Source organism: Phlebotomus papatasi, chromosome 2 (genome assembly GCF_024763615.1).
Source record: "Phlebotomus papatasi isolate M1 chromosome 2, Ppap_2.1, whole genome shotgun sequence".
Classification (NCBI taxonomy): domain Eukaryota; kingdom Metazoa; phylum Arthropoda; class Insecta; order Diptera; family Psychodidae; genus Phlebotomus; species Phlebotomus papatasi.
Window position 1 is genome coordinate 51,988,652 of NC_077223.1, and position 63,533 is coordinate 52,052,184.

A 63,533-nucleotide genomic window follows, 5' to 3' on the forward strand; every position below is an offset into this window, starting at 1 on the left:
ATCGTATTCTGTTTGCTCCAACAATTCCGACAATTTTAAATTGAGAAATCTCTTAATTCCTTTTAATTAAAGTGTAACAAGTTTCTTTGAAAATGTCAAACATTTTCCAAAAATGCTTTTTTCTGAAATCCTTTTATCAAAAATCACCACATGGGGTAAAATGAAAAAAAGGTGTGGGGCAAAAAGTAACAAAAACCTAAGCAATTTCTAATGTCTCACGGCGAAAAGAAATGTCATTGCCATGTATCGGCGCTTGTTGTAGACAGTGATGGTGATAAAAAGATCCGAAAAAATAAATAATACGCACAGTCCAATTCAGAAGAATAAAAATTTTGCCGAGTTTTACTTAAATTTAAGATATTTAGTTTAAAAAGAAGACAAAACACTTCTTATCATTATTTTTTTGTTTTGTTATTATTCTGCACTTAAGTGACATTTACTCGGTAACTCTTCAGCAGATTTCGTCAAATTCGTCTCGCCCAATTCGCTATTTCCGTCTTTTCAGAATGGTTGAATGCAGTTGTTTTTTGTCAAAGATTGCTTTTGGAAAATAATTTTAAAGCGCTTTTTCAGATAGAGAAAACGCTGTTATACAAAGGTGTTGTAGAGGAATAAATTTCCTATGAAAATATGTCATCTATGCTTTTTCTTTTTAAATTTACATTTAATTTTAAATTAAATTAAATTAAATTTTAAATTTATAATTAGAAATTTAAATTTAAATTTAACTAAAAATTTAAATTTAAATTTAATTAAAAATTTAAATTTAAATTTAAATTAAAAGCCGGTAAAGAGCGAATCAGTAAATGTGATAGTTTTACCCCGTGCCTGATACTATTTGCCCCAGTATTTCTGAGAGTGGTCCAAAATTACCTTTTAGTAAACAGTTCGATAAATGTATTTCCTTACAAAATAGAGGAAAATTATTTTATTAAATTTGTAAAGCGGTAAATTTTCTATAAAATTGCGCAAATTAGAAATTTCTGGGATGTTCGGGTAGCTTATAAAAAATAAAATATTCTTTTTGTGACTTTTTGCCCCAGTCTCCCCTACAGAAAATTTTGCAACAATATTAACCATATGAAGCGTCATTAGCATTGAACTCAGAGTTGGATATCTTCAATTTAGATAGTAATGGCTCCGGCATACCTTTTAGATCAGGAAAATTTTATGAAGTCGAAATTCAATGCCCTTTCTGTCTCACACGTATCTGCATATCTCATTCTTTCGAACTCTTCTTCTTCTTTTAAGCATCACAACAAATTCAATTTAACTCGATCGAATTTGGAGTGCGAAGGAGTGAGGTGTAAACATATGCAAAACTTGTGAGAAAGGAAGAGATATGAATTTTGATTTCATGAAATTGGTACCGATCTCAAAAGTGTGCCGGAGGCATTGGACTTTTGTTTTCTCAAAATTAATTTGAAATTTGGAAAATGCATTATTATAACTAACTAAACACTTTAACTAAAATGCTACTATCAATAGAGCTAATAAAAATAATTTTTATTTTGGTAAATATAAACCAGCCTCACCTCTTATTAGAATGAGGAAAAAAGACTCACTAGAGGACCTATAATTATTATTGATTAAAAACAAGCTGAAATTTTTTTAGAAAAATAATGAAATAATGCTCGAATTATATACATAATTCGAGCATTCGATTCGAGCAATTTTCAATCTAAGTGTACAACATATATTAACCCATTCAGTCAATGTACCAGAAATACTTGAAATAGATTGTTCATATTTTGGAATTAGTTTCATATAGATTAATAGATGATTTTTTTGAAAAGAATTTTTTTTTCTATTATGGGGGCGCGATGAGCCTCTCTCAAACAGACCTCTTAACGGTCCCTGAATTTGAATTCTGTGCATTAATTCATTACAAACTCTTTTGATTTAGATAGACTAATTATCTAAGAACACGAATTAGCAATCAGAATTGAAATCTGGAAAAAGGATGGACGCCAATTATAATAAATTTGACGGAATGTCGCATTTTCCGTTCGCCATTTTGAACAAAAATTTTGCATTACTTTCCGCAAAGCGAGAAAAGAGCAACAAAATGTATTTCAATCGCTGTCGGACTATTTTTTTGAAGTAATTGAAGGACTAAAGTTACTAAAAATCCATTCCCGACAGCAATTTGGATAAAAATTGCCCAGAAATAAATTTTCTAAAATCACTCAATTTGCGTATGATGTATAATACCATGGTAAAGAATGGGTTAAATAATTATATCAAATCATTTATTTTTCTTTTATAGTACACAAACTAATAGATTTTTCAATTCTAGAATTTTGTATGCACAAAATTAAAGAAAATAAATTTTATGTTATTAAAAAACACTAATTTATCGCAGGTGGTATTAAATGGGGCAAATGGCATAACATGTGCTACCACCCTGATCGATTATTAAGTTTTTGAGTTTGTGCTTTCAAATTGCAAACTTTTGGTTGAAAACATACAAGGAAAAAGTTGAATTGTATTTCAAAAACAGAACAAGTTGCTTTAGTTTTTTTTTTGTTAGAGCTTCCTTTCTGTTATTTAGTTCATTGAAATCCCCAAAAGACTCTACAAAATCTTTTGAGACTACTTGTGAAATCGCTTTGTCCTAACTCTGATCTGTGCGCAATTCTTCTGGGAAAGAAGATGTGTGCCAAAAGGAGGAAAGGCGTGCTGGATGATTGATGATGAGGACACGAAGCAAAAAGATGGTACGATAAAAAGTTCTCCGGTTTCGTGTTTCGGAACATAAACATTTGACACACGATTTTCACGCAGACACACTTTTACCCTTCAAACGTGCCGCCAAACGGTTTTCCCACACTCTTTTTCGGCGATTTATGTTGTGGTTTGTTGTGTCAGGAAAATATTTATTGGACCTTCCAACGAGATGCGCTGGGAAAAAGTAGGTTTTTAGGCGATGTGTATAATTTTCGAGCTAAATTAGCGGAATGAGAATAGTCTTTAATGGAGGTTTAATTGCATGAAAAATGAGGCTTCTATCATCACAGTAAGGGTGGTTTCTTTCCTGTGGAATGGGCGATGATTAGTGATTGAAAATCAATGTTTGTGGTTGGTTTTTCTGATGGTACAATCAATCAAAAAGATATAAGCTCTGATGTTTTTAGTATTTTTCTAGAACTACGTCATGTATAAAAGCTCATTTAATTCCTGCGTGGAAAAGCTCAAATTTCTTCAAGATCATCAATTCATTTAAGACGCAAATAATTCCATCATTCGACTTCTTCCATGTGGAAAATGTGTGGATTTTGCACTTACCCAGGGTATGCTGGTTAGAGAGAGGAAACTACATCATTTCCCTGAGAAGATCCCAACCAATAAAACCCACAGTGATACTAAAACATTTTATTGAACAATTTTAGTGTGGTTGGATTTTCCTCCTCTCGATTTTCCTCCAGGAAATATCTTTGACATTGTTTCACATCGGGAATGTCTTTAGCTTCCTCCGTCGTCTCATTTTCCATCACAATAGGATTTTCATGGTGATTGACAGTGACTTTTTGTCTCATTTTGTTCCATGATATTGCTCATCGGATGGAGTACTGACACATTTCGAGTTGAGTGGCTTTTCACGGAGAGCTGTAAAAAATTTTATTAACCCTTTTTTAGGTACACACCTTGGTGATTATTCCATTGAAAATGTCTTTTTGTGATTCTCTCCAAAATGCAAATCCACCACACAGACCATCCTATTTCGAGTTACTCCACCATCAGATGCTTTATCAAATGCTTTGTTTGAAGCTTTCAAAATCACAGAAATGATGCCGTGAAACTCTTAAACATATTTTTTAAATTATGTATTAATTGACAGTAAGAGGTTATTGAATTATAATAAAAGCCAGTGATAAGTATGGATAAGTTTTGAAAATTTTTCGACAACGAAGAATTGTTGTATATTTCATATTTTAATTGAATACATCTTGGAATCTATCATTTTAGTTTTATACAACTGTAAATTATTTGGAAAATGTAGATAATAGTTGAATTCTTTATTCAATAAATTTTCACTGCCTTCACAGTATCATAATTTTTCACAGACTACTAATTGTTTCAACGCCTACTGCGTTTTTCTCAAAATTCAAATTTCTTTTTAACGGATTACAAAATTATAATTCAATCAAATATTTCACACTCCCCCTCGGTGCGGTCCGCACCCACATCAAGAGGCACTATCTTTGTCACTGGGCAGCAGTACTTCCCTTTGGTCGTCTGTACTACCACAGTTCGAATTTTCCCATCTTTCCCAGGTCGTACTTCGATAACTATTGCAAGTGGCCATTGGTTCCTAGGCCCATTCTCATCAGTAACCAATACTACGTCCCCAACTTGAAGCTGTCGTCCTTGGTCGTGCCACTTCGAGCGTTTCGCCAATTGAGGGAGATATTCCCTCGACCATCGCTTCCAAAACATGTCTGCAAGCCTCTGGGATTTGCGCCAAGCCTTACGCAAAATCATGTCACGGTCCGTGAACTCTCCAGGTTGTGTACATTCAATACTTGCTCACGCCCACAATGCAGATGACGCTCATGAGATTCCATAATCAACAGCCTGGTAACCTTGTGCTTCGGTGGCAAGATAATTGGAAACTTGCCTGGAAACTCACTGTTTGTGAGCCTCGAATTCATTCGTAGAACACCTTCGTCATCATAAAATGGCGAAAGGCCGTACACTCTGCTTTTCTTGTCGGTTAGACTTAACCCATGGTACTCACTTTGAGCCTCTTTGTACCACTCACTTTCCGCTTCACGAATATGCTCAACGGTCAGTGATGGCAAGACTCTTTTAACACTGTTGTGATTCAAACGATCACGCACTTTTTGTAGCCAAAAATTGGCAATGTTTCTCACTTGAGCTGTTGCTCTCAACAATCTCCACCACTTGGAAAATCTTTTCACATCAGGAAGTGGATATTTCACATCCTTTTTTGGCTTGATTATTGTCTTCACTATTTCCACTTCATCACTTTCCAATCCAGAATCACTACACTTTTCTTCAGGCCACTGGCTTGAGTCTTTTTTCAGGAACGACGGGCCACGAAACCAGACAGATTCAGGTGAAAGATCACTTGTACTCGCACGAGTAGCCAAATCTGCTACATTCATCTTCGTTGGCACCCATCTCCAGGATTTCACTTCACTGTTTTCTTCGATTTCACCAAGGCGATGCGCGACAAAATCTTTGAAGCGCCTGTTGTCGTTTCTTATCCACTTTAGGACAGTCATTGAGTCTGACCAAAACACTACATTGTCTATTCTCACTTCTAAGAACTCTCGGATGGTTTTGGCCAGTCTCACACACAACACTGCTGCTTGAAGCTCCATTCGAGGAATACTCATTTGTTTCAAAGGAGCGACACGAGACCGTGCACACACCAATGAAACATCTGAGCCCTCATCAAACACTATGCGTAAATACGCCACTGCTGCAAAAGCTTTTTCACTCGCATCTCCAAACACATGAAGTTCAATCAGGTGAGCCTTTGGAAGGTTCACAGAAAAACATCGGGGCACTTTCACTTCTTCAATTTCTTTTAATTCTTTGAGGAATTTCCTCCACTGAATCACTAAATCACCACTAATTTCTGTGTCCCAGCCAAGCTTTTGCTTCCACATTTCTTGTAGGAAAATCTTTCCTTTCACTGCAAACACTGCGATGAATCCCAAAGGGTCGAAAATCGACATGATCAGTCGAAGCACTTCTCGCATTGTTGGGAGTCTCTCTCCTGAGAGAATATCAGCTGACACTTGTCGGAAATTCACTTGAAACGTAAACACGTCTTCACTTGGGAGCCAAAGCATTCCCAGAACTCTCTCGGAAACATTGCTCTCAAAATTCACCACTTTTGCACTCAGCTGATCTTGTGCTAAATTTTTTAGCACTTGCATGTCATTAGCACACCAATTCACAATATCAAACCCTCCGGATTTGAACACTTTCACTACATCACTGATTAGTTTCTGTGCTTCCATCGTTGTCTCTGATGTGCCAAGGTAATCATCACAGTACGTGTGATTAAGAATCTCCTGCACAGCTTCTGGATACTCTTCCTGGAAGTCTCTTGCATTGACTTCTTTTGCATATGATGCGAGGGCAGGAGAACAACACACTTTTTCCATGGGAATCTGTCGATCAACATCCTCCAATTTCTTCAGGTAACCTTTTTGAAGATGATCATCAATCTTTTGGCAATAAGCCTCAGCCAAATCCTTGTCACGATCCAGCTTTTTCTCAGTGTGTTGAAGCCTCTTAAAAGCGGCTTGTCGTGACTCGGGCATTTTTGGAGACTCAACCTCTTTCCACAAAAGGCCAGCTTCAAATCGTCCATCTGAAGCCCTCTTCGTATTCTCCTCCATGTATTTGAGAGCCTTTCTGTCCTCACGAGAATACATCGTATCCATATTGGACTTCACTTCAAAAGCCTCAGTGGAAAAAGATTCCTTGACCATTTCGTACAAATCATCTGCACGTTCAATGTCCAAAACTGTATAATTGCTCTCCACATTCTCAGTGGAATTGGCGACTTTCCCCATAATGACCCATCCCAGTAAAGTGCGAGCCAAATATGGGGCATCCCATGGACCGTGTATCACTTCTCGGGATGTGATTAATGCCACATTATCGAGTCCAATGAGGATTTCTGGTTCAGCTTCCACCATGTCTTCGACAGGTCTCTCACTCAAAAATCTCCAATCTTGGGCTAATTTCTGAACATTCACTGTCTGTTGTGGCAAGCTCATTCCTTTCATAGTTCTCACATTGTAGAGGGTGTATTCTCGTGCATGAGAAAATGTGCCTCTAATTTTCATCTCAACACTTTTCGAGGTGTTGTCAATTTGTGGCAATCCAGATGCTCCCTGGAATCTCAGCGGTTTGTTAGGTCCAGTCAAACCCATTCTATCTGCCAAAGTGTCCTTCACCATTGTAATAGTAGATCCCTCATCTAGGAAAGCATAAACTTTGATAGTTCCTCTGGGACCTGTAACGTACACTGGCAAGATTTTCATCAACATTCTCGGTACTGTCGCTTGCGCATTGACATGCACCACTTTTCCGGAAACATCAGCTGATGCTTTCGGACCTCCCGAATTACTGGCATGATTTCCACTAACAGTAGCTGAGCTACTTCCCTGGCCATCTACAGTCACTGAAGTAGAGGGATTTGCTTCAGTCTGCTGAACACTCTGTTCAACTTCTTTGTGGAGCATCTCATGATGTTTTTTGCCGCAATCATTGATTTTACATTTTTGCTTTTTGCGACATTCAGGGGCACTGTGATTTTTGCCCAAGCACAGGAAGCAAAGCTTCTTGCTTGTCAAAATCTTCCATCTTTGGTCCACAGATGCTTTAACAAAACTCCCACAATCTTTGGCCATGTGCTCAGTGGAATTACAAAGATTACATGGCTTCAAAACAGCCTCAGCTGTAACAAGGACTTTGGACTTTTTCTCTGGACCATTTTTGTCTTTTCCCTTGGGACATTCCCCACAGAGAATCATACGATTCACAGCAGCCTCTGCTTTTTTGTTCAACCACCCAGCAAGAGTTTTCATGGTTACATAAGAACCAATCTCAGCCTCCTCTGATTCTGACCACTGAATTTTCATGGAAAGTGGAAGCTTGTTCACAACTTCCCGCATTAATTGAGGATTATCAAGATAATTTCTCTTACCCATTACCTCCAGGGACGACACCAGATTGCTCACAGCTGAGGCAAACTTCATCACGGATTCAGGCTTCTCCTCCTTCACCGGAGGCAGCTCATTCACCTTCTCCATCATCGTCATGATGAGGAATTCCGGACGTCCAAACCTTTTCTCCAATTTGTCGAGAATCAGCTGCAGATTCCTCGAATCGTGCAGCAGGAACTGAACCGTCTCCCGGGCATCTCCCTTCAGGCATTTTTCGAGCTGTGTCAAAGCCTCTTCCTGCGTGAATTCACACGCTGTCGCTGTGCTGTTCCACCAGCTGGAGAAAATTGGCCACTCCTGGTAGCTTCCGTCGAAGGTTTTCATATCTTTCATCATAGTTTGCCTTGACATGAACATTTTCATGTCTGAGGCATACTCCTTCCTCAGGGAAGCTGCAGAGTGAGTCTCCAGATCATCATCTGTGTCATCAGAATCCAATGGCTCAATTCGCGGAGCATACTTGGGTGAAAATTTCGGTGTTGAAGTTGATCGACTTCCCATGGCCTCAAGTGCCTTCTTCTTTTCCAGCTGGATCAGTTCCAGCTTCATCCTGGTTTCAGAGATCTCTAGATCCAATAGAGACTTCTCTGTCTCGCGGAAATTCTCCGCTTCAGCCTCCCCCTCGTGTGGAGACTCTTCGAATCCATATCTCTTGGGTGGAACGCCTTTGTTCACCCGATCGCTTTTCCTCGGTGTCCTGAACATCCTGTCCAGTCCAATCCGTCTCCGATGGACCACCAAATGTAAATTATTTGGAAAATGTAGATAATAGTTGAATTCTTTATTCAATAAATTTTCACTGCCTTCACAGTATCATAATTTTTCACAGACTACTAATTGTTTCAACGCCTACTGCGTTTTTCTCAAAATTCAAATTTCTTTTTAACGGATTACAAAATTATAATTCAATCAAATATTTCACAACAACATATCAAAAACTGTTTTTCATCATTTGCTTTGCCATATAAGTTTGTTGTCCTTTATGGCTTCTCATACTAGAGAAATTTATGTCCATATTGAAGGAAAATTTTGTCAAATATGGACGGACATTACTTTAATGTGTAGATGCCATTGAGGACTATTATTATTATTATTATTATTATTATTATTATTATTATCCATTTATTTTGATCTACAGGGCTTTTATTGTTATTTTGTACATGGTTCAGTTTACAATTTTATTTTATTCGGTTTAGGGCAGAATCACATTGACAGTAAATTGCTCACCGTATTTCGTTAATTTACGCATTTTCATTGCAATTCATTGCATTTTCATTGCAAAAAAAACTGTACGATTAATTTCTCTTACATGTTTTTTTTTGCTCACCGTTTATCGAATTTTCGTTTTATTTCTTCAATTTTCATATATAATTTTAACTTAGTGCTACCGAGTATGAGACAAGGTAATGAGGTAATCGAGAATTTGCGTAAGAATTACAATGAAAATGCGTAAATTAGCGAAATACACATCAGCTAGAAACATGCAAAAATTTCAGTTCAGACGATTTTTCGGTTTTGACGGTTATTCAAAATGGCGGACAGGAACGTCAAATCAAAATGGCAACCATGTCATTTTGTTGATCTCGATCATCTTTACGGTCTCATAAATTGGATGATTTTTATTCAAATACTTTTCCAATAAAGCTTTAGGATGATTGTTATATGCTGTTTTATAACATAAATCATGCGTTCCTAGAAAGAAAATAGCGAAAAAAGGATATTTTAATAAAATAAATTTTATCAAAATCGAAGTGGATTATTCTAGTCAAATAAATTTAAAATGAATTTAGACAATTTTACTACTTTGAAACCGCTTTTGGAATTAGACCTTCAAATAAATTGGTTACTGAGCCGTTTTTTGGCAAAGTACTTATATATGCATTTTATTGACTACACAGTAAAAAATTGTGTGAGAAATAAAGTTGTGTATGGGAAAAGTTGTGTAAATTCACAAGCACTATGGTTGTAAATTGTAAAATTACTATCATATTCGTAGTACGATACTAACATAATGATAGTAAAATTATGTATTGTGTAAGGAAATTTGTGTATTGGAAAATTTGTGTGAGAACTGTCAAAATTTCATTGTTTACTATTGCAATTTTTCTAAGATTTCAGACAATTTTTGCATTTTTAACTGCCTAATTGTCTTCTGGAATCATTCATTGGGTTCTTAAAATGTGCCTCAGTCGTGAAAAATGAGGAATAATTATGTAATAACAGAAAACAGAGGAAGCGTCATGTAAATTAGAAAAATTGACGATGCAACTCTTGGACATTTGCTGAAGAGAAGTAAGCAAGTCGGTAGCGCAGGCAGAAAATACGAGACCATCAACGCAAAGATTATGGGTTCAAGTCTCAGACTCTCTCTTATTTTTTTTCCTTTTTTTATTCTTTTTTTCTTTTTTTCTTAGTTTAATACCGAGACATATCACAGATAATACAAATAAACCGAACAAAATTGCTCTACAATCAAAATTATAGACAGGAAGCCATTTCATAAAATTGAAAATACACAACTTTGCCAATACACAACATTGCCAATACACAAAATTTACAACCATAGCGCTCGTGGAAAAATTACCAATCGTAGTGGTTGTAATTTTTTTTACTGTGTAGTTTTGAAACTACAGGTATCTACACAGTAAAAAAATTTACAACCACTACGATTGGTAATTTTTGCACGAGCGCTATGGTTGTAAATTTTGTGTATTGGAAATGTTGTGTATTGGCAAAGTTGTGTATTTTCAATTTTATAAAATGGCTTCCTGTCTATAATTTTGATTGTAGAGCAATTTTGTTCGGTTTATTTGTATTATCTGTGATATGTCTCGGTATTAAACTAAGACAAAAAAGAAAAAAAGAATAAAAAAAGGAAAAAAATAAGAGAGTGCCTGAGACTTGAACCCATAATCTTTGAGTTGATGGTCTCGTGTTTTCTGCCTGCGCTACCGACTTGCTTACTTCTCTTCAGCAAATGGCCAAGAGTTGCATCGTCAATTTTTCTAATTTACATGATGCTTCCTCTGTTTTCTGTTATTACATAATTACTCCTAATTTTTCACGACTGAGGCACATTTTAAGAATCCAATGAATGATTCCAGAAGACAATTAGGCAGTTAAAAATGCAAAATCTATCTGAAATCTTAGAAAAATTGCAATAGTAAACAATGGAATTTTGACAGTTCTCACACAAATTTTCCAATACACAAATTTCCTTACACAATACATAATTTTACTAGCATTATGTTAGTATCGTACCACCACTATGATAGTAATTTTACAATTTACAACCATATTGCTTGTGAATTTACACAACTTTTCAAATACACAACTTTATTTCTCACACAATTTTTTACTGTGTATTTAAGGATTCTTTAACATTACTTGCTACATGACATATCCTTATATACTTCGACAAAGTAGACCGGATCAGCGAAAATCAGCATGTGCTAGAATTTAAGAAAGTCTTACGGACAGCAGATTGCAAAGTCACCTCCGGAACACAGTCACCCGCAACGACGGTACTTCAAAACACTCTATTTTGAAAAAAAAATCTCTTATATGGCGTTTAAACTCTAGAGAGATTTATGTTCATATACTTACTTTTTAGCGGTAAAATCTGCACCGCTAATGGTTTTGTATCGGAGTATAGAATCTCATATTATGGAGGTCCCTCGAAGGTTCTAAGTCACTGTCTCTAATCATTTGACCTCTAGGCCCGGTAATGTCCGGACGAACGGACAGACGGAAAGACACAACAGCGTGACGTCAAAGAATTCAGAACTTCAAATTTCCAAAATTTTACGAAAATTATTACCCAGTTTTAGGAAGCAAGGAGTAGAAAAAAATATTATATTATTAATTAAATACATACTACTCAAAATCGAGGGATTACTGTTCTCTACATTTTACATTTACAATTTTATCTTTTAATTTGCTAGGGGAAAGTACCCTCCCTTCGAACGTTCAAGCCTTCGAATAATGTGATTTTTTATTTATTTTTCCTAAGAGATTTAAACATAATTATCACATATTTATCAATAACTGATAATAAGCTAACTAAATAAAAATATGTAAATTTCTTAGGAAAAATCCACATTATTCGAAGGCATGAACGTTCGAAGTGAGAGTACTTTCCCTTACATTTGAATTTTGATTTAAGCGTTTATACTAATTTGAGTTTCTGCATTTGGTTTGGCATTTTGCACAGCTGATGCCTTTCTGTAGATGTGTCACTATCCTATTCAATTATTTACATCTACATATCACAATATTTCAAGATAAATAGGAATCACTGCATCCGTAGAATCTTAATCTTAGACAGAGTTGAAGAAACTTCTGTGAGTGTTGATTTTCCAGGAAAATCCATGTTTTTTTTACCAATCTTCATCAGTTTGTCTCTTTGTTGTATCTGCCCAGAAAGAAATAAATCTTTCACTAGAGACACGACATCTCTCCCAGTTTTCCACTTAAAAGTGCGTGCGAAAAAAGTGATTTAGAGAGAAAAGAGGAGTGAATGAAAATGGGATGAAAGAGTCCATTTATTTTTGCTCACACTTCACAGTCTATTTACTGTCTTTATTTTTCACAATTCTGCACGAAGATGACTGTCTCTCCGAGACAATTCCCAGGAAGTGATTAGCCTCAGCGATTGAGTAACACTATGGGATTTTCAGCGAAAAGCGCGCCAACCACTTTGCAGCTTTCGTCATGGGATATTAAAAAGGAATCAAAAGAAATGGACAATTTTCGCGTGAAAATAGTCTTAAGAAAATCACAGGCAAATTGAATTAAATAAACATTCATTTTAAATGGGTGTTGAGTAACTTTGAGCTTTGAGAAATCGTCTGGCAAACATTATAACCACTTCTCGTGAAACAATCAGGAGGGATAGGCTGTGACGTCAATTGATTTTCATACTGTTTTTGTTTATTCAAACAGTTACACAGTATTAAATGAGAACTTCCTTCGCCCCACATATCGCCTTGTTATACCCAAATGACATCTGCGGAAAACTTCTCATTCTCCACATCCAAAGAACCCCATCCGGATCGGACCAGAATGTCTTTGTCAGGACTCCTGGACGGATGGTTGGGGGCCTGTGGCCCAATTTGTAGGACGGTGGGTGGAATTTGGTGCGTATTGTGCAGTTTCTTGCTCTCAATTGTGGCTGGCAAAATGCCACATAGTCACTCATGGTTGATGGGGTTGGCAGGTCATTTGAGACCCATCATGACTCTGTCTTCCAAGAAGAACAATTTGCATCTCGCGCCTTTCACTTTCTCATATCCACAACCAATGCAAAGCATTAACCCCTTCGCGTGCCACCGAATGAGATAATTGCCAGATGTTCCGCTGGCAAAATTGCAAATTTATTGGCAAAAAAAATTTCAGTCTCTTTGGGTTATATTTTATATATTAAATATCAAATGGATGTATATTATTGTTAATACGTATTATATTAGATTATATACTATACGTATTATTAAGCCCAACGCACAATAACTTTTGTTTATTGTTACAGCTAGGACTGACACCTTTCGAATAAAAAAAATTAAGTCCCCCGGACCACCCTGATCCGAGCTATAAGAAGTAAAAAATTTAATTTTCAAATGGCCATGTCTCCGGTTCTTATTGTCAGAATTTGAAAAAAAAATTGTAGCTTTGGAAAGCCCTCGTGGTATACTACAATTATTTTGACATCCCAACTGCATCCGATTTATTCGAAGGTCTGCTTAATCGAAAAATAGATTTTCAAAATTTCGATTTCGAATTTTTGAAAACTAGAAGTTTTTTTCGTTAAATTTGAGTATGTTGTGGTTGAGTTCTAGACCTTTCCAACGGTGGGTCGTACTCTTCCCTCGATATTCTCTGACCTGAAGACCTGAACAAGCAATTTTTATGATATTTTAGTATATTGAATCTGAAATAGAGATCTTTCTAACGCTGGGTCGCATCTGTCCCCACCCCACGCCACTGTACTCGAACCCTTACTACATCTAACTTGGCTGGACTCTATCTCTAATATTTTTAACCGATTTCAATGAACTTTTATTTCTTGTGTTGGCCTTCTGTACTCAAAAGATTTAGAATAGAAACTGACCAGAGATAAGCCCACTGGGCTTAGCCCAGACAAGCTTATGGTAACTGAGAGTCTTTACAGTCAACCTCGGACAGCTTGCAACTCGGGGTACTTGGAATTCGGAATGCGTGAAAGTTCGACTGTGAGTGGAATTTTGAGGATAAAGAATCGAGTCGAGCAAACAGGTTTTGGCGACAGATATTTGCATAAGTCTATCCTATTCTTTCGGTCTTAAAATTGGACTGTACTAAATTTAATTTTATGTGACGATCAAAAGAAGAAGAAGAGTGCTGAAGAGTGGGATAGACATATGCAAAAGTTTTAAGAAAGAAAAGGACGTGAATTTTGACTTAATGAAATTTTCCTTATCTAAAAGGTGTGCCAGACCCATTACCCCCAAAATTCAACGGATAATTTCCTATCCCAAATAGATGAATTCCAAGTATTGAAAAAGCAACTACAGGTTATGACGTTCTTACTGCACCATTAGGTGTTCCTTTAACCCAACATCATTCAAAAATTAAACCTAGCTTCACTTTTATAAAATTCATACGGCTTCCTCTGGACCCGGTAAAGATTATAATAGGTTGATATAGTCTTTGTATTCAATTTACAATGAAATATCATTTTTACTTGCACACATTTTAATACTTTCTTTTTTAATTTTAAGTGTTTTGTTAGAAATTATTTTAGTTCAGCATTGTTGACAATATATTTTAATCTTGAACATTAACAAAATAAATAATTCAAGATACAAAGAATACCTATTGTGAAATATTTTTACCCGAGTGAATGGGTTAATTGAACTGTCGATTGAAGAAAAATGTCAGGAAAAACTTTCCTCTTTTCACACTATGTGAAAAGTGAACCTCATTGACATAGTTTTTTTTGTTGGAGTGAATCAGTCAAAAGAAAAATGAGAAGAATCGCAAGAAAAATTAAGAGCAAATCAACAATATTTGCCAATTGGTGCGAAAAGTAGATGGAAATTGAGGTTGAAAAGGCGACGATTCGTGATGTGTTAGAGGATCCTGTGAAAATGGTAAAAATATACAGAATCTCTCCAGTTTCATCAACACTGAAACAGTTTTCCCTTTGCCAATGAATTGATATTGACTGTGCAGTGGACCACAGTATGAAATTCCTAAAAGCCAGAGATGAAAATTAATTAATTCTCCGCTGGTAAAAACTTGTCACCGGATCTTTGTTATTGTTTGGGCAAGAGCTTTAGACAAAACGTGCAAAGACCTATGACTAGGAAATTTGAATTTACAGAAAAGCAAATTCAGTTAAAGTTGAGTTCCTATTTTTGGGTTCATCTTCAGCAGAATTAGCTACTTGCTCTATTTTTGAGCCCGCGGATGCGTTTCTCGTTTCTAAAGATGCCACCACGGTGTGTGATTGTTTAGATATCGGCTCCTCTTCACAGAGATCTTCTGCCCAGATCACAGAGAAGAGACTGTTCTTTTTGCAACTAATGGATGCTGTGTTTGAAAACAAACTGATCCATATACAGGGCAAAAAACGTCCGAAAATATCTCAATTTCACATACGCTTATTTTCTTTCAATCAATCTACGACTTTTGGTATATTTTAGTAATATTCAAATAAATTATTCCTGATCTTATACGAATGAAATTAATAAATTACACGAATAATTTGGTTAACGGGAATGGGAAATTACGGTAAATTCATTAAGATTAGGATTAAGATCATTTGTTAAAGAATTGACACATGTCAATATTATCTGTCAATTATAAAAAATGAATATGTTGAAAATGACATACATATTTTATTTTCCGTCATAATTCTTTGTTAAATTCTGATAAATTACGTTCATCTGTAGGTTCTGTTGTTTGTATTTCTAAAAACGAAATGGTTGGAGATAGCGATTTTGGAAGTTTGAAAAGTCACTCCCATAAATCGACTCAAGGACCAATACCACTACTTTCATTTTTTCCCAACCCTTCTCTTCTCTTTAGAGGTATGACTTCGGTGATTGCCAGTGAAAATGTTAGTCACCCTAAGATGAAAACACTTTTTTGGTTTTGCCCAGAGCTTTCGATCCTGATCGGGATCTTTTTCAATGGTCAACTAAATTGTGTTTCCAGAGTCTTTCTTAGGGATCGTGTGGCTCTGACTGTGGAAACACAATTTAATTGACCACTGAAGAAGATCCCCATCAGGATTGAAAGCCCTGGGCAAAACCAAAAAAGTGTTTTCATCTTAGGGTGACTAACATTTTCACTGGCAATCACCGGAGACATCCCTCTTAAAATCACTTGCACCAGTTTATTGTTGAGAGAATTACCCTCCTCTTCTCCTTCCAAACCAATTACTTAAAAATTGATACATAAATCGGTTCAAATCGTTTGAGAACTGGTAAGCTTTAAAGCAAATTATGTAGTGGGGAAACTTTGTAAAATGGTCAAACTACCGACGTTCTTACCCATGAGTTGAATCTCTAAAGAGGTTTTAAAACATTAAGTAAATTTTGCAAAACTATAAGGTATAGAATCTAAGTCGTGAGTTCATGCATTTTACCACCATTTTCATTTTAAAAATTGAATAGTTTTCTTGCAGTTATAACTTTATTGTGATAATCCGCAGAACGTAGCTACATTAGCAAAAGAAAACGGCATTTTTTATAATATCTGTTTTTTTTGGAATGTTAATGATCATTAGCACATTTCCGCATGTCATCTCAAAAGAATCCACTCTTATATCATATTTCGTGTTCAGAAACCCAAATATTTCCCATCAAATATTTCCCGCCGTGGCTTATTCTTTCACAAGAGCTTTCCAAAAAAAAAAAATTCTTGAAGAAAATGTGAGTTGATAAAGAATGTAAACAGTGGAGTTCGGCAGTTAATTAGAAGATAAAATATTGGGATGATAAAAGTCCATTCAGTAGTAAGAGTGTCGCTATAAAAATATTTTTTATGAGTATCACACAGGATGAGTAGATTAATAATTTTGTGGCCTGGGTATTCTTTTGATATTGAATTTGGTTTTTGGTGCGTCTGCCCCGGAGAATAATTGGGAAATCATCTGATTCTGCACCATGATGTATAAACATTAAAATTGGTAGAATCGGGGAGGATGAATTGTGCAATTTGTTGGCACGGGCGTCAGATGTGATGCCCAATGGGCCACTATGCGATGCCATTAACTCTAAGTTTATGCTTTTTTGGCCGACGTGGCCAACATCTTGCACAGTGTTTTCTATTTAAATCACCATCGATATTATTTATAGCTACCGACGGATCCCAAAAGAGCAAAGGGATATGCTCACTCGCATAGAAATTGAAATCTATTGCAAGTTGTGACGCTTTTAGAAGCACATTCTGGTCAATTTTAGGACCAGAATTGCAACACCAACCGTTTATTTTTGGGGCGTGCTCGAGATGTTATTGACATCAGCCGGCACTGTCGTCGTCAATTTGATGAAGTCATCGTGAGCAATTTTGCAATAGCACATCACACCAAATGCTGTTGATCATATTTCACCGCCAAAATCACTCTTACTTTCAGCCCTCCCGAGAATTCACCTTCGGGGCTGTACGTACACGTTTCTTCCATCAGCTGGCACAATTGTTTCCCCGTCATTTGAATAATCCCTCACACGAGTGATTTTTATGTTTTCACCTGACGTCAATTATCTCCCGCACTTTTCATTCCATGAAGAACTCCAAAGCTCGTGCCAACGAAAGTTTTGCACTCAATTTATGGTGCATTGACCCAAAAAAGTCTTGAGTAACATCAAAAGTGACTGGGATATCTTGGGAAATTATAGTTTATTTTGAGACTGTAAGTTTAAACAGTTTTAGACAAATAAACTATTTTGGGTTAGAATGTCCTATCCAAACAGTGACGTCGTTGTGGGATTTTGAAGGAGTACAGATCGTACTGGGTATCATTACAAGGAAAATAGGGTGTAATGGCTTTACTTAAGGGGTTACATGGGTCTCTCAGGTCAAAAAATAGACCTTTTTTCTGATAATAATTTATTATGTAGAAAATATTTTAGAAATTCCAACTTTTGGGATATGAAAGAGTAACTTTAGAACAATTTTTAAAAGAAAAATTGAAAAATTTTGAAAATTCGACCGTTGGTAGCTGATTTTCGGAACCATTCCTCAAAAAACAGACCTTGCGGTAGGCAGGATTTCCCCCAGTAGGTTTATTTGCATTCGAAAATCCAAATATACTCTGTTAGAGGATTAGTTGGACCCGTGGATGACCGAAGAATTTTTGAAAAAGCAAAATTTGGATTTATGGCAAAAGTTTTTGTAAAAAGGATCAATTTTACCCTATTTTTCAACACATTTTGTATTGTAAAAATAGTTCTGATTAAAGGAAGTGCAAATCCTGCGTTCAAACACTAGATAATACTTCTCAAAACAAGTATGCAAAATTTCAGAAAGATCGGTTCAATGGACTCTGAGTAATCTTGACTACCGCATTGTAAAACGGTGTTTTGAGAAAAACGCGTTTAAAGTTTTACAACAATATGCGCGCGCGGGCGGAATGCATAACTAAAACTGCTCTACCTCCGAGAGTTTTACTAGGATTGACTTGAAATTTTCTGAGAATATTTTTCAAATGTTATACTATAAAATAAAAAAAATAAAAAAATATTTTTTTTGACATGAGAGACCCATGTAACTCCTTAAGTTCAATGTTTCATTTATGCCATTGTTGACGCATCAAAAATTTCTTACAGTGTTGTAGGGAAGACTTTTGAGTTCCGTTACTCACCACATTGTTGGTCCTTCGAGTCGGATAGGCTCAAGACACAATCGTGATTTTTTCATCCAAATTCGATTTATCTTTACATGTTCAAATATAAAATTTGTAAGCGCAGCCTTAATGGGTTAACAATCTCTGTCCTCACTTTCAGGAATGGATTTTGCTGAATATTACATTTTCATGATTACAATATTATATCTTTTTTCTTTAATATACAAAACTAAATTGAGTTCTTTTCTCTTGACTAATAATGTCTTAATTGAAATTTATCTATCAATCCTCATTCTGACAATAAGCATTATTAAAATAAAATCACGTAGGAAGCTAAATATTAATATAAATGTCTTGAACTTAAAGTTAATGTTATTAATACATATAATGATTTTTAAATATTAAACCTTATGAACAAGTTTAGAAGCTTAACATGTGCCACACTTACATTTCAGGCATTTGCTATTCTTGAATATTACTATAAGACATTAAGTGTGAGCATCTGTCGAAAAGTGGCACGAATCAAGATGGACATATGAGGAGGTTATCTTTAAAATGGGCTTAGAAAAATATTTCCCAGAATTTATGTATTATTATCTAATACATTTTAACCTACTTCCCCATATTGTTTTTAACGGAAATAGCCACATACAGCCGTCGAAAAAGAGATATTTACCTATTTTGTGGTCTTTGGATTATTTTTAACAAAAATGAATCGGATATGTTGACCTTTTGGAGCTTGATGGGTATTTTAAAGCGACGCATGTCGCTGCAAAATACCTCAATGAGATAAAATCTGAAATATTTTACAGGGATTTTAACTGCCCAAAAAAAAAACGTGGTGTGAACCATTCAGTGTTTTAGGTGGTCTTCATGGTGGTCCTATTAGCTGGAGAGTTCAAATGTGAATAGTATTCCAGGGTGAGATTTGGGCACAACGGGTACAATATGCTCCCACTCTGTACATTTTCTCGAGCGCATTTTCAGTTGGGAAATTGATCCCAATGCAGTGGATTTCCCCCACTCAAATAACACTGCAAAATTGTTGGTCATGTCATGATATTTTCTCGTGAAAATCCCTGAGATGAAATTCGTGGGAAACGGTCCATGTGGCATGTATTGCCTTTTCACGAATCCGTTTCGAATTCTCCGAAGGATTTCCACTCGTAACGAAATCCAACAAAATTCCCATGGTATTTTCCCACATAAAAAAAACATATATTTGCACATTGATAGGAATATTAAAGTTAAACCTTTGGCAAAGAATTGAAAATTGTAGGATTTTAATTACTTTAATAAGATTCTTCTAAAAGACACTGAGGCTACAAATAGAAAAGTTGATATGAAAATTCCTGACTTAGAACTTATTAAAGTGCCTTTGTTAGGAAGTCCTGGAACAAGAATATTTTCTCCTGGAACATCTGGACGGAGACCTGAGCCTCCAGAACTAATTCCATCCCCTGAAAAGAATTATAATTTTATATTTATGAGGAATTTTGGGGCAAATGAAAGTCTTACCATTGTTGCAGAGATCACTCGTGCAGGAGCGAAAATATGTCTTGTATGTGGAATCCTCGATGACATCGTTAAGAAACTGCAAAAGAGTCATTCGAGAATGTTAATGAGACAAGAATATTTGATCTCTTCCGCAATTAAAATCTAAATGAATGCGCAATTTGCTTTCAAAGACATTAACTTCAAACATTGCATATTCGATCTCTTTGTCCAAATGTTTAAAACATCATGGAATATTTATTGAAGGTATTATTTTTAGATTGCTTTTGGGTTTGCGGATAGTAAAAAGGTACTAAATCATGATTTTGGGAGCCAATTAATCACTTTCAGGGCTTTGAATATTCGACACGTGCACAAATGCCAAAATCTCAATGGTCAACATTAAAATAGTCAATGGCCTTTTTCATCAAATATCTTAATTTTCAAAGTAAGTTTGTCCTAATACTCTTAAGGGCTCAGGTTTGAAGTTTTATGAGTTTCAGGACTGTACTGAAATATATGCTGATATTATGAGTTATTTTCTTTATTCGCAAATTAATCTTCAAAATTGCTCTATTTTTTTGTTTGAATTTACTCAAAATTGAAATACAATGTGTATAATTTTTTTAAGTAAACCTAGGTAACACTTTATAAAAATATTGTTTTTCAATGAAAAAGTAAAGAAAAGCACTTGGAATAAAGTGAAAAAAACTGTTTTGGTTATTAAAAAGTGAAGATAAATTTATTGAAGTTGATATGAAGCACTCATCTAGAACTATCTTAATTCATATTAATCCCATAAAATATTTGTTGTGTTTGCTACAAAACTGGCAATCGAACAATGCACTTATTTAGATAAACGGAAACCATATGATAAGCCTGGATCAGTTTATGTAGGTGAGATACTTTATATAATCCAGCCTGGAATACTTGAAAATTCAATTTGTAGAGTTGAAGTTGAGGCTTCGGATGTAATAATTCCACTTAAATTTGCGAATAAATGTGTTTTTCGTGTTAAAACAAAATATCTGGGACTGGGATACACTGATAGAAAAAAGGAGAAATGCAGAACTGCTTATGCCGCTTAATCTATTTCACTCCTTGTTATACAATTTGGCCTTATCGGCCGTATCGATTGCTTAAAAATTGCGATACAGTGGGACCAATTTAAGTAAGGACAGTGACCCTGAAACAGGACGAAAATGACATTTGTTATAACAGAAATAATTTTATTCTTACTACAAAAGATGACGACATTAACACAGAATGATTTAAACTTAAAGCTTTTTCAAAATTTATATTTTTCCAAGCTATAACTATTTTTCTAGACATTTTACCATCACTCACATCGGAATAGTCGATATAGGAATTTATAGAAACTCAAAATTTGAAAGTCACTTTCCGCATAATGTCTATCAATGATGAATAGGAATCCAATCGGTGAGCAGATAAATTTTTGGAAGTATAAGCATGACAAAATGTTCTGTTAGAGGCCCTATTAAATTTTTTTTTGAGTTTTCCAGAGCTTGGAATGATCGTCGATGAGACCGCAAAATTATCAAAATTAATACATCCTAACGCAGGGTGAATTATTTGCGTACACTTAAGTTTGTGAGTATATCCTTTAGAGAGACCAATCAGACCTAAGAATTTTAAAATAATTTGTGGCACAACTTCCATACAGGAACTTAGGCCTTCCCGTAAGAAGAGTTCGGAACATTCATTATTATTTTTTCTTTTATCATTTCAGAATAAGAATCTTAGAACGGACCATTTTTAGCTCATTGCATAATATCAAAATCCTGAGTTTTTGTTGATTTTTAAACCATTATTGGTTCGATTGGTTCTAAGGACATACCCAAAAGGCTTAAGTGTATGCGAATACTGCATTGCTTTAAGTTTTATTAATTTTGAGAATTTTGCAGGCTCAGCTATGATCTTCACAATCATTCCAAACTCCCGCAAACACGAAAATTTAATACATCTTTTAACAAAAGATTTTCACATTCTTGCGTCTTCCCAAAACGTCACTTATTGCTGGATTTATCCTCAATTCATCACTGATACCATTAATCACTAATTAACCTTCAAATTTTGAGTTTTCGTTTTTCAATTCCTATTTTTTTTTTAATTAAAATTCCGAATGCTCTACTTTAGTTGTGAGTGAGTGATGGTAATATGTATTGTTAGAAAAATACTTACACATAGTAATTAAACATAGTATAAAAATAAAAACCTAAAACATTCCGTTATAAGGATAAAAATATATCTATAAATGTAATTTTCGTCGCGTATAAGAGATTCAGGGTCACTGTCTCTACTTAAATTGTTTCCACTGTAAATATGAGGTTTTGTATTTTGAAAATGACTTTTAGTCCCTAAATATGGCGAAAGTGAAATATTTCTGAGAATTTCTTTATAATGTGACAATCTTCTTTTAAATCTTGCTATTATTAAGAGTCACATTAATTTTTAACATCGTTTCTATAGGAAAAAGAAATAGACTATAATTCGAAAAAATTGTGCTCTATAATTACGCCAAATAATTTTGCCAAATAAATAAACAAATCGAGAATGAAATTATCAGTTTTTGTGACTATAGTGCCACTAACGTTGATCCTACAAACTTTTTTAGACGTTATGGAAAGTTGTACTCTTAGTTTTTTAGTTACTAGGCTTTAACCCTTTAAGGACGATTGGGTCACCCGAGATCAACAGCGAAAAAAAATTTTCCTACCTGAAGTTATTTTAGCTGAGATTCTTTACAATCTCAGCTTTTTTGGAAGGTTTGCACGTAATCGTAAAGTAGGAGGTTGTAGAAATCTATAATATTTTTTGCAAATCTCTCCAACTATTTGCTATTTATTATATTTAAGCTCAGAAATAACGAATTATCAATTGACCGCACGAATAATTTTTTTTCTATTTTTTTTATATTTCCAATTTTTTTAAGCAAAACTCTTTTGGGAATAGAAAGTATAATAACTATTCATAATATTTTTCATTAGAGTGAAAATTATCATTCATTGGTATCTTCAGAAAAATTACTTAAATTTTTAGGATATTTTTGTCTCTATCGTCCTAGAAGAAAAAATATATCAAATCAGACTCTGTTAGATTGTCTAAGGGTATTTACCCTTGGATCAATCAATATTGATTTTGTTGAACAAAATCAATATTGATTTTGTTCAACAAAGACAAAGACAATCAATATTGATTTTGTTGAACAAAATCAATATTGATTTTGTTCAACAAAGACAAAGACAATCAATATTGATTTTGTTTATCGGTTTCGTTTTCATTGCTGATTTAAATCAGCAACAAATAAAGACCGAAAATTTTCGGTCAGTAAAAGGTGTCTCGTTCTTAAAGGGTTAATTCTGAACTTATGACTGGTTAAGTTTTTAGCCAGTCGTATTCATGGCGTCATAGAACAAATTAAACAAAGTTTCAGCTTGACCGTGATAAAATTTTGTGATATAATTAAGAATATCACTTAATAGTTCAATTAACGTTCAATTTGAAAATTATATTAAAACGGATACACTGAGAAAAAAAAGAGGGTGCGATTAACTTTTTTTTTCCTCATAACTTTAACACTTTTTAGGTGTAAAAATATATCAACATTTTTTAATGTTAATTTTACACCTTTTTAAGGGTAAAATTAACATGAAAAAATGTAACTTTAACCCCCAATACACCTAAAAAGGGTAATATTTACACCGATTTAGGATCAAAACTGCAGGGTAAAATTAACATTTCCGGAATGTTATTTTAACTTTTTCGGATTTCTCTCAGTGTATGAGAAGAATCTGGATTAAAGTTCCAAAACATGAATGATAACAAACAGAATCCAATTAAAATGTTTGGAATGTCCCTTACCAGAGGAGAATCCTCGCAGCTTCTCTGAAAAGATTCAACTTTTCCTGCTGGATCCAGTAGCTCCTGTCTTAGGATGGTGCAATACTTTTTATCACAATTAACGATGTTTTGTCCCGTAATTTCTTCAGGATTATCGATACATGTAGTGTCGCTCTGCTGCGAGGCCACATATGTGCAGGCATAGCATCTCAGTGCTGAAAGATTGGCCAAAGATGAGGTAGATTTATCATTGAACATCGAGCAACATATAAAAACTTCGAGGCAATTAATGACGTCGCGATGCTATTTCGGTCACGTCAACAGATTTCTACACATTTGAACACGTAATCAGTCGGCAGAAAAAGAATAAACCCACAAAAATTGTTGCAACATTCGCGGATATTTATTTCAACGCATCTTCTCACCTTCTGTCCAATTTCTGATTCCTGGGGAGGTTAAAGCTAGGAAAAGGAGCCACCAAATATTGACACGATTCATTTGGAACACAATAGAACACTGAAGAAAGATTTATTTTGCTTTTACTTCTTTTATCAATAGCAGAGCAATAGGGAAAATTGTTGATAAGATAAAAAACACTTCAGCAAAGAACTTAATCAAAAAATAAAATTCGATTGCATTCACTGAAAACAGCCGGAAATGCTGAATAGAGTCTTATCAGACTTATTTATTCTAAAAAAAAAAAAACTTCCAAGGAATTTTGTTGAAACATTACCTTTTGATCTCAATTTTTTTTTGATGCGAGACACACTTTTGTATACACTACACAGTATCAAAATTCAATTTTTCATCCATCAAAGAGAAGAAAAACAAGCCAGATGAATTTTTAAGCGTTTGCAGGTGTTTTTAACACGTCATTTTCAATAATTTTTTTTTGCTCTCAAGCTTTAGAAAAATCCTGGATGCGGGAAATTTCTTGAAAAGCTAATTTCCTTTTGTTTTCCTTTTCAGCAAAGTGGAATTTTTGCCAGAGAAGAAAGAATCACTCCGCCCAGTCCAACACCTGCACCCCCTTCGACACCACGTAGAACAAAAGGTGAGTCAAATAGCTTTTTGAAGGATGAAATTTGAATTTTAAACAATTTGGTCACTCACTTGATGTACTATGTTCCATGAAAGAACACTGCTTCCTTGAATATGCGGATTGTGTGAATATTTATTTAAAGAGTAGTTCTCTGAAAAATAAATAAATATATCTTCTTGTGAAAATAATTAAGAAATTCTTGAGAAAATATAGTGCTTGTCAGAAAACAACTTGATTTGATCTGTTGATGATATTCTTGCGACACCACTAGAAATGTAAGCAAAAATTGCGACGCTGGAGAAAGTTATCAAAACACAAAATTAGTCATTTATTAATACCATAACATATTCTCCTTTTACCTTATTAGCTGAATTCTTTCCAATCTTAATCTTTATTTAAGTTCAGTTTTTCTAATAACCAAATATCAAATGATGAATTGGCGGAACACTGAGAAGAAAAAGAGGGTGCAATTAACTTTTTTTCCTCATAATTTTAACACTTTTTAGGTGTAAAAATATATCAACATTTTTTAATGTTAATTTTACACCTTTTTAAGGGTAAAATTAACATGAAAAAGGGTAATTTTAACCCCCAATACACCTAAAAAGGGTAATATTTACATCGATTTTGGATCAATACTGCAGGGTAAAATTAACATTCCGGAAATGTTAATTTTACCCTGCATTATTGATCCGAAATCAGTGTAAATATTACCCTTTTTAGGTGTATTAGGGGTTAAATTAACCCTTTTTCGTGTTAATTTTACCCTTAAAAAGGTGTAAAATTAACATTAAAAAATGTTGACATTTTTTCACCCGAAAAGTGTTAAAGTTATGACGAAAAAAAGTAAATCGTAACCTCTTTTTTTCTCAGTGTAAGGACGATTAGGTTACCGACGATTCAAAAATTGGGAGAAAAAGTCACAAAATGGATATTTTATTTTTTTGACAGGATAGCCGAAGGCCCTAGAAATTTCTAATAAGCGCAGTTTTATAGTAAATTAACCGCTTTAAAATTTTGTGAAAGTCATTATCCTCTATTTTGTAAGGAAATACATTTTATCGAGCCGTTTTCTGTAAGATAATTTGTGACCATTCTCAAAAATGTTGGGGCAAATAGTATCAGACATGGGGTAAAATTATCACATTTTGATTTGCTCTATTACGGGCTCCCATAAATTAAATAAAAAATATCTAGATGACACACTTTCATAGGAAATTTATTCCTTTTTTACACTTTTATAGAACAGCGTATTCTTTACACAGTAAAAAAAATTACTAGGATAATTGTTGCTTTGTTTTTTTACCACGATTATTCTTGTAAAGTTACACAAATTATATATTTCAACGATTTCAACAAAACATGTAATCTGAAAATGTGTAATATAAGTTTTATCTAATTGTAAATCGTGTAATCAACTGGGAATGATTACACAGTTTTGTATATTTTCTTAGAAATTTCGTGTAAAATTACACGGTTTACAAACAAAAAGGTGTATAAATTAACAAGTTTTCAGACAAAATGTGTACAATTTACACAAATGCGTATTAGTACACACGATTACATGTTTAATGTAAAATTTACAATAAAAATCATGGTAAAGCAACCAAAAATTTTTTTACTGTGTATCTGAACGACAAAAGCGCTTTTCAAGTTATTTTTCAAAGGCAATTTTTGACCATTCTGCGTAAATAGCGAATTGTGCGAGACAAATTTGACGAAATCTGTAGAAGAGTTACCGAGTAAATGTCATTTAAGTGCAGAACACTGAGAGAAATCCGAAAAAGTTAAAATAACATCCCGGAAATGTTAATTTTACCCTGCAGTATTGATCCGAAATCGATGTAAATATTACGCTTTTTAGGCGTATTAGGGGTTAAATTTACTCTTTTTCATGTTAATTTTACCCTTAATAAGGTGTAAAATTAACATTAAAAAATGTTGATATATTTTTACACCTATAAAGTGTTAAAGTTATGAGGACAAAAAGTTAATCGCAGCCCCGTTTTTTCTCAGTGAATAAACACCAAACTAAAAATAATGGAAAGAGTTGTTTTGTGTTCTTTTTAAACTAAATATCTTAGATTCAATAAAACTCGACTTTCTTCTCGCTATGAGACATCAGAAATTGCTTTGGTTTCTATTACTTTTTATCCCATACATTTTGTTACTTTTTACTCCAAATAGTTATTTTTAATAAAAGGATTTCAGGAGAAAAGCATTTTTGGAAAATGCTAAAACGGATAGCTGCTTTGAATACAGGGAATCCAATTTAGTAAATATTCACCAGTGCACAAATTTTGGAAAAAATATGTAAAAATTTATATCTGCTGTAAGGAAAATATTTCAAAAACAGGGATAAAAATTTCAATGTTTTTTTTTTTATTTTCTGAATTCCTTGTTCGAATTTTACGATATTGAAGAAGACATATGAAGAAAGCTATCTATGGAAAAAAATTGAAGCCGCTATCCTTTTTATTTTGGAAGATATTGAATCTTGAAATTATCGATTTGTGACTTTTTGCCCCAGTCTCCCTTATTCAACAAAAGTATTATCTTATTTATCTAAAACTCCGTTTCTTATAATATTAAAAAGTTCTCAAGGATAATTTTAATTTGATTTTCTTTCATAAAAATATGTATGATCTCTCTCACTCCTCAATACGCCCTTCATCATCGTAGAGATATTTGCAACCCCCAGGGCAATACGATGAAAAACTCCTACCATATATTTATTAATAATCGTATTCTAGTGATGACTAGAAGTTAAGTAATATCTTTCAAAGAATTCAAGCTCATATTCCTTTAGGGCGGACCTTTTCTGACATGCTTTCTCTTCTACAACAATTTTTTTGTGACTAAATTATCTGGGATTTATCTACAGAAAAAAAATCATCTAAAATGTCTCAGAGTAAATTTACCTAAAGCACCTCACCAAAGACACGAGAAAAGAAGATAAATTGAAAATCCGAACGGAATTTTCATCGTAAAAGAAGTATCCGAAGAAAAAAACGTTCAAGGAAAATGATTGAACTCCTCTCTTCGTGCAATATTTTGCCACGTGAAATAATAAATTACATTTACGTAGAAGTTTACTGATGAACATTTACTGTTTACATCCCCACAGAATTCTACACAGAGTATAGTGTGTACTTTTTTAAAGCGAATTTGAGCGAAAGTGGAGGTGGATAAAAAGCGCGGGAATTTTATCGAGCGTAAATTACAGGAATTTTACGATTTTTGAGTTGCAATTCAAACATCTTTGTTCAGATGCATTTAGTGCAGTAATAGCTTGGGAATGATGGTAATTTCTCTTGAGCGAACATTACTCGGAACTTTTGTCAATTTTCTATATAGACGGAAAAATGAACATCGCGGACTATTTATAGCGTCGTAGAAAATTTTATATCAAAGCGAATAAATGATTCTTTGTTGACTGCTTTCTTATGAAAGACAACTTAAGTCGACTTAAGTAAAATGATATCTCTGGCAGAATGCACTAATTTTTCTCAATAATCGAACCATATCAAATGCCAAAGTGTTACACAATTTTCTCGGACAGAAAAAAGTCCTGGGAGAAAATTGCATACCCTTCCTCATCCTCATCCTGCGGACTATATAAAACTATGCACTTTGTCTGAGTATCTGTTGTAAGTGAGTCAGTTCCCTTTATTTGCTCGAGTGTCTGGAGATTATAATTTAATAGTCTGTCCACTAATTGCATATGTCTCACAGTGTTTCTCAGTCATTTAAACAAGCACTTAGAACAGAACATTATTTATGGGATACACAATTGGATAAGCACGAAGATGGAGACAGAGAAACATTTTGAAATTTGTCATTGTTTGCCGCCTAAATGTTCATTCAACCAACAGTGTCTCTTACATTAATCTGCAAAGCATTTCACATCGAAATTATGCGAAATGGGGGGGTGGGATTAACCAGAGAAAGGTGATGATGACTCCAAGAAAATTCTTCCCCATGAATTATTGCTTGTCGTAAAAGTAAATATGAAGGTGTTAACACAAGTTGGGAAGATTATTTTTTTTCCCTTTTTTTGTACCCCAAAAGCCCTGCCACACAGTGCGATGACTGTGTCCGTGACGCATGGCCAGACTACCACGACAACCACTCATCCTCATCCCACAACTGCTGCCATGGCCAGACCCACGAGTCCAGGAAATTCCAGTGGTTCAGAGACGGATCAAGTCTCTGGAACTGCCCTCCGAAGACTCTACTTCAAGAGTGGACGTCATGCAAGAGCCAGAGGACCCGCTGTACCTAAGGTGAGCATTTATTTTAATTCCAATCAATCATTCCAAAATAGACCATGGACTTATCGACTACGTCTTGCAATTCTAAAAAAATTAAATTAAGAAAATCATCATAAAAATGTCTCAGAAGTATTTGGGAAGCTTCTTCTGAAAAATTTTTTGAGACACAACAAAAAAAGTTGAAATTAATGGTCCAATTTTGTGAAATGGAAAAGAAAGCTGATTCCCTATCTAATAATAGAAGTTATACTTGGTGGGGCGAAAATTCCCTACATAAAAACACTTCCTGATTGAATTCTCAAGGTAGGGTGAATCATATTGATATTATGCAATTTCTTCTGCACGCGATTCCTCATCATTTCTCTTTAGCGTGTCCGTGATTCACATTCAAATGAATTTGTATTGCCGCATAGAGAAAGAGCATAAACCACGGGAATTATATGAAATTCTGCCTTCAATGTTAAGTAAATAAATGGGGTGTTTTTCCTCCAACCAAAGAATCCATAAGGAAGTGGGGGCTTATAGAAGGATCGTGTGCCGGTGACGTGATTGTTGATACAGGCCATAAGTGTTGGTGGGATATTCTTCTCTGCCGATAAGTGTCTGGTTGGGGAGTATGTAAGCACACTTCCCGGGCCACGGTGTAGTCTGTTTGATGATCTCGAGGAGAAGAAATTTTCGAGCCAAAATGCAAATATTTACACCACATTGCTTTTTCAGTAGGGGGAGGGGGGGTTTGGGTCTTTGGACGCCCTCGCAATCTCGAAGCACTTTTCCTGAACCAATGTAACCCATATCATGGCGAAATATCGAAGGTTTTCTCTGGCGAACATAAATCCCATAAATCACTGTATAGCTCCTTATGGCTTTTACAGATTTCTCCTTCTCCAATCACCTTCGATCTTGTGTGAATTGGCGGGAAATGTATGTTTGCTTTTCTCTGGTTTAATTACATTTGCCACGTGCTTTTTGGTTGCAGGTCGTCGTCATGGGTTCATCAACAACATCAAATTCTGAGGCAACAATCAACACATCAACCGAGAGTGCATCCACTCTCATGACAAATGTTACTGCTACTGATACCGAAACATGCGATTCACTCGATTTAGGTAAGTTTATCGGAATTCATTCTGATTGATGGCACTCTTGATTAATTATCAAGCATTCTGTTAAAATGATTGCATGTTAAATGTTTGATCATTTGTTGAAGTGTAATTGATGGATTCATTGAGAATTTATTCCTATTTTATCCCCAGAAATTTCCCTCCAATTTGGACATTTAGCTCAAATTGGATCTTAATTATTTTGATTGCTCCTGTTAAATTATCTAATTTCATTTTAAAAAAAAACATACATTTTTTGCTAAAGTATTTTATTAATACTTTAGCAAGTAAGACAACTCCATCCCTGTATAAGAAAAAATAATAATGGATGTTCCGAAGTCCCCTTGCAGGAAGGCCTAAGTTCCTCTATGGAATGTTGTGCCACCATTATTATTAATATATATCTTCGCGATCTTTATTATTTAATCTTGAATATCTGGAACCCAAACGAATTGTCTTATAAAGCACTAAAAAATAGTTGAGGCTTTTATTTTGTATATTCCTTTGCTTGTATAAAAAGAAGTTAAGTTAATTAATTTTTCCAAATGTATTTTTAATTTTTTTTTTAGATTCATAAATAATATGCTGTTATAGTGTGCCAAATTTCGGCATAGTTGCATATAAGCACCGAAGTCCCAAGTTTGAAATGCAATAATTTTAATTCATATTGATATTTTTTCTTACTTTCTTTTCGGGAGGGTTGTGTGGAACCTTGAAAACTAGTTTATCATCTTTGTTTTCTTTAAATCACATCCAAAAATATTTAAAAATTAATAAAAATATGGGCATTGCTTTGGGTAGTATTCCGGCCACTTTTAGTGAAATTCCGTCCACCTGTTTTTCTGGCCACGTGTTGTAACGCAACGGATAGAAAATTTCAAAACGTCAAACGGAACGAGTTTAATATTTAGTTTAATACGTTTATATGACCCACAAGCCCTATGATCTTCCGTTTAATTTGTCCTGAAGACCTGAAGAGTAGCATCTCAAATTAATGCGCAGATTCCCGTAGCAATTTGCCCTTCCTGAACTCTTCCAAGGCCTATTCCACATCATCTTTTTCATAGACGCGATGGTTTTTCTCTCTGGACATTGTAGAACTCAGAAATTGAAAAAAAATCACAAAATTAATAAGAAATTTAGGAAAGCAAAAGATGTTGCCGGAATAGGCAACACTACCTCACCGGAGAGATGCTCACAAAGTATATACTTTTTTACGCGAAATTCAGGATCCAGCTGGGAAATTTTAACCGAAATTTAATGATTGATTCACTATTAACATAAACAGAAACAATCTTTAATTAAAACTAATTAATTTTCATGAAAAACACCGAAAGAAAATATTTTGCACTTCACCACAAATCAGAAGATTGCTACAGTAGACTCTCGCTAATTCGGCTCTATTAAGATCGGGCTACGTTTACAATTCGGGCGGCAGTTTAATTCGAAAAAGTTTTTTGTCATTTTTCAAGTTTGATTATGATTATCAAATGATGCAAATATGCTCAAATTTGTCATGATTTGTCTTAGCTTTGATGTGATTTTGCATTATTAAGAGGTTTTCATTAAATTTAAAATAGCAATGAGCATAAAAACTCAATATGAGTATGCAGATGAACAAAAAATCGTTGAATTTCAAACAATTTGCTGCCCGAATTTCTCTCTAATTCGGTTGACATTTCGGTCCCAAATGCCAGAATTTGGGAGAGTCTCCTGTAGAAACACAATCGATCTGTCACATTTTTTGTAAGACTCTTTTCACACTGAATTTTTACAATGTAATTTAAATTCAAATTATACCTAAAATTTAACGGTCTTTATGAATGAATGTGAATGAATAAATATTTAAAACCAAAATGAATTCATTGACTATTCGAAGATTACATACACAATTTTAATTAATTTATTTGCATGGCCGAAATTACACTCAAAGTGGCCGAAATTAGAAGCTGGCCGAAATTTGCACACTTCCCCTATATAAGCATAAATATCAGTTTTTTTTTCGTTTGTTTGTTAGATCGTATCATCTAATGATAACGCTGCTATATTCATAAGTGGTGAATTCAATAAAGGAAGCGCCCAATAGTTCTGTATTCAAAAAGGTACCAAAATTTTTAAATTGGAGCTTCTGTATTCAGGCAATAGCATGACCTAGGTCAAATTATATATGTGTTCTGAAACGGTTTTAGAATCAACTACAACATATACTAAAATTTCAGTTCTTCTTGTTCTTCTATTTTATGTTAGGCTGTCGGACTCACTCGGGTCCATACAGCCACAAAAATATCTGTTCAATCGGTTGAGTTTTAGGTTTTGACAGTTATTCAAAATATGGCAGACAGAAACGTCAAATCAAACTGGCGAACACGCCATCTTGTAAATCTTGAGCATTTTATAAGTTCTCATATAACTTTTATTTAATTATTTTTCTAATAACGTTTCAGAAAGGCCATCATATGACAATACACGATATAAATCATGAGTTGAAAATTGTAAAACAAATATTTTAATGAAAAAGAAAGTTAGAAAAGTGAAATGGATTATTCTAGTCAGATTAATTTAATTTGATTAAGAATAGTTTTAGACAATCTACTACTTGAAGTAAATTGCCAAAAATGCTCAGTATTTGCTACGCCGAATAAGTCCTTTTTAGGGTATAGGGAGGGTATACTAATAAAAGTAAGTGCCCTGCCCTGAAACATAGAAGCACTGCAATAATTTTATTTTCAGGAGATACTTCTGGATTGATGGAACCTTTGCTGAGTTCTTTGGATGAAGCACCTACAACAGCGATAAACATCCCGACGCCACCATTGACAAATGGCTGTCCCCAGGCGGAAATAGACAAGGAGTCCCAGAAAGCTGATGAGGCAGCGCCAGAGGTCGGTAATAGAATTACATCCCCAGCTCCGGATCCTCCTTTGTTGCTCAATTACGAAGAGGTACGTTAGCAATTAAATTAGGCGAGCACGATGGACTAATTGCGGTCCAGCATCACCATATGTGGGTGTCCTACTGAATTCAATTAGTCCATATTCTCGTGAGGAAAAATTTTCATCCCTCAGCGCACGTGTTGAGATGTGGGTGCTCATCAATTGGAACCCAATATAGAATTTTACCATGTGACGAGGGATGATATTTCCCAGATTAGCACTTTTCATCTTGCACGGCCTCTCTAGAGATTGATTAGTGAATTATCGCATAAATCATCGAAGAATCACTTTTCATTGTTAATTTAGTCCAGATATTACTCAAAGGATGGATTGGGATAAATTCACAAAATCATAATATTCATTAAATTAACCCTGAAGTTTGGGATAAGCAATAATGTGCATTATTATATGCAATAGGATCCTTCGAATCAACCCAAAACAGCTCCAGTTACATCTCAAAGTCGCTTCCCTTTTGATCGTCCACCATCTCCGAGGAGTGTAAGAACGTTGGAAAAAAATCAACCTTTGTTTACGTTTGAGGAAGGGTCAGAACGTCGAGAAAGTCGCCATAAAGATCAGAATGAGGATGAAAAGAAGTGTGAGAAGCCAGTTAATGGTAGAGTGGCGCTCAAAGACAAGTATATCTTAAGTAAGAGGATGAGTGCTAAGAAGCGCTTTGGCCAAACAGATTCCACAATGTTCCCCTTTGATCGGGAAGCTCTCGACTACGAGCGCATTCAGAGGGAGTGCTTTGCGCTAGAGGAGGAAACTAAGTTTCCTTTTGATTCAGATACTGGCTTGGGATACGATTCCCCGGACAGTCCTATGAGGGAATCCATCAAGAGGTCCGATATTGAATTGAAGGATCGAAGAATGTACGAAGGACCACAGGATGTCTTCCAGCAGTACACATTGCTGGCACAACAAGAAAGTATGATGCAATATGTTGAGTCTACGCCTAAACCATCCAGAAGATCCACTAAGAGAGTCAATAAGGTGAGTTGAAAAGAATAATGAAGATGAACGATGGAAGATGGGGAATTTTACATTTTCAGGGAAATTATACGGGAAAGTATGATGCTTTTTCTCCCAAAAATGACCACTCGGGGATGTCCAAGTTCGATCAGATTACTACGAAATTTGACCAAATGGCCCCCAAGGGTGACTCGAGCCCTTCGGGCGGAGCTCATGGCACTTCCACACCTCTGCCCGATCTCCGAGTTGACTTCTTCGCAGAGGAACCGTCGTCGGCTCGCGGTGATGACGCTAACTTGGAAGAGTGCCAGAAGATCATGCAGCGTGGCGATGCTATAAATGTCACGAGCAATCCACTCGACGCCGCAGTCTGTACTCAACCACGAGCTACGATCGTTGTACAGCAAGTACGTGTTTCTATTCTTTGATCACACGTTTATTTTAAATTCGGATTTTGTGATTGCATGAATGAGGCAATTGATTGAAGAATAAATCACACAGAATTGCATCAAGTGACGACATGACAAATCCCATTATCATTCTTATTGTGGAACTATTTGAGATTCTTCTCATTACACTCCTTATGTGAAATAGAGAGTGAAAGTGTTGAAGCTCTAAAAGAGAAGACTTTTTGAGAAAAGATCAAGTGCACAAATCAATGACGTCGCGTGAGAGTAAATTAATGAAAATGAATAAATTGTGCTGGAAGTTGATGAATCGTGCTAAAGAGAACATTAAGGTATAACTTTTATTTTTATGATCTAATAGCAATGATCTTCAGGGAATGATGCCGAAGATCATCTGAAGATCATGGCATCATCTCAAAAATATCATAAATAGTGATTATTCAGTCACGCATCCTAAAATTTCCTCATGATTCAGTGTGTGATGTGATTAAGTTTTTCAACTTCTCAACAATTTTTTTTTTGTGATCTTAAGCAATAGAGAATACTGAGAAAAAATATTGCAGGCTTTAGCCCCTTCTCACGCAGAGTGTGATTCAGGATTTTTCATTTACAATGTCACAATTTTCCTATCATTTTTTAGACAAGTGTGTGACAAAATAGAGTTTGTGACGCAGGAAGTGATTCATTTATTTAATTGCTGAATATAGAAAACGATTAAAAAAACCAAGGAGTGTGGCCTTTGAGACAGATCTTCAAGATGATCAGATAATTAAAATTTATGAGGGTTACATAAAAAATAAATTAAATGCTCATAAACTTTTGATAAAAAGTTTGGTTGAAAAAAATATAAAAGACAAGTAAAATGGAAAAAATATTTCACATTTTCGATAAGGAGTAGATATTTTTCCAGGAATAGATAATTTAGTGCGAAAATGTCTTCAGAATTTCGTAGAAAACATTACAAGTCTCTATAATCTGATATTACATTTATATTTAAAATTTCTTTATAAATTTAGAAACTATAGAATAGAGATATTGGCCTCAATTTTGAGACCAAGATCAAGAAAATTAGAAGTTTGGTATTCTGAAATCAAAAAATCAAGATCAAGATGTCAAATCTGTCAAATGTCTTGAAATCTTGGAATCCAAGACACAAACCGTGTGGATTTCAAGATTTCCAATTTTGAAATCAATATTTCAAGATTTCAAAACGTCAAATTTCTTGTTTTCTTGAAATAATTTCAAGAACCTCTCATAGGTACTGTGAATTATCAAGATAGTGAAGTTAAGTAAAATTTTGTGTGAGGATACTTCTGCTGCAAAATTGATTAACAATAGAAAATTTATTCTTCATTTGGCTAAAGCACAAGCTATCTCCTACAAACAGCAGCAAGAGGATAGATAGATTATTATAAATTTTAAAATTTTTCACAAAATTTTAATTTTTCGTGTGTCCTGTTTTAGGATTTTTTAATGACTTTACACTAGGATACTCAACGATTTTCACGTCTACCTTTTCACTTCAAGGTGTTAAGCACACTTAATATTTTTGCCAAATCAAATGACAGATTTATAATCAATTCTGATAAGCTCTATTCATTATTAGAATCTTGGTGTCTAGCAATCAGGAGAATTCCGTCACTGAGTTTCTCGAATGCACTTAGGTAACGTTCTTCTCTCTGATTTTTTCTGCGTCCCTTTGCCTTTTCATTTCCATATTAAGTCTTCAGATTCTCCGAAAGAATGTCCATGGAAGTTTTTTCACAGATTCGTGAGAAGATTTCTGGTGGGGAATCATCAGAATGCATGGAAATCGAAGTATTTACTGTAGAATCTCCAGAAAGAATTTCAACTCCATTCTCATTGACAGTTTCTGGAAGATTTTGTGCATCTTCTGGTATTCCTTTAGCACTGAGATCATCATCTCCAATAACACTCTTTATACCATGAAGAGAGATTGCTCTACTCTCCAAATTGTTCAATGAGTACTTAGTACTGCTGGGTTGCTTTGGTACTCGTCATCCATCTGCATTTTATGGCGGATTTGGTACATCCATGCCTGGAAATTCTTTTTCCAATCGTTTACAGATTTCTGAGACAGACCTACTTTATTGAACAAATTTCCAAGTTCTGTCCATTTAGTCTCGAAGTCAGAAGCACTAGGCTCTATTGCCGATTTCTGGTTAGTGCAAAAATCCACATAAATGGTCCTCTGTCTTAAATTTACTTTGGGGCCACGTATTTTCTTTCTGGGATCTCCGGTTGAACTTGGAATGAATTCTGACATTTGGGGTTAGGGCTCTTTAGGACCAATCTTTTTTTCAATATTCCATCTTTCTACCTTTTCCCTTCTCACCACGACTTTCCATCACTGACTATTAGTTAACTTTCACTTGAGAAAACCCTCAAAATAATCAATTTTGTTGCTTTCTCTGAATATATAATTGTCAGGATCACTGAAACAAATAAATGTTTTGAGACCGATGACGTTTCGTTAAGTGTGGATGATCTTGATTTCTTGATTCTTAGCAGAGACACATTATTTTCTACAATCACAGCGTGCCAGAATATCAAATCTTGATTTTAGTAATTTTTGACAGCTTGAAATTTTGATCTTGATCTTGGTTTCAGATTTGAGGCCATGAAGGAAATATTGATTGAATATCAATTCCTTATCGTGATTAATTTATATTTAAACAAAACTTGATAAAAAAAACATAAGTAGGTATTCAATTGAGCCTCTCAATTGCCAAATTGATTCAACTTTTCTATTAAAACCAGGTTTAACATCTCACAAAAGCGGAAGCTTCGTGTAACATTTTCACGATCACAAATTTCAATTAGAAATGGAACATCAAGTTGAATTTAATTGTCTTATTTTTCGCAATTACTGAAACAGTTGGACGTTTTGAGAGAGGAATTTAAAGTATCGGTTGTAAACATTTAGTGTGTAAAATTGTGAAAACCTCATTGAAGGCGTGAATGGTAATATTTTGCATGAGAGTCAAGGCTTTTATCCAAACCGCAGAAAAAAAGCTCTTGTATTGCGTCTATATTTTGCGAGATGAAAAAAAATACATTCGAGATATTTAGAAACATTTGGTTTTCTTCGTGAGAACATCTTTTTCACATACAAAACCAATTTCTCCGTGCGTCTAATTTTAATTTTTTTGCAAGAGAAGCAAGAAAAAAAAACATCGGTGTATCGTTTTTGAGAATGAGAATGAAATTGAAACATTAGGCTATAAATATCCGTGTCGATACAATAAAAATTTATTACTATTCTCTCACCAGGCATCGCTGAGCTTGGATAATTCGGTGGAAACTTTCTTACTGAAGCACGAGACAGATTTTATTAGTGTGGAGCAGGGTAAGGAGTCACGACAGAAGAAGAAGCAACAGCGTGAAGAAAATATGAGACAACTACTTGATGTCACAAACACCCTCACCTCCGAAGAGATTAGGGACTTTGAAATGAGGTAAGCTTTAACCATTTTTCATCTTCTTAGCTGGGATTACAAGAAAATTGGGAAATCGCGTGAGAACTTTCAATCAGAAATTGATCACGTGAGGATGTTGAGCAAATTGCATTTTACACTAGCTCCCAAGACAGAGACAGAGACGTAGTAATTTAGGAGATAGTAATTTAGAGAATTTATATCGATTTTATAATTTAATCGTAAAAAAAAATACATTTTTTGACTTGCCCTAATGCGATTTTCCCTCACCTCACACGATAATATTTGAAAATTTTCTTTTTAGGCGTATTTAAGTAAACGGTAATGTTTTCCTCTTTTTGTATTTCACTAAAACTTCTTTCAGCGGAACCTATTGTACGATTTATGTAAAATTAATTAGGAAACCTTCATTTGAAATTTGTTTACAAATAAAGCGGAAAAACAGGAAAAGTATTAATTAATTTAAATGAAATGAATTTCAGGTCAGTCTAAAATATGTGGCGCAATCATTTTTAATGGTTTACCAAGTCTCTGTATTCCAATTATGCCATGAACACACTAAGATTTGTTTTGTAAACATGTTTGTCATAAGTGCGACTGTCCTTTAAAAAGACCCTAGGATTAAAAACAAAAATTTCTCATGCAAATAAAGCTCAATATATCAAATATGAGCAAGTAAAGTCAAATTTGGTCAATAGGGGAGACTGGGGCAAATTTGTCAAATCGAACTTTTTAAAATTCGATATCTTCCAAGAAAAAAGAGACCGAGGTTTCAAATTTTTACCATAGATTGTCTTTAGAAACCTCCAAGATTTTAATGAATTGAGCAAGGACTAGGGTAAGTGTGCCAAATTCCGGCCAGCTTGCAATTTCGGCCACATTTTTTGTTCTTTGAATATCTATAAATTTTTAGTTTTTGCATACTCTATAGAATATTCAATGCAAAAAATAACAAAAAACGTTGCTTCAACGAGCAAGATGATCTGAAAAAGATATTGAAAGAATTCCGGGAGGACACGAAACTATGAGAATGAAAGTGGCCGAAATAGGGCACCAATGTTATGTCTACATTTTTATTCCCTTTAAAAATGATTAAGAATGAATTTAGAGAAAATAAAGACGATAAACTGTCTACAAGGTTCCAAGAAACACTCCTTATTAAAAAGTGACAAAGAAATTCAATTTGTATTAAAAATATTACATTTCAAACTTGAGTATTTGGCGGTTGTATACAACTATGCCAAAATTTGGCACACTTACCCTATATAGAATATAAAAAAAATATTAAAATTTTTAACTCTGTTTTTAAAATATTTGCACTTCAGGAGATATCAATTTTCATTGATTTATTTTCCAAAATTTATGCATAATATTATGTATATTTGCTGGATAAATTGGATCTCCTGAACACGAATCTGTTATCCGTTTGCAAATTTTCCAAACAGATTTTTCTCAAGAATTACATTTATTAAAAATGAGCATTCGGGGTAAAATTTGTCAATATGGACAAAAAAACGAAGGATGTCGATGTTCCACACGGCGAAAAGAAACATCTAGTTTACTGGTTCAGATGAGAGTGCAGACGGTTTTTGGCGAAGCGCAATTTCAAGAAAAGGACATTAAAGGATTTTTGGAAGATTTCCCCACATGATAGATGTGTTTTTAAGGTTAAATTTCTCTGGAATTCTATAAACACAAAGCGCACTCTCCTGTTACCTTTCTTCTTCTGTTTTGCTCGTTTTGCTATATGACATTTTATTCGGCAAAATTCGTTCAGTTTAACTCGCCCAATTCGCCTTGCTGACATTTCTACGCCAGCGTCAAATAATGCTTTTGGAAAATTACGAACAGCACATTTCTCGTATGGCGTCTACACATTAGTAGAATTTTTTTTAAAAAAATGCCTTTTTAAAGAAAATTTCCCCTATCCTTGTAGGCAGAAACGACAGAATTTTTTAAAAAAGGCATTTAAAAATAAAATTCTACTAGTGTGTAGACGCCATTTATAAAAAAAAATGGTCTGCATAAAGTTATAAAAGAATTAATTTCCCACCAAAATATCTCAATTGGATATTTTTTTCACTTACGAGAGCTTGTAACAAAGCGAAAGATAATGACAGAGAATTTCTACAGAATCATCTTTTGGAAAATGGCTTGAAAAGCGCATTTCCTTTCGAGATAGAGAAACGTGAACTTTGTCAAATGGTAGAATAAAAATTAAGTAAATTTCCCAAAAGAATATGCTCAATAGAAATCATTCAGATTCTCTGATAGCTTGTGAAAAAATAAAGTGTCTGTTTTGACAAATTTTGCCCCAGTCTCCCCTACTTAATTTATGAATCTCAAATCAAAGAAATTTTCATGAAATTTTTGAAAAAGTTGCAAAGTCATATTTTTACTTTACTACTCGAAATCCACAGAGAAAATAATATATATAATGGTGAGGGGGAGTGGAGCTCCTTTGAAGTGAGGCACTTTCGAAATTGGGCGGTCTTCTCCTATTTTTAAAAGAAACTGAACCTTATTATGATATAATTTAGCTCAGTAAATCAATAACGAAGCTATATTACATCATGATAAGGCTCAATTCCATTTTAAAATAGGAGAAAAAACCGAATTTCAAAGCAGCCCCACTTCTCCTACATCAATCTTTTCATAAAAAAATTAAAGAACTTTTCATAAATTCATTATTCCATTCCATTCCTTTTCTCTTAAACTTTTTACATATGTCTAGCCCAATCTTTCGCACTTCAATCTAAATTGAATTCATTTTGACACTCACAGGTAGAAAACTGCAAAAGAGCAGGATAGAACATAGAATATGTTTGAGAAAAAAAAGTAATGACAAACTAAATTTCATTAAACTTTCCTGATATAAAAGAAGTGGCGAAAAAATGTTGTTCTATGGCTTCTGCACACCTTTTAGATCAGGAAATTTTGATGAAATCAAAATTCACATCTTTTTTTCAAACTTTTTACATAATCCTACTCTTTCACACTCTTCTTCTTATTTTGAACTTCAGAACAAATCCAATTCAGTTTGATCGAATTTTGACTGCAAAAGAGTGAAAAACAGCAATAGACATTATGCAAAAAATTTGAGAATGAAAGGAACGCGAATTTTGATTTCATAAAATTTTCCTAATTTAAAAAAAAGACTACCTTTGTTTTATTGTCCATATACTAAGCAAATTTTTTCTAATAATAAAATTTCACTTTTTACTGGCGAAAATGTTTTTTCCGTCTAAAGAAACCATTCACTAAAAATGCGCAAGAATTTTCTAACTGACGCGATATACAAAAACTAATTTCAATTAATTTCCCCAAATTACATTTTCGTAGTTGGTTACCATTATTATAATTGAAAAATGTTGTTTTCCACTAGTTTTTTTTTTGTATTATTGTATTTTCTTGCTATTTAAATTTTCCATTCTGAAATGCGACATTTTTTTTCTGGAAATTGCGCAGCTGGAAATTATTTTTCTTTAAAATACGATATTAGTTTTAGCTGGATCGACAATTTAAGTGCCATACTCTGTACGTTTTCACACCATGTTGCTTTTGAACCATTGCCAAATGCAAAGATTTTCTTTTTTTTATTTTTTTGAAAACTTGTAAAAAGAAAATTACTAGAAAAAAGCCGATTCTTTTGACACGTTATTAATAAATTTTTAGTTGTGTGAAAACATGTAGAAAAAAATTATTAATGACATTTCGTAGAAACGTGTTTTTATATGCTTTTCTGTGTATTTTTTCTTCCTTGGACTTGTTCATAATATCTCAGGCTTAATATGAAAATGTAGAGCAATAATATTTTTCGCATTCACATCGCCAGTTCCAATGATAAAAGTTATTTGATTTGACGCAAGAAAACACACATCGTGTGATAAATGAGGGGGAGTACCGCGGAAAATCTCATCAGACTCACTGTCGTCGCGTGAAATTTAATATGAAGATGGGAAACACTTTTATCTCACTTTTCATAAAGCACACTCATCATGGGTTTTTCTAGGAAATTGCTCTGCACACCTCCTCATACTTTATTTTTAATGCAAAATTGGTTCATCAACGCACAATCGATCATATAAGATGATCCAATTTCTTTATTAGCTTCAAAGTGGATTAATAGGATGATCAGCTATACACTTGATCTTGAGCCCAATTGTACGTGACTTCAATTGAGCTTTGATTGAATTTTGACTTCCACTTGAGAAGGCGTCAAAGTCATGAGAAAATTTCAAGAATCTATAATATTGAGGGGAAAATTTCTAAATTATTTACACCATTCATTGCCAAAAATTTGCCAAGAAACAATTAAACCTCCAAATGTTTATTTCGTATTCAGAGAAGTTTTTTTTTCTTTTTTTCATTTGCATAGGTGAGGAATTTATGAGATTTGGAAATATGTTTTGCCAATAATAAACTTTGCCTAAGAATATCCATCTTGTTGTTATATTTGGCGGCGGTGAAATCTCTTCCGGTGGCAGAAATTAATTTCTAAAAGCGTGCTCAATTGTTTAATTTCTTGTATAAACAATTCCAATGATCACAAGACTCACTAATTCCTTTGGCTTGTGTTTTAAAATTAAATTGTATATAACTTTGAATAGGCTGCCAATTGGGTATATTTCCATAGAAAGGCACTAATTGACATTCTCAGTACAAGTCACGATTGTGGGATTTTCAGAGAGATTTATTGACTTGAAGTCAAGAACATTAATTTACTTTTCGACAACAATCCACAGTATCATAAATTTGGTGTGATTTCCCATTGTATTGCCCTGAATTATCCTCCAGTGGCTCCATTGAGGTCCTCTCACCTCACAATCATCTAGCAGAATCAGTAAATTACAATTGCCAAGAGAGGGTTATTTCACACAAATGATGTACATTGCATCTTTTATCTACTCTTTAATGGGGAAATAAAAAAAGTGGTATTGCATTGAAAATCTTTGAATTGATAAGTGTTTTTTTTTTACTTTTTATTATTAAGTAAACTCTACTTTGTTTAGAATTTTTATTTTTTGATAAAATTGTGAAAATTTAAAAAAAAATGAGAAATTCGTAACGTTTCCAATCTACATTTTTAAACTTTTCAATAGGTTGGAGATTTGGAAGAAGTAGTATGCAAAGAGCAATAATTTGTACTTAAAATCGTTTTACATGAAGGGTCTCTTTCGTAGTGTCTTTAAAGAGGAAATCTCCGTATTATGTTGAGCCATAGAGGTTTACCATTACTGGAATATGTTCCAGAATTCCGTAACAAGTATTTCATCCCCTCTCTATAATTTTATTTAAATTCAAATTATATTTGCATATTGGGGCCCGGTCCAAAATACCGAAAAGCCTAAGTCCTGAAAAACCATAATCACGAAAGCCAAAATCACGAAAGCCGAAATCATGAAAGCCAAAATCACGAAAGCCAAAATCCCGAAGACGACAATCCCAAAAAGCCAAAATTTCGAAAGTTAAAATCCTGAAAGCCAAACATTCCGAAAAGCTAAAATCCCCGAAAAGCCCAAAAGATGACTATCCCATAGATCTTTTTCCCTTGAAGGATAATGTCTTTCGGGATTTTGGCTTTCGTTATTTCGGGTTTCGGGATTTTGGTTTTCGGGATTTTGGCGTCCCAGGAATGCTAAAATCTCGAAAGCCAAAATCTAGAAAGCTACAATCCCGAAATCCAAAATCCCGAAAAGCCAAACTTCCGAAAGTTAAAATTTTGGAAGCCAAACATTCCGAAAAGCCAAAAAAGATGACTATCCCATAGACCTATACATCTCCCTTACAGGATTTCAACTTTCGTGATTTGGGTTTTTACGGATTTTGGATTTTCGGGATTTTGGCTTTCGGAATTTTGACTTTCTGGATTTTGGCTTTCAGAATGTTGGCCCATTCGGGATTTTGACTTTTCAGGATTATATCTTTTCAGGATTTTGAGGTTCGGGATCTTAACCGACACCGTTACAATTATATTTAAGTAATTCTAAGGGTAAAAAATATTTTGAATCGAATCTATTGAATCCTTTCGCAGTCTGCTAAATATTCAATTAAATATAAACAAATGTTGGACTTCATCTCAAGTTTAACATTGTGCACATTGTGTATGACTGCCTCTCCAAAAATCAGAAATTCTGCTGATTAGTGGAGTACAACAGAGTTATTTAAAATCAGGTCGAATTTGGATGTTTGGGATTTCCTCCTTGCACTGTTATAAAGGTTTTAGATAACAAAAAATAAATAAATAAATAAACCGTAAAGTAGTAGGTATTCTTGAGTACTTGGGCTTGTACTTCTTTGTGACCTTATTTCGCTTTATCCATCTGAAACACTAAGCCCCAAAAATCCAATTTAAGGCAAATATAAATTACTCCAATATATCCTATGCTATAATAAAGAGATTATAAATGTTTTTTTTTAATTCTGACCGCAATATTGTAGCGTTTGCAAAGAATTATTTACAAATCTGAATTTTATAAAATTAAAAAAATTATTTGATATCACTGACATTTATTAAAAAAAATATCCACACCAGAAAAGATATTTCGTAAATTTTCTAAATTTTTTTGTAAATTTAAATTTTTTGTAAATTAATAAATTTTTTGTAATTTTTGTGAATTAGATTGAGAAGCTAAATTACATTATGATATTTACATTATGATACTTAAACATAAAAGAAAAATCTCAATTTCAATGATACCCCATATACAAAGGTGCCCAACTTCCCCCTACTAGCTTTTTCCACTATTTCTATTTTCATCAAATAATTTAAAATTCCCGGACATCTGTAGAATTTTAGTAAGTCGTAACCGTCTGCAAAATCCCTCAAAATCCAACACAAAATGACAAATTAGCATTGTTGTCTCACAAAATAGTGATGATAATTCACTTTCATACCCTTACCCTTGAGGTTGTTTGGCTGGAAAATTCGTGAAAATACCATAAATGGCATTCATCCAAAATTCATAAAGCTTCTTGTGCTGTTGTGTCCACTAAATGAGGCCTCGTGCCGAGCATGATCATCTCTTTTTTTTTATGCTCAGTGACTTTGGACCAGAGTCCCTCCTAAATGACTTGTGGGTGTTTTACAACATAAATATCTCATCTCCTTGGCATGAAAAACAATCCAACATCGGGATGGAAGGTTGTGATTTGCATGAAAATTTTCTGTTATATTCTTTTTGTACCATCATCTTTTGCACGTGACCCGATTTTTTTTTAGCTGTAAAACATCCACTAACAAGAGACTAGAGGGTGGACGAAAGCTTTTCTATTTTATGACAGTAGAATGAAGGGGGATGGGGGATGGGGGATGTCTTCCACGGTGGCTTATTCACTGGACAATAGAGAAAAGGAGGACTCTCCATGAGTGGGAAAATTAATTGAAAACATTGATTTTCAATTAAATGTTGAGCAAGAGTTAACGTTGTCATTTTGTACTTGAGGGAGTGAGACAGTCACGGTGATGGTAGTGAATCTCACCAAATGTGACTTTAATGACTCTGCATGTTTAGTATAAATTCACCTAGAAGTAAATTTGCATGATAACATTTCCACGAGAGACTGTGAGAAAGAATGATAATTTGATGCAAAAAAGGGTAATTAGAAAGGGGGATCGGTGGTATAATAAAAATCGAACGATGGAAAAAGCTTTATTCTCCTTCAGAGTGTGCATTGAGAATGTCTGGGGAAACTTCTTGAATTTATAAAAATCAAATCATCCTTTCGAATTATTTTGCTGATTCTCAATTCCCATAAAATCGATTGAATGACTCTTTAAGTGCACCAACAAGAGCACTTCACAGACATTTTATGGTTAATCATTTTTTAAATAAAAAAAATCGCATTAAGTCTCAAATGTTCGCGACATCAACAGAAACACAAGTGAGATCACCTGCTCGTGTGTCCAGGGGCGGGAGTGGCAATGTGGGTGCCTTGACGGGAGGACTCTTTGCACAGTGGGTGGACTTGAGATTTTACTTGATTTCACGACGCACTTAATCGCCTGCTGGTGGCAATAAAATTCAAGAGTAAAAGTGCGTTTACATGAACAGAGAGACCATTTGGAGTGTTTGCCTGTTGGAACTTTTTATGGCGCCTCAAGGGGGGAATTTTTATGAGGCGATTCTCTAGGACATTTCTCTCTTTCTAGGATTCCGGGTGAGACTTTAATAGTCTCACTTTGGGAATTTTGTCTCTATCAAGGGGTTTTTTACATTTTAGCAATCCTTTTTACATCTTTAAAAAAGCAAAGGTCTTCTGTCATTTGCAGATATGGCTCCCCTCATCACAGTCGGTCACAGTCAGTTAAAACACCAGGAAGTAGGGCATCGGGAAGGCCCAATCAGCTCAGTCTTCCTCAACAACGGTCCAGAGTGGCCTCGATGCCCAACACTGGAGTTGAAGAGGAATACTACAGGCTTAGGCATTTCTCCATCACTGGAAAGGGTGTTGTAAATCGAGGGGATTCCCTGAAGAGTCGCAGAAGTCGATCCAACAACAGCGTGGCTTCCTCAAATTCTAGGTGAGTTCTGTTTCATAAATATTGAATAATTTTCACTATATTATACTGAGAAAAAAAAGAGAGTGCGATTAACTTTTTTCCTCGTAACTTTAACACATTTTAGGTGTAAAAATATATCAAAATTTTTTAATGTTAATTTTACACCCTTTTAAGGGTAAAATTAACATGAAAAAGGGTTAATTTAACCCCTAATACACCTAAAAAGGGAAATATTTACACCGATTTCGGATCAATAAAGCAGGGTAAAATTAAGATTTCCGGAATGTTATTTTAACTTTTTCGGATTTCTCTTAGTGTTATTTATTATCTATTCAGAATATTCTTGAAAAAAAAAAGAAAAAATTATGTGTGAGCTTAAAACTTTTCACTGAGAAAAAAGAGGCTACGATTAACTTTTTTTCGTCATAACTTTAACACTTTTCGGGTGTAAAAATATATCGACATTTTTTAATGTTAATTTTACACCTTTTAAAGGTAAAATCAACATGAAAGAAGGGTAACTTTAACCCATAATACATCTAAAAAGGGTAATATTTACACCGATTTCGGATCAATACTGCAGGGTAAAATTAACATTTCCGGAATGTTATTTTGACTTTTTTCGGATTTCTCTCAGTCAGTGTTGGTATAAGATACCCAAAGAGATTGGAAGCTTTCTGGTTTTAAAATTTTTGAACAAAATTTCTAAGCTCCAAAATTTAAATGATTGAAACTTTTCTCGTGGTAATTAAAAAACTTTCCGTACCAAAATCGAAAATTCAAAGTTGCTGTACAAAAGTTTGTTTTTCGGAAATTCAATTTTCATCGTTATAGAAAAGCTTTTGTGCATCAAACTTTAAGCTTTGTATAAAATTAGAGGTGGTGAAAAGTGTACTATCGTGATACAGCTATCTGAACTTAAGAAATAAAAAAATTTCAAATAGTTTTTAGACATTCAGGAGTGTTTAATCTTTCTTTTATCAAATACTTTTTATCCTGATTTTTTTTATTTTGTTAGAATTTGCTAATATAATTAGGCTTTAAATTGCCTCTGCTGGGGCAAATTTATGATGAATTCCTGCTGAGTTCAAGATCAAATAATTCACCTAAAAAATAACAAAGACATTCATGGGAGAGCTTCCCGCAGAAATCATAGCTGAATTCCAAGAAATACCACATAAATTCCTTCAAAGAATTAATTGGAATTAATTGTGGGATTGCGTTCCATTCCACCGTGAATATTTCATCATCTTGGCGGGTGTCTCTGGGGCAAATTTAATTTTTGCCACCTTCCCGCGCAATGGAAATTGGAGTCGCGGTGATGCTTTTGGTGTAATTCATCCAAATTCACCTATTTTACCTTCCACTGTCACCCTATAATAGCCTTCCGTTGACATTGATTTCATTGTATTTTATTATTGCGCCACACTCTGCAATTATCCTTCTTTGCGGGAGAGTTTGGGTTATTAGAACAATACTGAAGCTGAGGGTGGGCTTAATTGATATTATATTGCGCGACTTTTATGCCAGGAAGACCTCTTCATAGGGCACCTCTTGAGATAATCGACGCCAACGGTGGGGTAGATAATGAAAGAATGTATAAGGAAGATAATGGTAAAATTATCTGCTGATGGAATCCTGTCTGCAGCAGGGAAGTTGCGATTAGGCATCAAATTTCTCGTAAAAAATGAACTACATTAATCCAAGAGTATGCCTTTTAAATAATAATGAGATTAAAAAAATATGTCAAGGGGTTTATATCAGGCCAATAGACAGAAAAAGAATATTTCAAAAAGCCCACACAGAAAAAATATTTTGTAAAATTGTTCGTAAATGTTTGTGAAATCCTATGGAGGACTTACGAAATGTTCGTGAATCGTATAACACACAAACAAGTTCGTAAAATTTTGTACTTTTTTCACAAACATTGTTCGTAAAATGATCATTTGACGAACATTTTTTGTTCTTTTACAAACATTTGTAAGTAAATGTTCGTAAACACACAAAAAATGTTCGTAAAATTTTGTCATTTGTTCGTAAATTTTTGTTTGTCTGGCAAACATTTATGAACAAATATACGAACAAATGACAAAATTTTACGAACATTTTTTTGTGTGTTTACGAATATTTACGAACAAATGTCACGAACATGTTACGAACAAACGTCCACGAAAATCGATTTTTAGCACACATGATATTCGTGTGTCAAAATGTTTGTCAAAAAACGTTTTGACGCAAGTGTCAAAACTTGTAAATCCAAAGTTTGGGCCCGATTTGACGAAGTCGGATTTCACACATGACCACAAAAGCTGACATTGTAAAGAATCTCAGCTAAAATGGTTAGTAAATGTTTATGAATTTCTTCGTACAACAAGTTCGTAAATGTTTGTACTTTTCACAAACATTGTTCGTAACATGATCATTTGACGAGATTTTTTGTAGTTTTACAAACATTTCTTCGTAAACACACGAAAAATGTTCGTAAAATTTTGTCATTTATTCGTAAATTTTTGTCAGACAACCAAAAATTTGCGAACGGTTAAAAAAAATGCTCGTCAAATGATCATCTTACGAAGAATGTTTGTGAAAAAGTACAAACTTTTACGAACTTGTTTGTGATTTATATGATTTATGAGCATTCCGTAAGTCCCCAATAGGAATTAACAAACATTTACGAACAATTTTACAAAATATTTTTTTCTGTGTACGTTTTGGGTTTTTAAAGCACAGTTGTGGTAAAATTTAAAACTTTTTTTGTAGTACTGAACATCTAACGGCAAATGCAGCTGTCGTAGTGAGCAATGTTGGTGGTGGATCGGCTAAGACATCAGCCACAGCCAGCCTAGCCTCAAGTCGCGAAAGCAGCACATCAAATCCAGGCAATGGACCATATAGAGTTCTCATGCTGGGTGCCACAGCAGTCGGCAAGAGTTCTCTTGTCTCCCAATTCATGACCTCAGAATATCTCCATGCATACGATACGAGCATAGGTGAGTAACGAACAGACCTACAACCCCATCCCAAATTTTTTTTCAGTGTTTTCCTTCTAACATTTTTCTGTGTGCTTCTGAAGCTCACTTTTTGCTAAATTCTGTACTAAAGTTGAGTTCTTTTCTTTTTCTTCTCTTCATCTGGTTTGCACACACAAAAACAAAAAAAAATCTCACAAAACACAAAAAAAAAACAATGTTTCTGTCTGACCAAAAATGCTCCAAAATGTACCAAAAACACAAACTGAATAACACACACTCCAAATTTACAAGGGAGAAATCGAGTTAAAATTAAAATCGAAAGAGATCCAGATGATGGTAATGCTTTAAACAAAAAAACACGTAGTTCTTTTAAATTGTGTTGTAGGTTTTCTTTTTTTTTCAAAAATTCCACCTCATATTTCTATTCCTCCCCCCCCCCCTCTAATAGCAAACATATCCATTTACATTTAATTTTATTGTGAAAACAGCACGAAAATATCCTGTTGGAATTTGCGTAATTTATCTTACCTGAAAATGTGAAATCAAAAGCTGTTGCTAACATATTTTCTGATAATAACGCGATTTACATAAGCAATATAAGTTTACTTGTGATACATATTTTGAAGTGCGTAACAATGCAAACATGTGCTTATGGAGGCACTTTTGGATGCTGAGCACTCGAAATTCCTGTAATAATATGAAATTTTATTGGCTTTTAGAAATGTATTCTCTTTTGAACGCACATTTTGTAAATTTATGCTTTATTTAAAAAATTGTATCTATTTTTTTTGGGGCTGTGAAAAACAGTTGCTTTTATCAAATTTTGTACTTAATAGTTATCCACATGTTATTAAATATTTATTAACTTCAAATATTTCATTCAAATACTCTGATTGGATAAAACTTGAAAGAATTAACTCTTTCGTCTCCTTTGGGACACTGGGTACCCATGGAAACAACAATTTTTTTAGCCTATCTAGAATCAATAAAATTCCGATTCTTGTGGATGATTAAAAACTATAAGGATGTCCAAATCTAGGATATTTTTTGCAGGATCCCAATTAACTCCTGAGCTTAGATATTCTTGGTCAAAAATAGTGAATTTTCGATTTTCTGCTTCCTTGCAGATATTGTGACTTTTTTGATATTTCTAGACCAGAATAAGGAAAAACCTCTCGGGGCCAATAACTATGATAACTAACAATCACAGATTACATAAATTCGAAAAACAATTTTATCTTAAATTATCAAAAAAACCTGTTCAAACTTTATGGGTACTCTCGTCCCCAAAAATCTAGAGGTCAAATGTAAGGTTATCGCGCCAATGCCCGCCATTTGCTCTTTGACACCAACCTTGTAACAAAATTTGAAGCGGGAGCGACATTTTTGCCAATATGGCCGATAATTTTGACATTTGGCAGTGCGGGAGATTGTTTTCAGGAAACTTTTCCTATTCTTCCTGATTTTGGTGAATTCTGATTGTCCAGGAAGTGTTTTTTTAGCTCTTGAGAAAGCTTAATGTGTCTACAATAACATCGTATTGAGAGAAATGTATTTTAAAGTGTTATTGTGTGAAATATGTTGAGGTATCTATTGGCAAGCAGGAATTTGGTGTCTTCTTCACCACTTCCTGGACATCTCACAAGATACTGGTCAATAATTCTTCGTGTTTTAGTGATCAACATTGTAAAGGAGTCATTTGACACTCAAAAATAATTCGCAAAATTGATATTATTGGCTTTTGGAAAATTGAAGTTTGTCTCCTTTGCGTTCTTTTGGGGACGAGAGTACCCATGAGTTTTCCAATTTCCCAGAGGCGGAGAAAATTCTTTCTCTACAAAAGTATCATATTTGACCACTAAGACTTACAATAAAGTGAGTTTTACTGAAATTCGTTCGCTGGATATGTTGTGGTCCGGAAATAGTTAAAAAAAAGCGTTATCCATTCAGAAATCGAGATGGAAATAAAAGATAAAAAATTATTTCACAAAATTGTAACAGTGATATTTACTGATATTTAATTCGATTTTTGATATTTTGAAAAGGACAAAAAAACTTTTGATTTCACTTATTTGAAATATATAGGGTAAGTGTGCCAAATTCCGGCCAGCTTGCAATTTCGGCCACCTTTTTTGTTCCTCGAATTTCCATGAACTTTTAGATTTTACGTACTCTAGAGATTATACAATGCAAAAGAATAACAAAAAATGTAGCTTCGACAAACGAGATGACGTGAAAAAGACATTGAAAGAATTCCCGAAGAGCAAGGAACTATGAGAATGAAGGTGGCCGAAATAGGGCACCAAAGCTATGTCTATATTTTTATTCATTTTAAAATGTATTAAGAATTATTTTAGAGTAAATAAAGACGGTAAACTCTTTACAAGGTTCCAAGAAACACTCTTACAAAAGAAAGAATAAAAAAATCAATTTGTATTTAAAATATTACGTTTCAAACTTGAGAATTTGACGCTTGCAAGCAACGATGCCGAAATTTGGCACACTTACCCTAAATTTGTAATTATGAAATTTTTAAAGAAAAAAAAAATATTCAAAAATACTAAAGAGACTTTTGAAATTGCTCTTCAGATGATGAATCTGGTGAGAAATCTGTATCAGTCCTGCTGAGTGGTGAAGAATCCGAGTTGATTTTCATTGATCATGCTTCTACAGATATGTCGGTAAGTGTTTTTTTTTCGAAATCGAAAATCATTTTCGAAAAATTGAAATTTTCCATTATTTCAATTTTTAGCCCGAAAGTTGTTTATCTTCTTACGATCCACATGGATACTGTGTTATATACTCTTCCGCGGATCGTTGTAGTTTCCTCGTAGCTGAAAGAGTCCTTCAGGGACTCTGGACATCAGAAAATATTGCTCAGAAAGCTGTTATTTTGGTGGCTAATAAAGCTGATTTGGCCCGAAGTCGAACAGTTTCGTCCGAAGGTAAGTTTTTCAGAAAAAAAAAATAAGAGAAACTCATTGAGAACTTTTTATCTTGAAAATTTTGATGGGGAAAGCTAAATGAATAATTCAGGTTAATTAACGAAGCGAAACTCATGTTGCTTCTCCAAACAATCAAATGCTATCCACCTGTGATAACAACTTATCCTCCCGGCGAAAATTGCGCTATATTGCGGGAATTTCCAACATGCGTGACGCACACAATGGGAAGGTTTTAATTAAAATAGGAAATGGAATATTGAGGGGACTTCTTGGGGGCCATGATTTATTCATGGGGGTTTCAAGAGGCCTTTTTGCCACTCAAAGGATTTTCTTGTGAGAAAGCCAAAGAGTCAGAGTTTGCCAATGTCTCAGAACTTAACACGAGAGTGCCCTTTCTATGGTGCTTGATTGCCCACCAAGAGCACAATTGTACCCAGACAATACAATTTGGGGATGTAATTGAGAAGGATTTTCATGGTGATTCTTTGATCTTTAACAGTTGAATTGTCTGTTGACTCTGTTGATATTGTGTCAGGATTATTAAGGTTGACTTTAAGGTCTTCTTATCATTATTATTTATTATTTTTGAACATAAATTGAGGTTATGTTTGGCTAACCTAAAATGATATTTTCTGGCTTAGAGGTTAATATGCAGTCTTTGCCACCAATTGAGGTTATTGATGACATTTTATATGTCCTTGCGGTACAGTAGAACCCCGCTATAGGCCATCGCTCTATAGTCCACAATTTATCAACCGTTGATTTCAAAACACTGATTTTAGGTTATGTTATTTTAGTACGCATACAATGTTGTCATAATTATTTTAATATTTTTGGTAAACTTTATTAAGTAGTTGTGATAATTGTGATTCATAATGAAGAGAGCGAGGACAAGTACTACAATCGCAAAGAAAGTGGAAGCCGTCGAGCAATTTTAATACTAAAAGTCGTTGATAATTTAAAAAAAAATGACATGAACTATAGTGAGACCCAAGTGTCAAATTTGGAACTAAATATGGACTATAGCGGGGCTCTACTGTACCTTCAAAATCGTCTTATTTCCATTTCAAACTTGATTTATTTCCAATGTCTCTGTCATAATTTTTAGATAGAGAAATTTTCATTAATTTAAAATTTAAATCCCACTCCTTATAGCGTAAGCACACATTTTACATCAAGAAAATTTAATGAAATCGAAATTCGCATCCCGTTCTGTCTTAAACCTATTTCACTGTTTCTATCTCGCTCTTTCGCACTCTTCTCCTTTTCTTTAAACATCACAACAAATTTAATTTAACTCAGTCGAATTTGGGGTGCAAAAGAATGAGATAGACAAATGTAAAACGTCTGAGAAAGAAAGGTGAATTTTGATTTAATGAATTTTCCTGATCTAAAAGGTGTGCCTGGGGCCCTTATGACTTCGTCGTACATTTTAGATCAGGAAAACTTGATTAAAGCAAAATTCACATCCCTTTCTTTCTCACATATTTTGCATATATCTATCTCACTTTTTTTTGCACTCAAAATTTGATTGAGCTAAATTGAATTAATTGTCATGTTTAAAAGAAGAAGTAGAGTTCGAAAGGATGAAATAGACATATCGTCGGTGGTATCGGGAACTGTGCTGACAAGCGAGTGAAGTAAAAATGATACGAATTTCGATTTCCTGAAAGTTGTGCCACTTCATAAAAGTTGTGCTAGGGCCATAGCAGTCAAATCTAATTTGGATTTGTTTTGATAATCTCGTTTTCATGAAATTTTCCCGATGTGGTATGTGTGAAAGATGCATAATCTTTTAAAATCGGTCACATATTCTAAAAAAAAATTACTTGATCAAACAGTTTTGTGTTAATCCTAATCCTTTAGTGAGCATCTAAACGGGGGGATTTTATTTCGAAACCACCATTTTGACACAAAAGTCCCCCACTGAGCTTTAGACCGGTGCATTTTTGCCTATCTTTCGGCGCTTAAAATCGTCCTCTTCGAAAGCTCCATTTGTTTATGTTCGAATATTTTGACCTTTCAAGCGGTTTTAAATATTTTTTTTTGTTTTTCAAGAGATGTTTCTCTTGTGAACTATTTTCAAAGTTATCAAGAGTCGTAAAGCTGGTGAAATAGGGACACGGTATCGATCACTTTTCTGAATGTGTCGTTTAATCTTTATTAGAATATGGTCGAATTGTTAAATAGACATCCTTGCGTAGTTATGGAATTTGTCAGCTGAAAAGTGATATTCAACTAATTTCTAGGAACTTAGAGACCCTTACGTATATGAATAAGGTTGATTTATAGAAAAATTAAAACTTACGATATTTTCTTAATTTAGAAAAAATATTGGCATAAAATCCTGCGGTAGGACGGTTTTGATATAGAGGATGTGTGACCCATCTCCTCTTGGTGTTCGTTACCAGGCATAAATATTTACTTTATATACTTTACCACTATTTAACAAATTCTTTGATTGTAAAACTCTGTGTGATTGACGTTCGAAGCGTTTCGAAATAAAATAGAAAGTCTTTCAAACTATCTATTTTAGTTAGAGCAGACTTGGAGAATTTATAACAGAGGATGGAGAAAATTTATCTCAGGAATAAACCACTAGGGGAGATTTCCCGAGACTCACCGGTGCATAGCACAGTGGGGTGCATTTCGAAATCTCCCCGTATAGAAGACGCCTAAGTGTATCTTCTGTATATTCATTTTTAGGTTATATCCAGCATAACCTCAAATTTCAAAATAACCTCCTAAAAAATTCGGTACAACAAATTTTTTTTTCAATATAGTAAAGAGAAGTAATTCCGATGCTTGTCATAGAGTGCGACTTTAACGCTTGTTTTTGGACTGATGAAATATTTTTCCCCCATTCCAAATCAATAGAATTATTTTTTGTTTCATTTAGAATCATGATAGAAAAAGAATTTTAGCAATAATATTGAAGAAAATTAATAAAATTACGATAATATTAATATATGCGCAAGAACCTTACTGCGATGCTTTTTCCTAACTCCGTTGAATTCGATCAAACTCGGATGCTCATTTTAAGGAAAAGTTTAATGCATAAAAATCAGAAGATAGATAAGACAATATTTACGTTGATAAGTTGCGGCAATTATTTCATAATGCTTTCATACAATTATATTTGCTTGTGTTAATTAAATGAAATCATTATCCCAACTAATATTGGTCACTAATTCCTTTTAGTTCTCACAACCAATGTAAATAGATGGGCCTATATTTTCATAAAGTTATCCAATAGTAAAGAGTGGTTTTTATTTTAGTAATGCGTTGAAGCTCTTTCGAATTTTAAGCAACTAATAAGAAATATGCATCACAATGAATGCTATATAGTAACCACAACTAATATGATATAGTTATTACAGCCAATAAGATGGGTATCAACCCCATTTATTTAGTAATTGGAACTAATATGTTATAGTACCCATTACTATTTTGATTTAGTTGTGATAACTAAATGAAAAGGATACTTTAACTAACTGTGGTCAACTATTTCATTTAGTTACCCAAACTAAATATATAGTTGGGTCTATATTTACTATATTTTATAGTTCTAATAACTGCATATGAGCTTGTACGAACTAATTTTTTCTAAGAGTGAAGGAACTATGAGAATAAAGGTGGCCGAAATAGGGTACAAAAGCTATGTATACATTTTTATTCATTTTAAAATGTATTAAGAATGATTTTAAAGTAAATAAAGACGATAAACTTTCTACAAGGTTCTAAGTAACACTCCTTAAGTAAAAGGAATGAAAAAAGTCAATTTCCATTAAAGATATTACATTTCAAACTTGAGACTTTGGCGCTTGCATGCAACTATGCCGAAATTTGGCACACTTACCCTATTATTTCAAAAAGCATTTTTTTTTTAAATTTATTTCATCAATTCACATGAAATTTTTAGTACACAACCCAGCTGACCCGAGTTTGAAAAATATTTATTTCACGCACTTATTATACCGATAAAAATATAATTTTCGGTTTTTCTTAAAGTAGAATAGTTATATTATGTTAGTGCAGTGATTAATTATGGAAATAAAAATATAAATTATCCCGCGACCCCAATAGGGATAAGCGGTTGAAAATGAATGAATGAAATATATAAATTATATTTTAAATGGATTTATCGGAGTTAAATACCTCGCGGTATCCGAGTTTTGCAATCGTCGGAGTTACATGGCCTTACTATATAATTATATAATAATATGCAGAAAATGAGGAAATAGAAACTTCTCTGAAAATTTTTGGGTAATGGCCTGATATTAATTCCGTAGCGAAGAGTTTTCAAAAATAGATAAATTTGCATAAAATGTCTTCGCCATATCACTTATCCTTCCATTTTCTTTCTCTTGGAGACACTCGAGGAAGCCCCATTAAACATAATTTGTGTGGGAGAAGAATATTTGGCGCGTCATCTGATCGTTTGTCTCAATCTTCTTTATTTTATTTTTTTTTGCCAGAGGGGAAAGCCATGGCAACTGCCTACGACTGCAAATTCATTGAGACTTCTGTGGGAATAAACCACAATGTGGATGAACTGCTAGTTGGTCTCCTTTCGCAGATTCGCCTCAAGCTGGAGAATCCCGAAAAGTCGAGGTTAGATTGAAGGATTTTACTTTGGTGACATGTCGTTCATGTTCGTGACTGATGGTATTTGGTTTTACAGGGATTTGTTCAGGAAGCGATCCACAAGGAAATCCAAGAGAAGAGCTTGCTCTCCACTCGGTAGTGCAGCCACTGCGTGTTTGACGGGCAGTGGTGGTACAAATCCCGGAACACCTGTGTCAATAGGACCTGCTGTCACTGGCCATGATTATCCAACTCCACCTGGAAGTGCTCACAGTTCTCCACGCAAGTACAGAGGCTCCAGAACGTCCACAAGTTTGAAGGTTAAGGGGCTTTTGGGAAGGGTCTGGGCCAGAGATTCCAAATCAAAGAGTTGCGAAAATCTCCATGTATTGTAAATAGATGAATTCCCTTGTTGAGTTCTCTTGCGGGACTCCAAGCCACTGGACCATAGTTTCATAGACCATCCCTAATCATCCTGCATCTTCATTGGAAATTCCACGAATTTTATCAAACTTTCTCGAAAGTTTAAGAAAGAAGAGATGGTAAAAAAAGGATACCCTTTGGTTAGGTTTAACAGAAAAAAAAATATCTCAATTATTTTAAAAAAAAGTTTTGGTCTGTATCTCGTGACTTAATGTGTGAAAACTATGTTTTCACATTTTGATCAAAACAAGTATTTCTAAAAAAAAAAATCTTAGTATTTAGGAATGGTAAAAAAAATTAAAGTGAAAAAGAAAATAATTTCACATTTGAATGACAGACTATTTACTCTTTTAATTGTAAAAGAAATTATCAAGAAAATTTTAAATGTTACATTGTAAAATAAATCGTCCCGGTTTTAGAATTAAGAAGAAAAAAAATGAAACATTTAAAAGAAATTATATTCAAAAAGAAATATCTAATCGTTGACGATATATTATTATCAAGATCAATATAGTTTGTAGAAAGAATATTTGAAAGAACAAAAAGAATTTTTATATCCCAATGAAATCATTAATATTTACAAATAAGTTCTATTATTAAGATTTTTACAATTTACTGTAATGTTTTACACTTTTATTTTATACCTTTTTCAATTTTTGTATTGAGATTTTTTTTCTATTAATTTGTCTTTCTGGAAAAGACTTGGTTTTAAGATGACTTTTTTTTGTATGTTAAAGTGTGATTATATTTTCTATATATACATCATTTGGTGACTATGGAATTGTTTTTTTTTATTTTAACATGTCTTCTATCCTTAACTAATTTTTTTGAAATATTTCAGCATTTTTAGCAAAAGAAATCAAAGTGATTTGAATCAAATAAAAAACTGCCCACGTTTTTCCACAATTTTTCCGCGCAAGCAATTTTTCAGCCTCCTCTTGAGATTCGCACCGGGAATTTGATCTTAATGGCTCTGGCACACCTTTTAGATCAGGAAAATTTTATAAAGTCGAAATTGGAATCCCTTTCTTTCTCACACGTTTTTCATATGTCCTTCTCATTCTTTCGCACTCTTCTTCTTCTTTTAAACATCACAACAAATTCAATTTAGCTCGATCAAATTTGAAGTGCGAAAAAATGAGATAGACATAATGCAAAACGTGTGAGAAAGAAAAGAACGTGAATTTTGATTTCATGAAATTTTCTTGAACTGAAAGGTGTGCCGGAGCTATAAAGACAATTTTTTGAAGTATTGTGGAACAATTTGAGGAGAGAAACATCTTATTAATTTAGGAAAAAAACACAAATTCGGATTGTTGAGAGGGACCAAAAATATAAAAAAAAATCTTTATCTTTTGTACTTTAAACTTTCATTGCTGCACGTTCTTTATAAAATCGATCATTTTGTGGCAAAATTTTCCTTTTCATTTCTTATTTTTCTAATTTCTCTCAAAATTGTTCCACAGATGGATTAAAAATTCTGCAAACCACAAAAGTTAGCATTTAAAAGAAATGATAAAATATTTTACTGGGTCCATTTTAATCACTGTATTTGCATGTTTAAATGTTTATCGTGTTTGTGCCCGAAGAAATTGCATTTTGCCTCCAAAAAAAAAGAAACCGTTTAAAGAAAAATTGTAGTAAGAATAGAACAAAACCACGAATTTTATTGTAGTTGAAAATGTTAAAGAAATATCAAATGTCTCAGAAGAAAACCCGCGATAGAGGACTTTAAGAGATGAAAACGTATAAAGTTGTTTAAGAAAGGATAATTTCTTCTCTGTATTTGACAGAGGATTGTTCAGAAATTCTTTTGAACCCTGAAAAACAGCAATGGAAAAGATTGTTTGACTGAAATTGTAGCTCGGCTGCAATCAATATAGAGCTTTTTGCTTAAGAAAATGGTATTTGTTACATTGTCGACCGTAAAGAACTAGGGGAAAGTGCTCTCTCTTCGAACGTTCATATCTTCGAATATTGTGAATTTTCTTTTAGTTTTCCTAAGAGACTTAGGGTAAGTGTGCCAAATTCCGGCCAGCTTGCAATTTCGGCCACCTTTTTTGTTCCTCGAATTTCCATGAACTTTTAGATTTTACGTACTCTAAAGATTATACAATGCAAAAAAATAACAAAAAAATGTAGCTTCGACAAACAAAATCTTGAAGGGCAAGGAACTATGAGAAAGAAGGTGGCCGAAATAGGCCTTCTACATTGTTGTGTCTACATTTTTGTTCATTTTAAAATGTATTAAGAATATTTTTAGAGTAAATAAAGACGATAAACAGTCTACAAGGTTCTTAGCAACACTCCTTAAGTAGAAGGAATGAAAAAATCAATTTCTATTAAAGATATTACATTTCAAACATGAGACTTTGGCGCTTGCATGCAACTATGCCGAAATTTGGCACACTATTATTCGAACATTATTAACACACATTATTAACACACATTATTCGAAGCACATGAACGTTCGAAGGGAGAGCCCTTTCCCCTATTCAGTTTTACTAGAATGTTTTGGAAACGTTTAAGAATTTGTCAATTCAAATAACTCTTCAAAACTCCCGAGGATTAAGTTTGACTATAAAGTTTAATCCTTCTGTTTAAAACTTGGGACAAATACAAATACAACAAGGAGAGAATTGTTACTATGACTCATTTGACAGCTTCAAGATTTTACTTTCGATCCAGCTAATACCAGCCATCTCAAATAAATGGCTTAATCGAGAGTTTTTGGTTCTCTCTGTAATAATTGTTACACAACAATTCTCAGAAGTATGCTGACTTCGCCCTTTCTATAAGAAAAATAAGTGGGTTAATTCCATTTTTTTTTACATTTTAATGTAAAAACGCACACAAAAAAAATGGAAAATTGTTAAACAGAAACACCCAAGAATTTAATTTCAAATCCCATCCAATGAATGCCAATGCCCTAATTCTAAATCCTTGATCATTTAGTTTTAGTTGCAATTTGCAAATCCGTAGACATTTTTCATTTTCCAGCTAATGCAGAACTTAAATTCCCGATCTCTTAACTTTAAAGAGCTAGGGATTCTAGCCTATTTCTTTCGCTCAGAGCTTCTAAACTTAAACGCCTCGGGAATTCACGTCCAATTTAAGTTCCCAGGATCTTATATATTCTTAAATTTAGAGTCAAAATTTTTCTGTGTGCGTTAACTCAGTGCGTGTTCTTTTTAAGAATATTTGTATCCAATTAAGTTTTTATTGCTAGACTGAAAAACGGAGCAAAAAAATCTGAATATTTTTCAGCATGTTATGCCCTTGGCACACTTACGACTTAAGCCGAGAGACGACTAAATCAAGATAATAATAATACACTCAGCTCTTCGTTATCCAGCTTTTCGATATCCGGATGACAGCTGCAAAACACTGGCGGTTGATGTGTTCAAAACCGGTGGCAGCCAAAATCCCGAACGCCAAAATCCCGAAAAGGCCAAAATCCCGAAAGCCAAAATCCCGAATGTTCCAAATCCTGAAAGGGATGAAATTATATGGAGGAAAATGTTTGGAATAATTTCCTAAGACACAGAAGATTTCCCTTTGCCTCCAGCAAGCGCAGGAGCAATCGTGGGAGTAGCTGTGACACTTTTAAGAATTCGGGATTTTGGTTTTCGGGATTTTGGCTTTCGGGATTTTGACCGTTGTTCAAAACGTTTTTTGTTACGAATCACGCAGTTTGTCCAAAAAGAATTTTAATATTATTTTCGTTTAATTTGTACTTATCCAGCAAATTGGTGTCTTCCCATCAAATGAAAAGGCGGCCCAAATCATAACAGTTCCACCCCCGAAGTTTCGGCTCATCGTAGTATTTTTTTCCTTCCGTAAGTCATGCCAATAATACTTATAGCCGTCTGGCCCATCCAGGTTGAACTTCTTTTCATCGGAAAAAATCACTTTGTTCCAATTTTTTCTCATGGAGATGTATTTTTCCGCAAACGACAAACGGGCTTCAATATGGCGACTTTTAAGTGGCGGCTTCTTCAGTAATTTGGTCCATTTCAAGTGATTCGATTCCCTTAGAACTTGTTGAATACGACGTTTAGTGACTGGTACTTTGGTATCCTCCTTTATTTTCGCAGCAGTATAATTTCCAGTTGCCGCCAGTCGAAGAATTCTTGAATGGTCTTTTCTTGTGAGTTTCGTATTGCCTTTCGAATGGCCATAATTCGAACCGCAGGTATTCTTACCTTTTAGGTATTGCCAAATACAGTTTTTAGATCGTCCCAACTTCTTCCCAATTGCAGCAAAAGATTGCCCAAGATCTTTGTAGACCCTAATTTGGCCTTTTTCGTTCTCCGTGAGTCTGCAGCCTCTTCCCATATCTAAGACCTTTGTTTTTTAACTTCACTACTATGATTACACTTTGCCAGCATAGGCCACAAAACTCACTACTAAATTTCCTTATTTAGGGGTGCCACCTCGAGCATCATCAACATAAAATAATTACCGTCCCTAATTTGAATTTCGCTTTAAATCACTTAAAAATTTCATATTTTGGCTGGCGTGCACTCACGAACGCAAGTGCACGTGGGTCACTACCATAAAAAGTATTGTTGGATAGGCCTATATTATACAAAAAAATATTAGGTTGATCCGACTTACAGACCACCCACACCACCCACATATAGGTCCGTCCCTATTTGAATTTCGCTCACTGTATAATGTGTTAAAATTATGAGGAAAAAAGTTAATCGAATCGCACCCCGGTTTTTTCTCAGTGATTCATTAAGGGAGGAGACAGAGAATTTTACTCTAAGGACCTAGGTAGAAGTTTTGTTTTTTAGATGTGAGAAGAGCTAGGAAAGTCTAGATGGATAGAGCACAATGGCAGAGGCGTCATAATGCTCAGAGCGCCCACAATCCGCTCCGCAATCCACAGTCTGAGTCCCAGTCAAGAAGGTATCCCACGGGGTAAACTTAGAATGAACTTTTAGGATTATAGCGATGGCCTGTGTCATACAAACCCACCCTACACATTGGTGGGTAAAAAAGAGGCAGAGGGCCCAGAAAAAAAACCAACTAGAGTGACCTAGAAGGAGACAAACCAGGCAGAAGCGTATCAAATACCACAATTGTATAATTAACTTTATGAGATGATATCCCGGAGACAGGAAGCCTGAATGTCAGACGACGGATCGAATTCCGGGAACATTCAGGAGCACTCAGACGCGTATGTATGCCAAAGGTGTCTCTTCAAGAGCAGGTGAAAGAAGAATCTGTTCGCACTGTGGGTTCTCAGGTTCCGTGGGAGACCATTGTAGAGGAAGGGTATATTAAACACCTCCTAAACAATTGACTTCCGGTTTTCAATTCCCTCCCCCCATGGACACCTTAAAGAATCTTTAGTTTCTCTAAATCATGTTTTATGATAATTTTAAAACTGTTTGATTGAATGATTTCTTTCCTTGCCCGACTTATCTTGGAGATCATCCTGATATTAACATTTATTAATTCATATAAGTCTGTAGGGGAGCAGTATCAAATATGGGACAGACTGCAATATTGAAGTTTTTCTTTTATTTCCGGAAGACTTCTAGAGGAGCAAGAGTCTTTGAGAAACTAGGTATCACAGCACACAACGCCATGTCTAAGGTCCATCTCCGTTTAAAGATAGGAGAAAAAACTGTATAACAAAGGTTCCCCAATTCAAAGGTACTTCACTTTCTCTAAGTCGGCTTCAGACTTAAGGTTTAGGTACATATGGCTTAACTTCTCTAATTTCTTCCAGACTAAATTTCTCAGAAAATTTGGACTTAGCATTGGATATTAAGGGCAAATGCTACATTAAATTTTGAAAAACCATTAAAATTGTTATTTAGGATTTTGACACCTTCAAGAACTGTGCTAAGCCTCCAATCTGAAACCCGTATTAGGTGTCAAACGGTAAGAGATATAGGCTTCTACAACTTCTCCATATTATTTACCCTCTATAAATCAGTTTTTCCTTGTTCTTATATTGTGATAATAAATTAACGTGAAGTTGTAATCAACA

General features: G+C 34.2%; 3 protein-coding genes across 3 annotated transcripts; 1 reads left to right on the forward strand and 2 right to left on the reverse strand.

Moving 5' to 3' along the window:
• Positions 1–4,481: 4,481 nt before the first annotated feature.
• On the reverse strand, positions 4,482–8,423 carry LOC129800984 (uncharacterized). Its single transcript, XM_055845733.1, has one exon. The coding sequence runs from the start codon at positions 8,421–8,423 to the stop codon at positions 4,482–4,484; it is 3,942 nt and encodes a 1,313-aa protein (XP_055701708.1).
• An 11,384-nt stretch (positions 8,424–19,807) lies between these two features.
• LOC129801600 (uncharacterized) lies at positions 19,808–24,434 on the reverse strand. Its single transcript, XM_055846823.1, has 4 exons — positions 24,327–24,434; positions 23,923–24,116; positions 20,065–20,140; positions 19,808–20,006 (listed from the first exon to the last, which is right to left on the reverse strand). The coding sequence occupies exons 1-4, from the start codon at positions 24,397–24,399 to the stop codon at positions 19,834–19,836; spliced, it is 516 nt and encodes a 171-aa protein (XP_055702798.1). The 5' UTR covers positions 24,400–24,434; the 3' UTR covers positions 19,808–19,833.
• Positions 24,435–24,895: 461 nt separating this feature from the next.
• Positions 24,896–59,143, forward strand: LOC129801467 (uncharacterized). The gene is made up of 13 exons (XM_055846555.1): positions 24,896–24,955; positions 29,015–29,229; positions 30,197–30,326; positions 33,051–33,202; positions 33,671–34,249; positions 34,309–34,635; positions 37,930–38,114; positions 46,366–46,617; positions 49,357–49,586; positions 52,158–52,249; positions 52,321–52,513; positions 56,992–57,127; positions 57,198–59,143. Exons 2-13 carry the CDS (start codon positions 29,032–29,034, stop codon positions 57,493–57,495), a joined length of 2,772 nt encoding a protein of 923 aa, XP_055702530.1. The 5' UTR covers positions 24,896–24,955; positions 29,015–29,031; the 3' UTR covers positions 57,496–59,143.
• The last annotated feature ends 4,390 nt before the right edge of the window (positions 59,144–63,533 follow it).

Excerpts from the sequence above, each read along its gene's own strand:
- LOC129800984 (XM_055845733.1), bottom strand. The coding sequence starts at position 8,423 with ATGTTCAGGACACCGAGGAAAAGCGATCGGGTGAACAAAGGCGTTCCA.
- LOC129801600 (XM_055846823.1), bottom strand. The coding sequence starts at position 24,399 with ATGAATCGTGTCAATATTTGGTGGCTCCTTTTCCTAGCTTTAACCTCC. Across the intron at positions 24,117-24,326 it reads AATCAGAAATTGGACAGAAG|CACTGAGATGCTATGCCTGC; the intron begins GTGAGAAGATGC and ends CCAATCTTTCAG. Across the intron at positions 20,007-20,064 it reads GAGTGATCTCTGCAACAATG|GGGATGGAATTAGTTCTGGA; the intron begins GTAAGACTTTCA and ends AATTCTTTTCAG.
- LOC129801467 (XM_055846555.1), top strand. The coding sequence starts at position 29,032 with ATGACTGTGTCCGTGACGCATGGCCAGACTACCACGACAACCACTCAT. Across the intron at positions 30,327-33,050 it reads ATGCGATTCACTCGATTTAG|GAGATACTTCTGGATTGATG; the intron begins GTAAGTTTATCG and ends TTTTATTTTCAG. Across the intron at positions 38,115-46,365 it reads ATTAGGGACTTTGAAATGAG|ATATGGCTCCCCTCATCACA; the intron begins GTAAGCTTTAAC and ends TGTCATTTGCAG.